The sequence below is a fragment of the Ptychodera flava genome, chromosome 4, assembly GCF_041260155.1.
Source record: "Ptychodera flava strain L36383 chromosome 4, AS_Pfla_20210202, whole genome shotgun sequence".
Classification (NCBI taxonomy): Eukaryota; Metazoa; Hemichordata; class Enteropneusta; family Ptychoderidae; genus Ptychodera; species Ptychodera flava.
The window spans coordinates 32,755,271-32,827,359 of NC_091931.1; the positions used below are offsets into that span (position 1 = coordinate 32,755,271).

The 72,089-nt window shown below is 39.0% G+C and overlaps 1 protein-coding gene and 2 long non-coding RNA genes across 3 annotated transcripts; 2 read left to right on the plus strand and 1 right to left on the minus strand.

The window, feature by feature from the left end:
• Nucleotides 1-33,597: 33,597 nt before the first annotated feature.
• On the plus strand, nucleotides 33,598-35,142 carry LOC139132248 (uncharacterized). Its single transcript, XM_070698637.1, has 2 exons — nucleotides 33,598-33,932; nucleotides 34,726-35,142. The coding sequence occupies exons 1-2, from the start codon at nucleotides 33,735-33,737 to the stop codon at nucleotides 35,140-35,142; spliced, it is 615 nt and encodes a 204-aa protein (XP_070554738.1). The 5' UTR covers nucleotides 33,598-33,734.
• A 4,855-nt stretch (nucleotides 35,143-39,997) lies between these two features.
• On the plus strand, nucleotides 39,998-41,532 carry LOC139131534 (uncharacterized). The gene is made up of 2 exons (XR_011552148.1): nucleotides 39,998-40,935; nucleotides 41,296-41,532. It is a non-coding gene; the product is annotated as an uncharacterized lncRNA (long non-coding RNA).
• A 3,167-nt stretch (nucleotides 41,533-44,699) lies between these two features.
• On the minus strand, nucleotides 44,700-48,379 carry LOC139131535 (uncharacterized). Its single transcript, XR_011552149.1, has 3 exons — nucleotides 48,215-48,379; nucleotides 45,970-46,085; nucleotides 44,700-44,933 (listed from the first exon to the last, which is right to left on the minus strand). It is a non-coding gene; the product is annotated as an uncharacterized lncRNA (long non-coding RNA).
• Between the last annotated feature and the right edge of the window lie 23,710 nt (nucleotides 48,380-72,089).

The following is a 72,089-nucleotide window of genomic DNA, read 5'->3' on the forward strand; positions in this document are numbered from 1 at the left end:
CTTTGTTAGCAAATAATACTAATCTGAAAGTTTGGAAATCTGTCCGACTTCCTCATTCACTGCTGTTTTGGATAATGTCTTTTTCACACATGAAGGGGTGTCAGAAGATGTTAGTTGTTCGTCATAATTTCTAGTGCAAACCCAACATGATGACAACTGCCAATCTATGCTTAATGTAAAAAAAATAACATCACATCGCAGGTATTCGGAGTTCGGGGATTATCTCCTGAGGCGGGGAGGGGTTTGTTTATCAGGTTGTGAGACTCTAATAAAGGTGTTGACAGATGTGAAATATTTGCATAATGTCATACTATTGATATTTCACCCTAAAAAGAATATTTATCCAGCCAGACAAAATCTACACGCTATTATGCTTGACTTTTGATCTAATGGATAACATACTGAATATCTACAATTGTAGCCATGTAACAGTCCAAAGGTCATTCATTTATTTATTCATCTACGAGTGTATTATAATTGCTTACTACACCTTATAAATCAAGATAATACCATATTGAAAACACCATATTGAAAACACCATATTCTCGTTGAACAATAACCAACAATATGTATGAGAAATAAAAGCTCAAAACTATATAAGGACTGAGTTATTAAGGATTGTCTGATAACTAAGAGAATCAGGGCTTATAGTGTCGAGAATCAAAAACTCGTAATTACGAGAATAAAAACTCGTAATTACGAGATTTTAATTCTCGTAATTACGAGTTTTTGATTCTCGTAATTACGAGAATCAAAAACTCGTAATTACGAGAATCAAAAACTCGTAATTACGAGATTTTTAATTTTTTTTTCTTACAAAAAATGGCACGAATACGCTTCCGTACTGTATGATGTTTTCAGATGTTGGGGAAAAATGTATAACATGACCGTTGTGATTTCAATGCACTTTCCACAACCCAGTGTCTGCCTTTCTATGACTACCCAAGATATTCAATGTTACTCCACTGTAATGACAGTCTGCCATTGAAATAGTCCTTCATGGGCTAACTATAAAAGACCCTTAATGCCATTTTTTCCTCCTTTTTTTCAGTATTTTTTTCCTGTGTGTCCACTACGTATTCTAGTTCTGAACTGCCTATTAGCCAGTCCACATTCCTGTGTGGAACAGGTTGAATGGTTATTTGAGGAAAACTAGGCAGTCCATAGCAGTCCAACCTGCCACATGCCAGTATTGGAAATATGACATGTTAAAATTTGAACATTCATCACTGGCTATGAATGTGAAATCAGACTCAGCCATGTGAAGTAACCATTCATTAGCAGTCCTATTGAATTCATGATAGAAGGGAAGATTGTCAATGGATTGAATGGTAGCTTACACATGTGGCGGTAAAAATTTAGACATGCATTAATAAACTCCAAGGACTGACTTGTTATCAATTCTCATGTTTTCACATCCCTATTGTCTATTTAATTTATGAAGTTACAGCCTATCCCACTCTACACTCATGTGTAGAGTTGATTTTACTTGGGTTAAGTTTTTCAGGTGAAGTACTCATGTTTGCACTATAGAAATGCCACATGGGTCACATTTACCAGTTAAATTGTTCCTAGACTTAAATATTTAGTGGCTACAGAAGCAACGGTTTGCCATTTTAAAGTGACAGTATAAAGCTGTAATTTTTTGATTTTGTTAATATTTTTGTTATGTATCAACTGCACTTACTTCATTGGTTCACAAATTTAAGTTGAATTAGCTCGCTGATATTATCAACTACAACCAACATACACTTTGTGTGCATGTATATTATAAAAGTTCACTGTTATTGTGTTCAATTGAAGTTTAGTCCAGACCAAAATGTGTTTACCAACAATAACAATGCTGACTGTACGTAATACAGGTTGTGAAGACTGGATATTTGAACGTGTTTTAGAAAATAGAATAACATTAGCAATACTGGCTAACATGACTTTGAAAAAGGAGAAAAACCTGTAGTCGATGTACGAAGAACACAATTTCTGCCAAAATTATGAAGTTACAGCCTATCCCTTAAATATAATTAGCATTGGTTTCATTCATCTCCATTCAAAAAAACGAGACCAGGGATTTTCAGTATAAACCAATGAATATGACAAGAGGGAAGTCATGCAGATGGCTGCAAACGTCTGTGAGCAGCCTCTAAATTAAATCAGCACAGATCAAATTTTAAACATCGTTTATTTTTATTTTCAAAATGTGCAATAATAAACACATGTTCACCGCTAAATATTCCATATGATCGTAACCTGCATTCTATTGAAAGGTACTCACATTTCCAGACGTAATATGGTTGGATCTGTCATTAAATTTTTTCATACGGTCCACGTTTTCGCGTACGTCCGTCAGCAACTGGCTATGATGTGCAGTCATGTACATGTACGTCAGATCATCACACAACGACGAACACACTTGCGACGGTTCTGCATCTGCCATTGTAAAACTTTCGCGATTACAACTTACATAAAACTTAATGGAAACGCAGTACAGGTACTGTTCATCCCCAAACCGTTCAAAAGTCGAGCCGGATGGACTAACGGTTCTGACGATGTATGATGTCGTGACTTTGGAAAGAGTTGTGTTGGAAGAGTGGACGGGACGCAACAGGGTATGAACGTAAGGGTCCCGTAAATGAGTATGCTTGGATTTAACGAGGCTGATCAGAATTGCAACAGGGTTCACTTAGTGTGTTGGACGTCCGTATTTTAACTGATCTATTCATATAAAGTCAATTTTGCTTATTAGAAAAATCTAAAAGAACAGTTTACGCGTACTTGAAATGTCAAAATTTTGCGACGATCACGACCCTTGACCTTTCGAATATGACCATTGATTACCAGCGTAAAGTTGGCGTCATACTCATACTCATCCTCAGCCTCAGGGGTCACGCGAAAATGAGGATGAGGATGACGCTACAGCGTCAGCTTCCTCGGCGTCAGATCCGATTATTCCCGAATGCGTCTGATGGAATAGTAAGTGTAAAAACGACTTTAAAAATGTGCTCCAAGTTTCATATCACTGTAAATGTTAATCAAAACACAGTTGGGTTTGTATTTCATAATATTTAGTAAACTCTCTGCTTCTCACGATGTAGTTACAACGCAACATTCTTAGCCCTCCTAATTTCAATTTAAAGTTCAAAGTGGCGTTGACTTTCAGGCCTCAAGTCATAGTTCTACAAGTTAATTGTTTTATTTATCCTCTGAATAATTAGGGCTTTCATATCGCCTCTAATAGTGGCGATTTTTACAAATTTTGGACCGTGTATTATGGAAGACCGGTCACGACATGCGACGTGCGACCTGCGACTTCAAAACTGCGACCTGCGTCCTGCGAGTTTGAAACATACGACCTGCGACTTTGGCATTTAGACCAAGGTGTAGGCCTAACAGCGACCTGCGTCCTGCGTGTTTGTCAAACTGCGATATCAGTCTTGATTTGTTCGCACCATTGCTCTGAACACGAGCCTGAAAAACACGAGGGACACCATTGCACTATATTAAAACAGCCGGTTTACCGCATTCTCGCGACCAGAGCATTATTTTCGCACCGCTGGCCTACGCAAAAATCGGCCAGCGAAAGAATTCAACCAGCGATAGAAGTGCATGAAGCTGTGACGGTAGAGAATTCCACAAACGAAGAGCACAAATTTATTTTCCTTCTTACGAAAGGCAAACCGATCTGAAATAATGCAATAGCAATAGGGTTTTAAACGTCTACATCAGTGTTTAATAGTTTCTGGAACTTTTCTGCCTACATGATCTAAAATATTATATACACACAAAAAATAATATGTACATATTATAGTATGTACATATTAGGCTTAAAGACTGAAAATATGATTGTAGGAGGGTTTAATTATGTCCTGTTTTACAGTTTTAACTCGCATTATCTATAAAGAACTTGAGTCGGTCTCTGGCTATTCATGGTTAGCAAATATGTTTGCACTTCTGTCAATATCAGTATTATTTTAACTGCTTTACTTTGCATATGTTTATTTGTGTAGACAAATGTAGTCCGAAGTTAACCAGTAAGAATATTTTTATTTTTCCAACTGAACAAAAGTTGGATCAATTCGATTTTTTGACGAAAAGTAAAATGAAATTAGACGAAAAGATTGCAACATCCGATGATCAATCACTAGAGAATTGGAACAAAACTGGAAATGTTAGAAAATGAACGACAATAACTGAAAATCGAATGTTTGCAATGACACTGACGCAGTTATGATACAGGGGGGACAACTGATGAATTAAACAGACAGCTAGATGGTTATACCACAGTGAAATGAGGATAAATACCAGAGATTTCTAAAAATCAAAAAGTTTGTCGATAACATAAGGAAAGAAGCGAGGTAAGGCAGACGAAGAATATCTAAAATAATTTGAAATTATAATATAAACATATAAATGCCTAGATCACGTAGCATATTATTTTCCATGCATTAACACGTACTGTCAACATTTCCGTCATAAAATTATCTCTCCAGATGAAAATGAGTGAACTGGTGTGTACATGAATTGAGTTTTGCCAGACTTGGTGAACGATTTACCAAAGCGAAAGCAATGGCTTATTAATTGATCGATGTTGAACGTTAAATCTCCTTTCCACGTTTTACCCTTTGAGCGCTGTAATTTTCTCCCACCAAAATTTTAGTGCAAAATTTTACCAATTGTATGAATTTTCTGTAATTTTTTGATAATTTTGGACCAAATCGACATCACATTTCATTGGCTACAGGTTTTTCCCAATTTTTTTGCAAAAATTGGAGAAAAATTGACAGGGATTATTATATAAAGGGGACAAAAATAGACTTTGGCGCTCAAAGGATTAAAGTTCACACAAGACGCCTCCAATCTAATACTGAGGAAAACACCATGAAACGTTACGTGTTGTTGTCGCATGTCGCAGTTGTGAAGTCGCAGGTCGCAGTTTGACAAACACGCAGGTCGCTGTTGTGAAGTCGCAGGTTACACCTAGGTCTAAATGCCGAAGTCGCAGGTCGCATGTTTCAAACTCGCGGGACGCAGGTCGCAGTTTTGAAGTCGCAGGTCGCATGTCGCATGTCGTGACCGGTCTTCCATAATGTACACCTTTTTGCACCAATTTTTGGAAACTCTTAACGCAAGAGTTGAGAGGATACCAACAAACACATCCTGGATCCATGGGACTGAAAAATACGAACATTTCCAAAAAACTAGCCTGTAAGTATGAGATATTCTATCGATAAAAATTACCTGCGAACCAGTTTTACGATTCAAAAGAAAGTTGAGAAAGAATGGAGTTGTTATTTTCTTAAGTTATTGGCGAATTTTATCATTTATCCGTCATCGGGTAGCGTAACTTCGGCAATCTTCGGATACGACGCTGAAGCTGACGCTGAGCAGCGTCATTTTCAGCATCAGCTAGAAAGGTCACCTGAGGCTGAGGATGAGGATGAGGATGACGCCAAACTTACGCTCGTCAATGCCTTTGTGTTCCCACACGATCACATGCATCTCTCAAATGAGATTGCGCAGATTTTTTTGAAGTAATGGCTGTTCAGACCAGCTGAATCTTACGAATTATGGCTGATTTCTCGGTCATTTCTTCCTCCAGTGACGACACATTTTGAGTCAAAACAGCAAGTGAGTTAGGTCTAAGTGGTAATGTTTCAGTTGGCATGAAGGTAAAGTGTATTTCCCGCGACAGTGTTGGATGCAGTGACCGAGATAGCAAGTCGTCGTGGACGATAATTTTCCATTTATCGGTAAGTATTTGAAATGCATATTTATAAAGGGCAATTACGAAATTAGTATGCCTTATAGAGAGGCTTTTCTCTGCACATTGATGTTTTCCCTGGGAAGCTTGGTTTTGTATATGGCCCGACATTTTTAACCTGAGCTTTAGGGGTGAAAAGAAAGTACGTATCTGTATACCTGGACAGGGCGGAGGGAGGTGTACAGTGTGGCCATTAACGCAAAACAAAGCTGGGCTTGAACAACGCCTAAGCTTAGTTTGCGTCCATGGTCTCACTCAGTGCAAAAACACTGCTATAAAAAAAATAGGCGAAATGAAAATATTAAAAGAAACCAAACTACCGGTAGATCGTAGGATGAACATGGCTATGTAAACTTATGATTGTTTGTACCACCCGGTCTTACTTGCATTTTTTACTTCTTTTGTACATGTTACTTTTAAAATCCATTGTTAATATGATATTGCCAGGTAAGAAGCCTTGTATTGAAAGACAGAAAAAATGTTAGAAATGTGATACGTCTTAATTTTCAAGGGACAGCAGCTGTAATTTTTATTGAGTTCAATAACTTGTTTGCCTCATGTATTAACATACTTTCTTGTATTGATTCAAATTATGAATTGTGATGCCCTCACTTTGTAAAGATGTACATAAATAATCAGAATAGTGGCTGTGGCAACTAGTCAAGTCAATACAACGTACACAAGCCCAATACATTTCTAGACATATATGTTACACTTTCAATGTATTAATTTTGCACTCGCAAAGATGTATGTAAAAAATTCCTCAATGTGTATGTAACAAATTACACACATGTTCTGAAACTTTATTGTAAAGTTGTCGTCTTAATAAATGTTGCTAAGTTCATTCTCTTCTTTCTGTTTCATTTCAGTGTGCATGTCAGCCAAGGCCCAAGAGAAATTTGGCAAGAATAATCATGACTTACGTAAAGAAGTCTTCATGTCAAATTTCAAAACAAAATAGGACATGAAAGACGAGACTTGGCCAGAGTTAAATGAACTCTTTTAAAAACTAATCTTTGACTAAATCACTTTTCACTGTGTCTATGAAATTTGTTGAAGCCAAAAATTTATTAAATTGGTCATCAGACTTACAGATATGTTTTGTGCTTTTTATTTTGAACGTTTGGAAAGGTGAGTCTGCTTGTGTTTGCTGTGTTCAGGTGAGTCAGAGTTGCTTTTAACTCTGTTTGGCCTGTCTTAGTTTTAGGCCAAATATGGTTAAATTACATCTCCAACCAATTGTATCATATAATTCACCGAAAGAGGCTGTGTAAAAGTACTTGATTTTACTGGAATTTGATTTCACTTATTTGATGTTTGCTTACACCTTGCAAACATGCAAATGTAACAATGTTTACCAATTCATAACGGCAACATCAAAATAAGTAAAATCGGGTGTCAAATCAGTACTTTTCATGGTACTTTTTCTGCCAGGATGACCCTGTCATTCATATGTGCATTCAAAATAACCATTCGTTCACATACATGTGAGTGGATTCAGAATAACCATTCGTTCACATGTATGTGAATGGCTAGCTCATTTAAATATTTCGGCCTATACACATGTTACCCATGTGCTTCTGAAATGAATGTGGACTGCCTGACTGCCTATTCCCTATGCACATGCATTAAGCCATGCCAACTGGCCATGTGAATGCTAATTTCACATGGTACTGACAGGCATTCCTGTTCTATAAGGGAATTTCCTATAGCATGATGAAATAACCAGTTTCAACCGAGCCTCTGTATCATTACCAACAATTATTACTGTTGACAAATGAAGTCAATTTTCAATAACAATATTGCCCATTTTACACATAACAACTGCATTGTGAGGTTTAAGACTTGGTATTTCATCATGCTACAAGAAGTTTAACAAGGAACTCCAGCTTCAACAAGGAATAAAAATGCTGAAAAATATTCTCTGTCTGTCATGGTGTAAAAAATTTTGGTGGCCCACCCCTTACTTTCCCTGGAATTTTCATGGCCCACCCCAAGAACACTCATTTTTTTTCGTGCCCCCCCCCCCCCATTTTCTCTTCCGGCCCCCCTGCCGTTAATTGTGCTCGGTCCCTAAGTGAAAGTAAACATGCGTTTGTCAACGGCCGTTCCACCGCGACAAATGTGATATCATACACCAATTATCAACTCTGTTGTGGATAAAGGAGGGCAGGTTGACTCCATTTGTATAATATTTTATTTAAACGAAAGTGTTACTGGGGCAACCTGTTGGTTCGCGAGTAAATAAATAAAAAAAAGGTAAACTGTTCGATCATACTGTATTGCCCCTAATCCATATTAATCAATACCCAGCTGCAAACGAGACAATCGTTGTCTTTGACAAGTACTAAAAAGGTTCTGCAAAGGAACATTAGAGAATGCGCTGGGGTGAGGATATTGTCATTGATTATGGGTTTTCTATCGCAAGTAAATCCCGACACGAGATGACATGATAAAGAGCAAGAACAATAAGCGGAGGCTAGCGAGTATGTTATGCAACTTTAGCGTTGATGACAATATAACATGGATACTCGGTGAAATGGTGCATTTGATCATAACGAGGCTGACATCACTATGATTTCAAATGTCCTTATGGCAGCCAACTCTGGAAAAATGTGAAACGTATACTTATTGATGACACTGATGTGACTTGTCCTATTGGTGTACTAGGTGTATCAGGCAGACCTGCCATGCAGAGTACAGATGTAACGCTGGGATGGCAGAGTCCCAGATATCAACGCAATATGTACTAACTCGGGCCAAAATGTCTGCAACTCCTTGGCATGCATGCCCTCAGTGGGTGTGACACAACCTCATATACGCAAGGCAAGTGCAAGATTGGTGCACCCAAAACTTTGCTGGCTTGAAACTTCACAGATTTGGTCGATGTTCTGGGTGAGGTATGCACCACAGAGGCTGATTTGCTAGAGGCAGCGAAACCCTTCTTTCTTGGAAGGTATGGTCAGCAGCTTGGAACATTTATTTAATTCGCCAAATTTATGTTTACAAAACAGAAGAAAATTCCTAAGTGATTAATTACGCTTCCTCAAACAACAGCCAACCTCAGGCTATCAAGCTCCGCCTCTAGAGTTAGCTGATATCACAAAATTTGGATGAGGATTGCAGGATAGTAGTCCTATTCCTGTCATTGGTAAGGGTAACCAAGTGCCGCCTGGGTTAATTGACGTGATCCTTTGTCAGTGTAAGGCACAGGCTGAGAAATTTTTCACTGAAACGCGTGGCTGCCACAAAGATCATTTGTCATTCACATCGTACTGTAACTGCTCTGGTGAAGATGGCTGCTACAATCCATACACGGACAGACGAGTTCTTCGAGTAACAGATGTGGAGGATGTCGACATGAAGAATGTTTGGGAGGCTAGTGATGATGACCAGGGGGATGATGTAGACCATGACGTTGAGGAAGAGCATGATGATGATGCCAAAGAGGATGGTTACAGTCAGGACTATATGGGTGAGGGGGATGGTCTTCCTAATCGCGATTATGCGAGTGATCATACAAATATTTTACATTCAATGCAAACAATAACATTTATCATTTTATTGTTATTTAACACCTGTTCAGTTTTTATTATCAGTTCTTGTGACATGTAAAACAGTTTTCACATAAAGAAAATCGGAATAAAGTGAATCATGAATGTTCATGAAGTTTATGTTTCCAATTGTTGCCAAGCCAAAGGTCAAATTAAACCTTGACCTGACCTTTAGCCTGTGAATTTGACCTCTGACTAACTAAATAACATCAGAAATGGATTCTACACATATCTGTACCCTACAAGATAGGTATTACACATCATACAAAGACATGAGGGTCAAAAGGTATTTTTTTGAGGTGACCTTTAGCGGCCATCTTGGAATATGCAAATTACGAGAGTTGGACATTAACTTTTGAGTAACCAAGTTAAAATCGTTTCAACTCCCTAAGTGAATGCAAATGAACAAAACTCTTCATATGAAAGAACATTTGTCGGTCAAAATATAAATTTTAGAGATGACTTGGTGACCATCTTGGAATATGCAAATTGCGGGAGTTGGATATTAACTTTTGGGCAACCGTACGTATCAACAAAAACTTCCTGGAAAGAACATTTCTAGGTGGAATTTTGCGGATACAGGAGTACCAAATCGACTAATTCTAAATATTGAAATTACAATCGACAAGCATGCATTGCGTGAAATTCAAAATCATAAACGTTAATTATCCTATAATGCCAGCTCGCCAATGTAGAGAAATTTTAAATGTAAATCGAAATCAACAATCCCATATATATATAATCTGTCACATTGTAAGTATTGTATCTTTCAGACAGCATTAATAAAGAATCTGGAGAAAACTCTGACTACATAAAATACAATAATCTTGTGAAAGTATTCCTTCCTTCTGCCAAATTGTCCCATATTTCACCATGTAGCAATGCAATCCAACATTCTCCTCAATTAAGACTATACACTGCAAGATCCGAGGTGCAAACTTTTTATAGACTACCCCCTCGCTACGTATTTAAGTGTTGCGAGTGTAGCGAAGGCTAGGAAAGAAGTCTAATTACAGAGAAATGTATCAATGCGCAGCCTGTTTAAGATGGGACTATTTTCACATAGGGTGTCTTGTATGGAACAGTTTGATCTTCCCATCGATTTGCATATCGTGAATAATTATTCCTTTCATAAGAGAAAGAAAGTTTAGAGTAGTAAAATGAGAGGGTCAACGGAACTTTGTTTAAAGGATTAGGGACCCCTACGAATAATATAAAACTATACTAGGGTACGTTGGCGATGGATGAAAGCTTAAACATGATAATTTTCAAGATATGTTGAGGTGATGTATGTAGATATTCAGTATGGAATACATCAGTAAAGTTGTAAAAGAGCAGTCGCGTCGTTACTTGCCAGAGAGACACCAATCTTTAAGCGTAGTTAAGAACGTGTTGCGAGGTGTAACCAAGTCTGGGAGTAAAATTTTGTGAAAATTGGAGAAGGGGGTGTAGCGAACGTAACAAAGTGTAGCGAGGTGTAAGGGGCTGTAAGATGGTCACTTTTTACTCGCCAGAGAGACACCAATCTTGTAGCGTAGTTAAGAACGTGTAGCGAGGTGTAACCAAGTCTAGGAGTAAAATTTTGTGAAAATTGGAGAAGGGGGTGTAGCGAACGTAACGAAGTGTAGCGAGGTGTAAGGGGCTGTAAGATGGTCACTTTTTACTCGCCAGAGAGACACCAATCTTGTAGCGTAGTTAAAACGTGTAGCGAGGTGTAACCAAGTCTGGGAGTAAAATTTTTGTGAAAATTGGAGAAGGGGGTGTAGCGAACGTAACGAAGTGTAGCGAGGTGTAAGGGGCTGTAAGATGGTCACTTTTTACTCGCCAGAGAGACACCAATCTTGTAGCGTAGTTAAGAACGTGTAGCGAGGTGTAACCAAGTCTAGGAGTAAAATTTTGTGAAAATTGGAGAAGGGGGTGTAGCGAACGTAACGAAGTGTAGCGAGGTGTAAGGGGCTGTAAGATGGTCACTTTTTGCTCGCCAGAGAGACACCAATCTTGTAGCGTAGTTAAGAACGTGTAGCGAGGTGTAACCAAGTCTAGGAGTAAAATTTTGTGAAAATTGGAGAAGGGGGTGTAGCGAACGTAACGAAGTGTAGCGAGGTGTAAGGGGCTGTAAGATGGTCACTTTTTGCTCGCCAGAGAGACACCAATCTTGTAGCGTAGTTAAGAACGTGTAGCGAGGTGTAACCAAGTCTAGGAGTAAAATTTTGTGAAAATTGGAGAAGGGGTGTAGCGAACGTAACGAAGTGTAGCGAGGTGTAAGGGGCTGTAAGATGGTCACTTTTTACTCGCCAGAGAGACACCAATCTTGTAGCGTAGTTAAGAACGTGTAGCGAGGTGTAACCAAGTCTGGGAGTAAAATTTTTGTGAAAATTGGAGAAGGGGGTGTAGCGAACGTAACGAAGTGTAGCGAGGTGTAAGGGGCTGTAAGATGGTCACTTTTTACTCGCCAGAGAGACACCAATCTTGTAGCGTAGTTAAGAACGTGTAGCGAGGTGTAACCAAGTCTGGGAGTAAAATTTTTGTGAAAATTGGAGAAGGGGGTGTAGCGAACGTAACGAAGTGTAGCGAGGTGTAAGGGGCTGTAAGATGGTCACTTTTTACTCGCCAGAGAGACACCAATCTTGTAGCGTAGTTAAGAACGGTTAGCGAGGTGTAACCAAGTCTAGGAGTAAAATTTTGTGAAAATTGGAGAAGGGGGTGTAGCGAACGTAACGAAGTGTAGCGAGGTGTAAGGGGCTGTAAGATGGTCACTTTATTGAGGGAGAGGGGGTTTAAGAATGTAGCTGCGTTTGCATGATGTTAATTCAAGTAATACAACAAAAAGTTACAGAGTGTTGTTAAAAATGTTTACAAAATTACTCGAACATATTTAATTTGAAAAATTGTCACTTGTATAGTGCCCTGTAGCCTCTATAGAGAACCTTTTCAGATTATTCAAATAACAGAAAATTCCCCAAAACGTCATTCTTTCTTCTTCGACCAAAACCCTCGATCTTAGGTAAATTCTGTAACCTTCGTACGGAGCTATTTAACCTCTCGAAGGCATGGCACTGTGAAGCTCACCGAGCACTCGCACATGCGTAATTATTAACAAAACACTTCATATAGTACCCAAATAAAAACACAGAAACTAACTTATACATCGGTAAATTGTGAAACAGATAGCCTTCCGACAGTAAGTGCATAAATTGGTTGTTATGTATCGATGCCCTTATATTATCAGGAAGAGCATTTTCAATAAGGCATATTTTGTCAGAAAACACTGATAGTTTCATCAAAATTTGTGACATAGAGCAGCTTTTGAAAAGGATATTATTGTATTATTGCTCTGTGACAGTGATTAACTTGAAGAGGATAAAATCATCAAAGTAAACCGCGTATTTAAAGAAATGGCGTCTTTATCAAGAACAACAAGTGGAACTGAATTAAAGCGCAGTGGTCGTCGCACTGCGCATGCTCCTGAGGGTCCCCCCCCCCCCTGTTGACAACATATCCGAGAATGCCGCATGAGGTTACGGTTGATTATTATGTTTGCGATATTGTCGATAATATGGCGGCTGATTTGTCACAAGCATACCACCTTTCCAAATCTAACACGCAATAAAAGGTCAATTAATCTGAGTTAAATATCTTCTGAATATTGAACAGTAATTACACGCTGGATTGAGATCACATTTGATCATGATTTCCTTGAATCAGTTGAACGGGCCTCGCTCGAGCCATGGAGCTGAGTGTATGTCAACGCGGTGACCTTCTCCATTATCGAAGCAACAACACCTCCCTTGTGCTGCTCTGGCTTGCCGATCATGGTCTTGAGTGTAATTTTTGTGTTTAGGCATTGTGCTTGTTCCTGGTCTTCATATATATACAATGTTGATCATTTTAGTGATGCATTTTTACTGTGCTGTACATAGCATTGTGTACAACCAGCGTGACCGCGTGATCAAACCCATTTGTTCACTGTGACTGCGTGCAGTAAACTCGGCGACATAATGTGCAGAGTGTCTCAATGTTCGTAGCCTTACATGAGTTTATAGATAGAAATACACCACTGAAGTTCGTTTCCGATCTTAATATTTACTATTGCATGATGTTGAGTCTTACAAAGGCGTTAACAAAGTGAGGGACCGCCCCCATCTCACTCCAATTGAAGTTGGCAAGACTTCTGTTTACAAACATTTATGTTTATCAACAAAAAAATCGCGCACGGGCAGCGCGACGACCACTGCGCTTTAAATTTCCTAAATACCACTCATACGTCATGAATCGGCTCTTCAATATATTTCATTTGCAATTTACTCAACAGTGACAATGAGAATGCAACATCGACGATGGACAGAGAGACAGACACTGAACAAATTAGGAAAATACATGTACAGCTGTTTTGCAGTAAAACAACGAAAACATCGAGAAGCCTCAGATCAGAGTGCCATGCACCAAAAGATGAAACTTCTCTATAAAATCATAAACATTGCGGAAGGTGGTACACGGATCGGTATTAGCTGTTCAGTGTTTCCTTACATGCTCAGTGTCTGTTTTCTCTGAAACAACAGCACTCAATAGCTTGAAATTTAATTTTAAAGTGTACATGCAGGTTTGGTCTATGACAGTTTTTCTGAGATATTAATGTTATAGCTCAAGTAATATGAAATTGAGTTCGAACAAGAAAAGAATCAATAAAAAAAGCCAAAACTACCCGACCAAGATTTGTTTACATTTTCCCAAAATATAGCCTTACTGGGTGGCAAACCTAAGTTGTTTAAGGAAAAGCCAAGTTGATCAATTGGTATACAAATAAACATAGGGAGTGATCGCTCTATGACTTTAAAATTTTGTCATTTGTTTTTATGTTGTTGTTGTGCTAGTTTGCTGAACCAAGTTGATGACATAACTAATAGGCAATTGTACAAACATAATCCTAATAGTAATAAAAAATTCTAAAATAAGAAAGTATTTTCGCTGTAGTCTTAATGTCGTATGAGCAAACTGTCGTTGCAAACAGCATTTTCATCTTTTTGTGTCCAAAAAATTTAGTTTGATCCTGAAAGGGGCTGAAAACATACTCAATTCCGTACAACTTGAAATTATAAAGGTGGGTTGATCATGTCAAATGAGGGAATGGAAGGGATAGGAACAGGAATACCCGTGGTGTGCCGAATATGACTCCGTTCTACGACTAGGGCGATGTTCGGCCTCTGAAATAAACCATTTCATAGACAGATTGAAATATATGTGAGATGACAACTTTCACACCTCGGGTAGCATTCATTGATTAACCGATCGACCGGTAAGTTATAGGGTTGACCAGCTTCTTTGATAATGAGTCATGCTGTCGAGCGTCTGCAATGTCGCATTTGTCGTAGAAAAGGCGATACAATCTATACAAATAGAAGAAAGAAATTAGGCTAATCATCAATTTTCAAACGTTTCTTCACGTTGATGAAGCGCGCTTTGGCCCTTTTCGAAATGAACAAGTTTTCAACGCCGGTGAAACTATGAGAAATTGGTAAAAACTCTTGTGAAGATGGTACTTTGCGGACAGTCAGTATTTTCATATACAAATGTCATTGTAAATAATAGTTATCTTAGAAAAGTGCCTATTTTCATTGATGTTAGGTAACTTGTGTGATGCCGATCACCTTTCAAAACTGCAGGTGGGAATTGGCGACTGCAACCTTATTTCCAATTTGCCATTTTCCGACTTCCTATTTGAGTTTAGGCGTGGTCTATGCTAAGAAGAGGCGGAGCACGAGACGAGTTATCATGACAACTAGATTGATGTCTAAGCATTCCCGCGAATATTACGATTAAGCTAATCACAATTTCATGAATGTTTCATCGTTACATTCCTGGCACTTCGCCACCTAATTATGAATCAGCCTATTCCCGACAGTGTACATATTTGGAAGTATATCCGATATAAATGAAAGGATTGACATGATTGAATTGTTCATTTTCGCCACCGGTATGCTCATGCAACTTCTCCGGTGCAAAATTAATATATGAAGTTGATCAACGGGCCGCGCTCTATCATTTCGTTAAAATACTAGCGCTCCTTTCGTACCTTATTACTGTGATGAGGGAACTAATAAATTGTACATATTTTAGAAATATATTTTTTACTATAACCCAAATGGGATTCGAACCCCCACACACTCACGGCAACATCGCCTAGCTGCTAGCCTCACACAAAACCAGTCGGCTACCGTTTCCAAGAACATTAATTTAAATAATTTTATTCAGCCACAGGAAGTTTTTCCTATATCTTGAAATGCCATGACGGTCAAGATATTTAACATCGGGACTGTAAAGATGTTCACCTTGACTGAGTTCCTGCTGCTCCTCCCGGTTTACGTTGAACCGTTGGCTGTCGAAATTGAGATGCCAACACTCCGCTGTTATCATCTGCTGAGCCGTAATATCCACTAAAAAATCAAATCTGCGAAAGTTGAAACATTAATTGACTTGCGGGAGGTCAGACTTGTAGTCAAAACGAATGACACCACACTAGATCCAAGCACACCTGATAGCCACCACACTGGTTGATAATATTAGTGATATATGTCAACGTCACTGTTTGGTTCATTGTTTTGATTGATTTCGAGGTGTCCATTATTTACGTTCCGGAGGGAATTCCCAATAGACCACGCCTAAACTCTAATAGAAATTAGGATATGGTTGACTTTTGGAAAGTAAGAAAATAATCAGGTGTTAGCTAAGCAGCATTTTGAAAAAGATATGATTTTCAAATATTGAATGAAGTTTTCCAAGCAAAATTCTGATTTGCCGCAATGTACCATCCTCACCAGTCCTTTTCCCTATTTCTCACACTTTAACTTGTGGCAAAATTTAATATATTTAGAAAAAGGCTGAAATGCTCTTCATCTGCTCGCCTAAAATATTTTAAATTAAATTTTGATAATTACCCTTCATTTTATTTTTTAATTGAATAGCTACATTAGAAAATGAACTCACTGCAAAGTTCCACGGATTCGATACTCGGCGCGCTTGCCCTTTTTCTTTCTTTCGTTTAACACGATACACAGTAAACCGGCCGTTACAATTTCCATTTGCACTTTTAAATGGTTTCAAACCTATACACTCAGAGTCTAGTCTTGCGTTTAGCCGAGCGTTGTCAGTGGGTTAGAAAAACGAAGTATGGTCTCCGTTCTTTCGAGTTGACAAGCAACCTTGCTATTTTAGTTGTACAATAAAACGGCTTTTGTTCCGTTTTTTCATGTAAGATTTACACCCTCAGATACGCATCGTGTGTAAGGGATAAGGCGAATATAATATTTCGTTTCTTGCGTTATTCAAGTTGGAGGATATAGCCCCAATGTTTTCGCCCATAAAAGCGTCAATGTTTCTGTAACGTTGGCTCAAGCAACGAGTTTTCATTCATCTGTTCAACTGTCAGGACTCAATGGGTTTATTTATAGAATGAAATGCGTCTATTTCCTTTGTAAATTCATGGAACCTCACTTGAGATTATTCTTGTTACGGAAGAGGAATAGGAGAAAGATGGACTAATGCAACTTTTAATTCCTACTGTACTTACTTATTGTTGTACTGTTACAGTATGGAAATAAACGACGTACTGTTATACAAACTTGAGAAGAGAGCTGGGAGGGTTATATTGATAGTACATGTTACGGTGTCTTCTCGCTTCCTTCTTTCACGTCAATGGGCTATCTATGGATTTACTTATTAATTATTTTGTCGCTGTTCAGACATTTAAAATAATGAATGGTTTTTCACCTGATTATTTACAGTTTCCACGTTTTAGATGTATCATTTCAATACTCGAAGTTCTGGCAACGCTGATTTGTACATTCCAACTTTTCAGACAGCAGCTAGATATGTAGTTTGTACTTCTACAATTGGATATAGTATTCCTTCGTCTATATAGGAATACCGAAAGTTTGCCACAGTTCAAAGCGCAGTTACGTAGTTTTTTAAATGATAAGTTTAAGAAAAAAGGCTTCGATTAGATTTCATTTGTTATTGTTAACTTTCGTATTTTATATTAAATAAAGTCAAATTTTGTATTTTCCTTATTTTTGCACTCGGAAGTCTCTGATGTAAATTATGATTTCAAATGGCAGAAAATGTAAAATATGTAAACTATTTACAACCTTGATACACATAAACATCGATCTCGTCATCCCTGAGAGAGAGAGAGAGAGAGAGAGAGAGAGAGAGAGAGAGAGAGAGAGAGAGAGAGAAATTGAAAAGCCTATGGAATATACTTGTTGGAGACCAAACCTGCTAAAATCACCTTCAGCTTTGCTATTTCAATACCAAATACAGTTTTAAATTACCATAGAAAATGCTTACTAAATAACCACATTGTATACTCTATGTTCCTGAAGGTATAAAATAAGAACAAGGTTTTTCACAGTATTTATTAATTTTGTTCACGTCATCACAATCTGAATATATAATGGTACTGCACTCAATGGAACTTTCATGCCAAATTTCAACCAGCATCGGAAGTGATTGTTGTAGGGATATTTTACCAAGATCGACAAAGAAAAATAATAAAAATATCAGAATTGTTTATCTCATTCTAACATGCAATGTATGTATGACAACATTTGTAGGGATTTACAAACCTAATTTCCAATCAATACAAGGAACTATTTCTGTATTTTTTCCCGTCAAAAATTCCGAAAAAAACTTCACAAAAACACAAATTGAAGATATTTCTCTGAAGCTAGAGCCTCTTAAGGTAGTGACTCAGTTTGGTTGACACATATTTTCAATCAAAAGTTTCACATAGAAAACAGGGTCTCACACCCAACATGTGGTACATTTTCTAATAGGTCTATATTTGAAGAAGGTAAAAATTTTGTTTAGTTGTCAAAACATGCATTGGTATGTTTGTTTAAGTCAAAAAACATGTGATTTTGAATTTTTCACTTAAAAGAGTATAAGTAAGAATTGGCAGCACCCCTAAGTGATCTGTTAACGGCACTAGACAGCTGGATATACAGGGGGAAAAACCGTGTTTTGGATTTTTGAAATTCGCTTTTGTTTCTGCACAGTGAGCCTTCGAAGTGTGAACTGTCGGATTTTCGCATAAATTATCGGCTTTTGTTCACGTTTGTCAAGTTATCGTCACTTCAGGGGGTTTATCAAAAATCTGAGACACGGTTTTTCAGGTCTATTCATGAAGTGTTAGCATGCGAAGAATCGGGGAAATCCGCCCACGCGTCGCCGACTTACACTCATTTGAAGGTGCGCATACATAGCAAAAATCGGAACTGAGAAAATCGACGATTTGTGTAAACGTCCCATTTTTCACACAAAATCGCCGAAAAAAGTCGGATTTTTTGTGCGTTTCAAAAAAAATTATTCGATCTGGGTCTAGGTTAAATATTGGGCATATTGGGCAGCAGGTTAGAATTTCTGACAAGTCCTAAACATTAGTTCGCCTAAAAATGATGAAAATTGTGCTTAGAAACGTGAGGCTGGTCAGCGTAAGCGGTGGGTACTATTTACACGATAAACACTAGAGAGATAATTCAGGGCATAATCTGTTTGTCAAATACGTATCTAGCTTATAATTATATTAACTGTACACTGTTTGGTAACGGTTAGAGTCTGGTTACAAGACGAGAAAAGTTTAAAAAAATCATACAGCCGGAATGGTTTACAGGTCTGCGTTCTGCCGACGACGCGCGCTCGCTCTCTCGCTAGCGCTCGACTTCCGGTCTCACAGCCCGTAATTTATGCACGTACCAAGTGTGAAATGGTTGCCCAGTTCATTTTAGTGCCGATTTTTGTGCCTATAGTACAAGCACGGTCCCTCCACAAAAGAGACCGTGGTACAAGACGTCACTTGCTTGCTTGCTTGCTTTCGGAGATGAGACGACCAACTCTCGATGCTCTAAAAAATTCTGTAGTTGAGAAGTTCAAGGAATGCGGGAAAGTCGCACTTGTTTTTGTGGTTTTCACATGTGATCTGCTGCAGTCCTTTTGCTCACCATAAAAAATGACCGGGTTTTCGTGCGCTATTTCGCTTTCCACTGTGACATGTACTATTATGGCCTCGGGTATAGTATGAAACCAAAATCAACTTCAGTTACACGTAAAAGCGATTCTTCATGACTTAAAATAAACGACTGAGGCGATACTCGACAGATTCACTCATTGTAAAATTGAAACGGCGACATATCGCGACACCCAGCGACACTCTCTTGACCACAGATAGAAATTGACAGGCAACGATCGTGAAGCGACGTTTCGCGTACGTTGCTGTGCTCTAGACCGACATAACAGTGTCGGATTGACAAATTGGACAAACCATGCTTCCTACATCCATGGACAAACTAAGTCCAAGACAGGTGCAGCCAACGGAGCTATTCATCGAAAAAGCTATTCCAGGAGCAATTTTTGAGGGCAGGGGAAATTTTAATTTTGCTAGGGCAGGGGACATGTTTTTAGGTGGTAGGGAGCAATTTTTTTTTTGTAGGGCAGGGCGGATATCGGTTGATTGTCCTGGGGACAGGGCTTGGCGAAAAATATTTTGAGGGGAATTGTTTCCAGGGCAGGGGAAATTGGCAATTTTTTTTTTCGCCACAGGGCGAGGGAGCTTCAAAAATTCACAGTGGGAAGGGGAAAACAGGCAAAAATAAGTGGGGAGAGGGTAAAAATGAAGTTTGAGAGTGGGAGAGTAAGTCGAAAAATTTCTGTGGGAGGGCAAATTATGAACAGCTAATTAATTACCCTCTTGACTTAAATTTAGTCAGTTCACATTATTTGTCATGCACAATGTATCTTATCATAGTAAGGACCTTTTAAAACTGCTTGTTCGTTGGCTGCACCTGTCCAAGATATGGGCTGCTGTTATAGAACCATATTTTCCAGTGAAGATTAAATAGATTCTCTTTGGACGGCAGTGTAATCTATAGCCCGGCGTACGATGCTATGTGTTCCGCTACAGCTAATCGCCTCGCTCACCACAACCCTGCAAAGACCCGTACGTAGGGTCGGTGACTTCAAATCCATTTTGGGACTTGACGTAAAAAGCCAAATTACTGTCGAAATTCAGCGTTCTTGGGCCCAAGTCGTATCCCTGCCGACCTCAGCTACTCGATCGCTTCCAAAAATGCCAGTCTTTTATTCACTTTTCGTAAATAACCGTCGATGTCGGCAACTCTCTCGCTAGCCCTGTGTACGATGCTGTGTGTTAGCTGTAGCGGCCAAAACACAACATCGCGTTCATCAGCTTTCCATTTTGCTTCTTCGGCCCCCGTTTGCGTTTTCTACACTGCTTATACTGCCGGCAGTCATCAGCCATGTTGGATAGCGTCTCTTATGAAGACGTGCGCGCATGCGCAACATCGTGCGTAAAAATTTACATAATCTCCTCAAGGTATAACGATAACGCTGACAGTAATCCGGACCGTTAAAACAAAAAGAAAATAATAACTCGCGCAGTGGTTAGAAGGCCGTGTTTTCACTAAAATTTAAGACATTTTCCAGTACAATGTTACCTCACAGTTTTCTCTAATAAAAAGATCATATTTCAGGGGTTCAGAATATGAAATAATCACAAAATCGCTAAAATTTACAAAGGAACCCAGTCACTACCTTAAGTTATATAGCGAACTTTCTGTGACATATGTGTTGATGAAGGAGGACATCTTTGACAACCATGCCAGGCTAGCCTGACCAAAAATGGCAAAAATAGCTGCAAAAATACTTGATTACATATGTCATCATAATTTTGACATATTAAATTAAGATCATCCATGGGAATATGTCTACTGAATATCAAAGTTATCAGACGAGTACTTTTTGAGAAACAATTATTTAAACCAAAAATGACAAAAATTTTCCCCAAAATACAAAATTGTGGATATCATCAGACTTTCAATACATCACATTTCGATTAAGCTTATGAACCATTATACCAAATATCAAAGCTATCATATGAGTAGTTTTTTGACCAAAAATTTTGAGAAAATGCCCAAATATTACCAACAAGAGAATTTCACTACAATTTGGATAAACTTGACTATAGTCATCCCATGGAACATGGATACCAACTTTCGAAGCAATCTGACAAGCCGTCTCGGGGAAAATTTTTTGACTAAACACTGAAAAAAAGCAAGTCATTGACAATGACATAGTCCCCACTTGTAATAGGAGTATTAGTCTTGATGGGGCAGGAATGTGGTCATTAAGAAGTATCACTGAAGTGTATATGTTGAGATCTATGGGCACATAGGTCTATGTCGTTGTTCCCAATTTGAAACACATGAGGCATGTCTAAGTTGTGGTTCTAAATCGGGAAAAAAGATCAGACCTCTAGCTGTATTGGCCAGCCAAGAAATACATATGTGCATAATAAATGAGGTACAAGATGTGACATCTGAAGGTCTAACATCCTATCAAAATTGGAGGTATAGAACTTGTATATATATATATATATATATATATATATATATATATATATATATATATATATATATATATATATATATATATATCAAGGTCAAAGGTCATCGAGGTCACGTGACATTTTCAAAAAAAATTGTATTGCTAATTAATCCCTACATGCCAAAAATCAGACCTCTAGCTCTATTCGCTTGCCCAGAATTAGATATGTGCATAATTAATGAGGTACAGTATGTGCCGTCATAAGGTGTCCCATCACACCATATATGAAGGGTGTAGCACTTGTGGTTACTAAGCTATGGACAAATATGTATATTTCAGGTCAAAGGTCACTGAGGTCACGTGACATTTTGTCAAAATATCTGAGATATCTGCGTGAACGGATGGACGAACAGATGGAGGAACGGACTGACATGACCCAATCTATAAGCCCCCTTGACTTCATCCAGGGGGACTAAAAACTGTGTCACTCCATCCTTTTTGCAATATGAATACGATGAGAAATGGAGTTTTAAACAAAAAAGTCCTCTAACACGGCCAAATTGATCGCATTGTGAAACAAATCGACGTGCATCTGTATGGGGTAGGGTACTGTCCTTGTGCAAAGTTTGAAAGAAATTGACCAGGGCATGTCTGAGATATCTGCGTTAACAGACGGACGCACAGACGTACGGACGGACGCGACTGACAGACTGACGGACAGACATGACCCAATCTAAAGTCCCCCGGACTTCGTCCGTGGGGACTAATAACCCCAAAAATGCAAACATACATATTTCACCTCAATTTGTACACTCCTTACTCTGTAACTTACTTAGTATACCTAAAAGAACCTGCGTACACCACGTTTCAACCCAATATGACCTAAGGTTACAGAGTTTTAGCAAGCTGCCGCATTTTTTCCTTTATTCCCCTAATTTGCATATTTTTGGCACCGACATTTGAACATATTCTCAACTACACCCCTGGGTGCACCTGTACTTGAAATGCTAAGATGGTAGGTGCTGCGGTTTAGGAGTTTCTAATCTTAATTGACATACATACACACACACACGCAAACACACACGCATGCACACAAACACACATACAGACATACATACATACATACATACACAGATATGCAAATGAACTGATTCATCTTATAAGATAGCCTCTCACTGATTTTGTACATATACCAAATGTGAGGTAAAAATGTTTCTGTTTCCTGAAAACCATGGCTTTCTGAAAATCTTAGAGAAATTGCAATAAATTTGCCTGTTTCCATTGAAAAATTCAACAAGTGAAATTCCACACTGAAAGATCTACATCTGTACATCATTTTTAGGAACTGTGCTATGACGTGTTATAAATATGCAGTATTTCTTAACGTATTACGCTTATAAGTAAATTTCATTAAATATGCAAATTAGACCTTAATTATCATGATACTGGTAAATGTCTTTGCACACTATTACAGGACTAGATTTTGTAAACTTTGCAGAATTTCTATACACATCTTAATTATGAAAATTCATCAAATATGCAAATTAGCAATTAATTGACTTAACACTGCTAAATGCCATTGCACACTATGGTGGTCCTGGGAGATCAACATCTGTACCACATTAGTCAAATTTGATGCAGGATTCCTTACATTACACTTATCATAAATATTCATTTAATATGCAAATTTGCAATAAATTGACAAAATACTGATGTAAATCTTTGTCTGTTATCAGAGTTGTGTGACCAACACCAGTACTAAATTTCATCACCATCTTTCTAGAAACCTAGCTTTTTCAAATTCACTAATCATGCAATTTAGTACTAATTATTCACGCCACGCCAAAAACAATGGTTTTGCATATGTATTTCATAGTTTTATGTCCTTGTACCAAGTATGAAAAGAATTGGCTCAGGCATGTCTGAGCTACCTGCATGCACAAATGCACAGACTCATGCAACCATAAGTCCCTCACTGAACTTACCTCCGTGGGGACTAAATGTGTGTACACAATGCAACAAGACCTCTAATATGTGATATTTCTTTGAAAAATATCATATAGAAAATATAGTTTTACTGTACATAGAAAGATAACATTAATGCTTTCTATGATAAATATGCATAATATCTCTGACACATTGAAATTTGTGGGATTCAAGATTGATCAACTTGCCATTTGGCACAGTGTATGAATGTGATATTCAAGATGGCTTACATCTATTTGAATATATTCCAATACATTTTAAAAAACACTAGAGAAACACATACCCGGTAGATCATCCTACGATATGACAGAGACAGAAATACATGTTATGCTGTAAAAAGCTTGTTAGGAGGTTTTATTTACCATTAAAATATCTGTATTACATTGTAAAAGAGTGATACACAATCAACCAAGTGTTCTTACATATGCAGGCCTTGGAAAAAACTAACATATATTTTCCTTAATTACAAGGTTACAATGCAATGTAATTTGAACTACTGGAGGAATCAATTAAATCTTACATACGTGAGGAAGTTTCAAGTATACATGTACATCAGTGTACAGCTGATACAATGTCAATCCTGCAATTGGGGATGAGATCATTATCCCATGTAAATCAGCATGCAGTATTGTGATAAAAGTCTTTACTGTGTAACAAGAGAATTTCACAATACACAGCTTTAATACTTGGCTGCATATTTTTACAGGCATACCAATGGGAACATAAAGCCTAAGACTGACCATTGTACATAATCTGAAATATTCTGAGAAAATGATGCATCATACCTATAGCTGCATAAAACAGGTTCACAAAGTTTTCTATTCTCAAATATGTTGCTTTTAACCAACTGAACTGGGGTCCACTAGACCTATTCAAAGTATTGGTTGTTATGTTGTAAAGTTGGTTGTAAAGTGACCTATTGACTGACAGAGCCCTGCTGTGGAGTCCAGAGAATAACTACGTGTGTGTGACAAATTTGTGTGACAAATTTGTTGGTATGTACCTGTCGGTTTCAGTGAGTGTTTTCTCAAGGATTTGGAAAGGTGGGACACTGTGATCTATGATGGTTAAAATAGGGGGGGTCACTGAGTGAGTGAAGCACTGCAAAGTCACTGAGGAAGAAATGTAGTGGAGGGCTTTTTCCAATTGACAATTGATGTCATGAATACATTCATTTCTAAACAACATGGAAACTCTCTTTTAATGGTTTGTGACATATTGGTAGCATTAAAAGTTCTCATTTGTAAGCAAGTGAATGGCAGCGGATAGAACTCAACTGTGTTATGTAGAGTGTAGAGACTATTTCTGACACTTATTGATGAAGAGGGTGGAAATCTTTGCTAGCTCATTTCAGGACAGCTGTAAAAATTCACAATGTCACATTAAGATCATCCCTAAGAACATGTCTGCCAAATATCAAAGCTATCAGATGAGTAACTTTTGAAACACAAATATTTTGACCAAAAATGGCAAAAATTGACCAAAAAATACGAAAATTGAAGATTTCATCAAATTTCAATATATCACACTAAGACAACCCCTAATATCAAAGGCATCAGACAAGTAGTTTTTGAGAAACACATTTTTTGACCAAAAATGGCAAAAATAGCACCAAAAAACAAAATTGCAGATTTCGTCATATATTCAATATATCATATTAAGTTTATCTGTAGGAACCTGTATACCAAATATCAAAGCTGTCAGATGAGCGATTTTGATGAAATAAAGTTTTGACCAAAAATGACAAAAAAATTCCTTAAAAATACAGATTTGCACATATCATCACAATTTGAACAAATCTAAGTTGGGCTATCCCTTGGGATCTGTATACCAAATAATAAAGCTGTCTGACCAGCGGTTATGAAGAAGATTTTTTACCAAAAACGCCTTTTTTGGCACTAATTTGGATATTTTCAACAATATCAAAAAATTGAAAAAATTGGTTTCTCAAAATCATATAAATCATCTACACAACAAATATCAAATCAGTAAGTATGGCGGTTCTCAAGATATTTGAGAGGACGGATGCCTCACAATTAGACATACATATACATACATACATACATACATACATACATACATACATACATACATACATACATACATACATACATACATACATACATACAGACAGACAGACGCCGGACGGATACCCATCCCAATAGCTTCTATAGACTATAGTAGCTAAAAATAAGCTCATTCACACTAACTGCAGAGCTAAAATAGAATTTAACCATTTGATTCCATGTCTGTTCTTTTTAAAGTTATATTCCTTGGAATACAAGTAAACAAGTACTGATAACATATATACTTGTAAATATCTATTTTTCATAAGCTTGTCAGACTGCTAAAGGTGTGCTTGTGATTTTCTGATAACATGAATTTTACTTATTGCAAGCAATAGTTTTGATCTCCAAAGCAAGTTTCAGATGTAGTTTTGAGCTTTTGCTCTTGATAATGGAATGGGACTTCATGTACTGTATTCACAGTTAGTCCAATTTGCAATAATCTGCAACATAAATCTCTGTACCCTGTCCACAAGTTGACATTGCCTGAAATCCATATCGCACAAGCTTGAAGATATATCTCCTTGGAAGCCATCATTGTTTACAGCCGGGGGGGGGGGGGGGGTCAGAGGAATGTGAAGGGGGTCACTCAAAATATTGAAAGCTATAAGGGGGGGTTACTCAAAATGTTGAGAGAAAGAAGGCGGTTACTCAATTTTTGGTGCAAAATTAATGAAAACGTACCTCTCAGATTGCACCACTTCACACATCAATTTCTACAAATTTTTACTCAGTAAAATTACACATTGAAAACACCCCTGAGATTACGCCAAACTGCACCAATGCACACTACAATTCTCAAATTTTTCCATGCAAGGGAGAGGAGCAAGCCTGTCGGACACTTTCCCCATCAGCCTTCCGCATGTTCTTCAATCAGTACTTTCAGTGTCTACCCTATCAGATATCCCAGTGAGGACCCTGTTATGATACCCATCCATATTAAACAATTATAGAAATACATGTATTGAAATTTAAGTTTTCAAAAGTGAGTGTGGGGGGGGGGTCAGTCAAAATTTTCATGTAAGAGAGAGGGGGTTACTCAAATTCATCATGGTTTGGGGGGGGGGTACTTGAAATTTTAGAGTTTCCGACAAAATTCCTCCAACATCCCCCCAGGCTGTAAATAATGACAGCTCCCAATGAAATTTGGGCTGCAGTGTAGCTGTATCTTTTGATGAATTTTTCACAATTTTTTAATATCAACTCTAGTTTCTTGTTCTTCTTCTGAAAGCTTACTGGGAAACAAAGTACCTATATATATCATACATGTGCACATTGCAATGTTATTGACCAGTATATGTAAATCTGGGTCCTGATTGACATGTACACCTCTGGAGCAGAAAAAGTGATAATGGAATGTTTATAAACAATCATCACAAGTGACAATTACCTACAGGTTTGTTATTATACTACTGAGATCACCATGATACTGAGGGGAGGCATGAAATAATAATTGTGTTTTCTCAGTGCTCTGAAAGTTGAATTTTTCCTCTCTTTGAGCTGGACTACCTTAAACAGTTCTGTGTACAAGCTGTAATATGATGATGCTTAGTATTGCGGGTTATATCTGTTAAGTTGCCCACTGTTTGTCTGTGGTAGGTGTAGTGGTTTAGGAGTTTTTGATCCTAACATACATGTACATACAATCTGTGTGCTGAGCAGTGTAAGGGTTCACGTCTGTCCACCATACTGACTAATAGGAAATCCTCTACCAAATGGAGGTGCAATCCCACTGTCTTCATCTTGAGAAAACTGTCCCTGGTAGCTGGTTCCTTTCTTTGCGTGGTAAAATGCTGCCTTAAAGTCGGTTTTTGGATTTATCTTGCTTCCTCTTCTGCATGGATATACACACCTGTTCCCTAACATAGTAATAATAATAAACTCATGGAAGACAATCATGGACCAATCATGGAACATAAAACATATACTTTCTCTTTACAAAAGTTAGTTTATTTGTGTGTTAAATATCAAAGAATTCTTGTGTAAAAAAAACAAAAAATTTATTTTTCTCTCCGCTATATACATATTTCTCTAACGTAGACATCTCAACCACACCGTTTCTTCTTGCTCAACCAATGTCCTGCGCAGTTTAAGAATGAGAATTGCTGTAACATGTATGCTGCGTATAGTATCTGGATGGATTAGTGTTAGCTGATGCACCTACATAGTTGCTGCTGGCAATGTCAATTAAAATACAGAAATGTATCAGTGAACCTGTGTTTCCAATTAGTATTCTTGTAATCGTAAACATGCTAGCTATATAAAGACAATTAAAATACAGAAATGTATCAGTGAACCTGTGTTTCTAATTAGTATTCTTGTAATCGTAAACATGCTAGCTATATAAAGACAACTAATATAAAACACTTTGTGCAAGTTACAAGATACCAGTTCCAGCACATCTTTGCAACAACCACTTGTGTATATATACTTGGGAGTAAGGACTGAAAAGGAAAAAACTTACCTGTTGTTTGATCATTTCCATTCATCTTTCATTGCAAATGTCATGGCAAAGTCCTATTCAAAGCCCTCCACTTTGTTCTTTACTGCTCTTTGTCAAGGCAATGGTATTTCTCATCCTTGACATTGCAGCATTCACTGCTGATCCTGAATTGTAAACAGATAGACTCATGATTACTAACTCTTTAAATGACAATGATAACCTGAATGATTAAAATACATTTGATGATGGGATGTTAATGAATTTCAAACACTCATAATAATAATAACCCTAATGATGATAAGCATTACACACATGTAAACATTCTAAATAAGATGACCCAGGTCTATCCACAATACAATTACTCAGCATCGCAGGTGACCCCGGTCAACCATCAACAAATACATGTACACGCTATGGAGATGATCCTGGGCAATCCAGAATACAAATACAGGTACACATTATTGAAGATGACCCAGGCCTATCCTGAATACAATTACAAATACAGGTACAGTGTTTTTATTGAAGATGACCCAGGCCTTTCCTGAATACAATACAATACAATACAATACAATACAATACAATACAATACAATACAATACAATACAGGTAAACATTGTTGAAGATGACCCAGGCCTATCCTGAATACAATACAATAAAATACAGGTAAACATTAATTGTTGAAGATGACCCAGGCCTATCATGAATACAAATACAGATACACATTATTGAAGATGATACAGGCCTATCCTGAATACAATACAGGTACAGACTGTTTGTATTGATGATAGACATTGGTCATCTCCCATTATGTATTCTACATAGGCCTGAGTCATCTTACCTGTACATACTGTGTGCATGTATGTGTATTGTGGATTGGCCTAGGTCATCTTCCATTGCATATATTATGTGTATTTTGGATATGTCTGTGCCATCTTCCATACCATGTGAATGCATTTGGATTGAGGATAGGCCTGGGACATATTCCATATCGTGTGCATGTAGGCCTGGGTCATCTTCCATACCGTGTACATGTATTTGTGGATAGGCAGCGGTCACCTTCTGTCATGATGTGTACCAGTACTGAGTAACACTGTATTGTGGATAGGCAGAGGTCATAATATTTGCATGAAGATATTGCCCAGGATATTGTCCAGTTGAATGTTTACCACGCTGAACAACAAGCAGCACACTGCGACATGCCAAGTCGTGTTCGATTACAAGTAAGCAAAAACGATAATTGCACAGGTTGTCCGCAGAGTTGCAGGGTAGGACTAGTTACAAAACATGAAAGTGTACCAGGAATAGTTTGTTGAATTTCCATGCTAGTGTTTGAATAAGAGAAGAATCAGTTTTTTTTCTGTAAGACATCAAGTGGCCATTATAGGAAAAAAATTGTGAGACTGGAACGAGAGTGACGCTTTCTCACAATTGGTGAGAATCTCTTAATTGCCATTCTCACTGCTATCGGTGAGAATAGTTTAATTCTCACCATTGAGCACTGAGAAATGCACTTCTTGATGAGATAATAGATTCTCACCGATGGGAATGGAAATTCTCACTAAGCACTGTGAGAATGGTAATTTTTACAGGGCTATTGACAAAGGTTGAGACGACCCAACCTAGCCAAAATTAGCCAAACCAGCATAAACCACCAAAAACGACCCATATCATCAAGTAAACGACCTAAAACAAACATTCTAGGTATTCAGGGATACAATAAAACTCCACCTTCTGGAGAAACCGTCGACAGAATTGCGGGCAGCCATGTTGTTGGTACTATCAATTACCAAGTTGTGGGGCTCATTTCGATGACACAACTGAAAACGAAAATAACTTCAGCATCGTAACTGGGCTCACCGAAGGAGGGCGCTTTTTCAAACTTTGTGCAGTGCAGTGCTAGTGGGGCATAATTGACGAATTTTCGAAAACATGTGGTCTCCAGACTCTCATTCACCGGCCAATAATGTGCAGGTGAGTGAAACTTTCCATGGTAACCTGCATGCACGCATATATATGTTTGTGTGCATGCATGCATGCATGCACATATATGCAGGTATGTGTATGTACATGTATGGAACCAGGGCCACGGCACATGTTATCTTAATATTTGGTTTGTAGAATTTATTCAAATAAATTAATGTTGGTATCAAAAAAAATGTGAATGAGCTGTAAAAATGTAATAAACTAAAAACTTTGATCTCATTCCTTGGTAAGCCACTAAGGGACGATTCAGAATTTACTTCCAGGGAGGGGGTTGGAGGATTTTCTATTTTCTGGGTGATTTTTTTCCATGGCCCCCCTAGTAAATTATAGAAAAAATCTATGCCCCCCCTCATCTTTGCTGGTTTTTTCCATGGCCCCCCCCTAATATATACATGCATGCTCATACACTATAGACATATCCAGTCTAACAAGTTGCAGGAACTGTAGTGGACATTTAATCGATGATATAACAAATCATTTCAGGGTATTGGACTACAAAAAGAATGATTTGCAGGGACTGCAAGTGGCACACTTTTGGAAAGGGTAGCAATAAACATATCTGGTTGTAAATTTCTGAAGAAAAGTTAATTACTAAATATGAATACTTTTTCGTTATGTCTCACTGATACATATGATGCACACAAAGACAAGCAAAGATGTCAGTTAGAAATGGTGAACAGAAAATCAGAGGAGCAGATAATTGGCAAAGTGATATATATCTTGAAGTTTAATGATACATCATTTGCAGATATCCAGATATTTCTGGAAAGTGAGATGTACATGCACAAGTTCAGCATACATTTTCATTTGATGATGCTGAATATTTGCAGACTCATGGTGAAAGTTTTAAACATTAGGAATTAAAATTGGTGAAAGCCAACTTGTTTTTACTTTTCTCTTTTTTTTCTAATTTAGTTGTCATAAAACCAAGTAGCTGCCACTGAAAGCAACAATGCTCAGGAATTTTTAGAACATTTCTTGAACAAAACACCTTATCAAAAACATGAATTCACATGTTATTCTGCTCATTCCATTAACAATCCAATGTTCATATTAAAATGCAGATACCCTGTGTAAGTCAAAGTTCACATTTTGTCAGCAGTATTTTTCAAAATTGACAGAGCATTCATATTTCAATTTTTTTAACAAACTTTAATTTTAAAATAGTCATGATGCGCATGTTTTCAGATGACATGAAACAATACATGCTAATTTGTTTTTTTTTTGCCTTTCTGCCAGCCGCCACTGAGAAATATTTAATTATACATATCAGAATGAATGGGACACAAAAGTATTAGCATCTATACACAATGTGTAAGCCTATCCACATTTCTCCTAGCCTCATACACACTGAGATCACTTCTTGGACTACAGCAAATTTCTTGTGTACACAATATTTCAACAATCCGACACCATAGCATTGATGCAGTGCCACATGATCTTCTGGATGCACATACAGGATTATTGGAATATCAACCCTTTTGTAAATTTTTCACCATATATTTTTGACAGTAATACATAATATTTTTAAGGAAAGGGAACAAGTTTCATCTGTTTTGGGCAACGAAAGGATATTTGTTTTTATGAATGACCATGACAAAGACAATTTACATGTTAGACAGATGGTATGTTTTGACCATCTCAGTTGCTGATGGCTTTGATTTGAAGTGTTGAATTTGTAGAACTTCTTCAACTGTAGAAAATTTTTCAATACACAGAACACCATTGTAAAAACATGGTTGAAACTTCTGACACCATAATATTAATGTATGCTACTTTCTGAATGCTCACAGTTTTTTTCAAAGCTATATTTCTCATCAAAGATGACAAGGAAACCCCCTCATACCATATATTTTCAAAAAGTAGAGAATCTAAAGTTTAGTATGGTAGCAGTAGTGTACTCAAAGGATGAAGTGGGTGTATATTTAGGGTAAAAAACCTCAATTTTGGTATTAATGATAAAAATTAAGTCATAAACTAGACAGTTTTCTGAAATGTAATATTTCACTTGAAAGGAGAGTATATGTAGAAAAAAACAACTATTTTATTTGGCATTATCCATCCTCATTTTAAAATTGTAGGGGTTTAAAGCCTGACACTCTAATAATTGATTTAAATCATGATCAGCAAAATTAAAATGCCTCCTATTAAAAATGTAGAGCTTTATTGCCGAACAAAACCAATTGATAGTTGTTTTGTTACATAGCATTTAAAAAACATAATGTGAAAATTTCAGTAAATTTGACCCAGCCGGAGTGGAGTTAAATTCTTTGGAAATTTTCAAATTGGGAGGAAAAAGAAGCCAAGAAATCGGGTGATTTGCAACATTTGCATAAATTAACACTTCTTTATCACACAACTTTCAACTGCTTTACAAGCTACAATGTAAACCCAACCTTAAAAAGACATTTGCTGTAATTTTTAGCATTTGTTCAATGTTCATCTCTGTGTATCAGCATTTGTTTGTTATTCTATCACTACATAGAACACCAAATGCTGTATTTAGCAACATACCAATGTGAACATAAATGACCATTGTTATTGTTGACAAATGAATTCTAGTCTGGACTTGATCCAAGATCTCTTTTCGTCAAAAACAACCCTGACTGTTCGCTGTATGGTTTGTGTCGACATGCTATTAAAACACTGGACATTTCATGACGGTTCAGGGAGGAGAACAAGATAGTACAGTAGATGCATAAAACAAACCACTGTGAATATTACCGAATTTAGCAGCTAAAGGAGTCAAACTAAACATGTTGAGTTTATCTGTCACCCAGGTAGCGTCTATGGTTCTCTTTTGTAGAGATCAGAAATTCTGGGCAAATATTGAATTGATGTTTTTTTCCTTGGCCCCCCCTAAAAGATTGTGGTATTTTTGTCTGGCCCCCCTAAATTTTCTTGGGTAAAATGGGTGGCCCCCCCCTGAAATCCTCCACCCCCCCCCCCTGGAAGTAAATTCTGAATCGTCCCTAACACGACAACGGGGAAATTCCCTGTGCTACACTTTACGTTGTAAAAGCATAACAATCTTGCACAGCGCCCTGTATTGAAGAAACAAACCGAACCCTTTAACTCGTTGATGGCATGTATAGGAATTTGCAATGATCGAAAATGCCGGCTGGTTTTCGCCGTTTTTGGGGCGGTTTCTCCAGAAATCTGAACATATTTCATCCCTGTGCTTATTTTAGGTCGTTTACCTTGATGATAGGGTCGTTTATGGTGGTTTATGGTGGTTTGGCTAATTTTGGCTAGTTTGGGTCGTCTCAACCTTTGTCAATAGCCATTTTTACAGTGAGAATCAACCAGACTAATCATTCACTGGTGAGAATCAACCAGACTCACTGTTCACTTGCGAGAATTAACCAGGTTGTTTCACACCGGTGAACAACAAGTCTGATACTATCTCCACTGTGCTGTGATTGGTTGAGTAAATATTAATATTCATGAGATACGTATAAAAGGGGGAAACCCAGTGATCCAGGTGTCACATCACACGGCGGAGCAAGTGCAGCACGAGGGTTTCTTCTACTGCTCCTCACGGTACCATGAGTCAGCCACAGAGACCTCGTCCGCCACCTGCTGCCAGCATTGAACATCCACAGACTCCGCCCACAACACCCTCCCCAATGGGACCGCCAACGAGCCAACCATCTACTAGCGCACAGCAAACGGCTACTCCGACTACAAGGGCTACTGTGACAGAGGCGGTTGGGGCTGCGTCGACTTCAGCTCAACAGACTATGGTGAGTATTACAAGTATAGTAAATGAAGCATTTTCTTTGCATATATGTTGGCGGTCAGGGCTATGGCAGGTTGAAATATAACTACAGCGGTTTAGTAAAGGTTTGTTTTTAGCTGTATTACAAAAAAAAAGGTGTCAACGTGTACTTGCCAGTACAAGGATACAACGGATGGAAGCTGTGATTGGAATGAGAGCTTGTCAAGACGTAAAGTGCCATGGAATTTTTTCCTTTTTTTTCTTTTCTTTGCACGTTTTGGAATTTGCATTGTTTTTGGTGCATGCAGTGAAAATTATTCGGAACTATTTGCCAACGGGTAATTGCAGTGCACAACTTTACTCTGCCACGACATTTACTTGAATGTGAGCCTATTACATGGAAATTTTGGCTGACAATAGGATGTACATAAAAGGAGACGGCTGGTGTCGCCTGAATGGGTTTTTGACACGGGTTACCGCTGGTGTCGCCTGAATGGGGTTTTGACACGTGGTTTGAGTAGCGGATAGGTGTCCCACGAGGTGGTCTGACACATTACTTGTATAGGTGTCCCATGTGATGGTTTGACACGGTGGAAATGATATTTGGTGTCCCCTGAGTGGTTTGACACGCAGAGATTGTCAATAATATGTGACAGGGAAACATTGCCTTGCTTCAGCAGCATGTGAAGGGAGAATCATAATGCAGTAACTGTGATTTAAATGGCGTAGCCGTATATTGGACTTCTGGCGTGTAATGACCAGCATCGAACGCAAAGTATGTGACTGGTAAGATCCGTATGTCTTTGTATTTTACACAGGTGGTGCAGCAAGATGTTCTCACTGCTACCCAGATGGTGACGAGACAAAAGGAGGCGGCCGAACGATTTCAGCGTGCGTTATCAGAGCTGAAACTATATGCGGAACGGGAGCCGGTGATCTTTCAGGCAGAAGAGGCCTTGGCGAGATTGCAGCTGGTGGTAGACACGGCAATGGAGGCCCGTCATCCAGAATATGAACGATATTTAATAATGTTAAGAATTTTGCGAAAAGAGAAAGATTCTGAGGGCTTGCCCACCATGTTGTTGGCTCTAGTCGGTAATAAAAGTCAGGCAGATATTATAGAAAAGGTAGCGAAAATAAAGAAGGCAGTAGGGGAAGGTGGCGCAAGGGATACCCGATTACGTAGTCGACTCAACGGAGACGTATCTCAACACGTTGTTGGAATTGTGGCTTAAGTTAACGGGTCATTTTGCTAGAGTGTTATAGAGAGGTAGAGAAAGGGAGCGAGAGCGAGATAGATCTGGGGAAAGAAAATAGATTATTATAATGAGAAAGAGTGAATTGGATGCTCATTTTTGTTCAGTTATAGAGGAACAAATGACTGCTTTAACGGACTGATTTGGATTTGACTCGTAACATGATGACTATGAATATAATAAAGATGAGGCAATGATAATTATGGAAACATTTTTATTTTCTTTTTGCGTTTCTGGTGTTTCACGGATGACCGATCGGAAGTTTGTGGGATGATTGTGACGATTTTTCGATATTATTTACATGTCCATGATACATAATATAGTGCAGCCTTGGAGTCTGGTGAACTAACGCCATTCATCCAAGAAAAGAGTATTTGGCTGCACATGGTGGTAAAAATTGCCACCTGCGACTGTTTGCCACCTTGTTTTTTGGTTACATACTGAAAATCTGCCTTAATGAGTAAGATATCTATCTGGTTCTTGATATGACTAGATAGGAAGGTCAAATTTTCCCCTTTATAATTTTCAGACATTCGCTGGTTCCGAAAAATTCCGGAATGGGAGAGGAAAATTAACCTTGACCCAAGTAACGCTGCCCTTGATAATCTGCTTAGGAAAATCTCCTGGACGAGTTGGGACGCAACAGCGCCCCCAGTGGCGGCACTCCCTCACCCAAGATTAGTTTCATCTGGTTCGGTAAAGCCTCGGCAAGGGATTTACCATTTCGGGACCCTAAGTTTTTTAAGGCAGGAGAGGTGCACAACCACGTGGAACAGTGGGAAGCTTTGCTGACCGATCAAGATCAACAACACCAAGTATTAAAGTGGATACGGAATGGGGTTTCCATATTTAACTTTTTAAGACCATTTAAGGGTCAATTCCGTGGGGAGTATTATGATTGTGCATTTCCTCCACCAGTTTACTTCCCGAATAATCCAGTTTGTCAACAATACTCTAATTTTATTACTGCCACGTTATTGGAGAGGGTGAGGACGGGAGCATTGAGATTTGGGGAAAGTAGGTGAATGTAGGCCTCCGTATATAGTGATGCCGTTAACCGTGGAACCTACCAAACCACGGTTATGTCATGATCAAAGATATCTCAATAATTGGATGAAAGATGTTCCCTTTACACTTGATCAAATTACCGATGTGCCCAGATATTTGCGTCAGTCACATTATCAAACTAAGATTGATGATAAAAGTGGATATGACCATATTAACTTGACACTTACAAGCAGGGCGATGTTAGGTATTCAATGGGGAGGTTGGTGGTTTGTATATGCCACACTACCATTTGGTTGGAAATGTTCGCCATTTGTGTATCAGACAATAGGGCTTTCTGTGATGAATGAGATTAGGAAATATGGAGTACCTTCATCTCTTTATATTGATGACAGACATGCAGGGCAATTAGTTCTGGATAATAATTGGTCAAATTTTGATAAGGCGGATGCGGCCTGCTACATTATGTGTTATGTGGTCACAGCTCCTTGGGGTATTTCATTGCGCTCGATAAGTGTATACTTATACCTGTGCAGGTCCTCGAATTCCTTGGCTTCTTGGTTGATACAATCCGTTGTGCGTTTGCTATTTCCGAGGTTAAAAAACAGAAATTTGCGCACTTGAGGGAGAATATACTACGGGAGCCACACTCCACACTGAAGACCATACAGAGGTTTTTAGGGAAATGTATGGCATTTCGTTTGGTCTTTCCGGGCGCCAGGTTGCATATCAGACATATGGCATTATCCATAGCACAGGCAGATAGAGCGCCTAGAGGGAAAATTCCCTTAACAGGCAAACTGAGAGACGAGATTAAATCATGGGAACGTATTGATCAGGGTAAAGATTTGGTACGATGGAAAACAGAGAACACATCTCTATATCTCTAGCATCAGATGCTTCACTGACGGGCTGGGGAGGGGTGATAGAAATTGAGGGTAGCTTGTAAAAGATGGGCGATTATTGGCCAAATAGTATAGCTAGCAAATCCACTGCATATCAGGAGATACTTGCACTTCTTAAAGTACTCCAAGCCTTACGACATTGGGTTCGCGATACATGGGTAATTGCAAGTAGTAGTACAGCATTCATCGGTTGCTGGGAGAATTTTGGTGACCGTAGTCTTGATCTCAATGAAGCCACCAAGCAATTGTTTGATACGGTAGAAGGTCTCGATATTTTCCTTAATCTGTTGTATGTAAGATCGGATCAAAACCCGGCTGATCGCCCTTCGCGGAAATTGTCGTCATCAGATGCAAGACTCCTTCCGCATCTGTGGGAGACTGTAGAAATACGGTTTGGTGGGCCAAATGGACATTCCCTTGACTTAATGGCCCTTGATTCAAATGCGCAAAACGATTGGTTGGGGTGCCTTTGTAACACTTCACACCATGGGAAACTCCAGAATCCAGGGGAGTTGATATGTTTGTTCAAACGACGAAGGGTCATAATTGTTACGTTTTCCCTCCCTTTTCTCTGGTGGGTCCGGTCCTGAAGTTCTTAGAGGAAGACAGAGCGCTAGTCACAATTGTTGTCCCAAAGACATGCCCTAGGAAATATTGGTGGCCGCTAATTGAAAAAAGGGCTATTGGCTGGGTAAGGTTGGCTAAAGCAGGGGAAGTGGCGTTTGAAGTCCCAACACGAGAGGGGGGATGGGTGCCAAGGTCGGCCTTTTATGATATGTACGCGTTTCGTTTAGATTTCCGTTAGGATTACACCTAGCTGTGCATTTGAGAAGAGCGCCCTCTGCAGATAACAATGACGCTGATCGATGATCAACGACATGGATCGATGATTATTTGTGTCCCTAATTGTGTGGTACGGGTATATCTATTGTGTTGAGATATTTCTTTTGTGTTATGTACGGTATATAGGGATTGGTAGAATTTGGTTTATTTTTTCCAGGCCCCTTCTGTAGGAGCGCCGCGACTCTGGTTACCAGCAGTTCATTGCCCAGAATGTGAATACCCAAATGACGTCGGGTACAACTTTTGTCAACAGTGTGGGTATGCATGTAATCCCAGACATGAAAGTACACCGGGACAAGTGATTCCTGCCGTTGATATAGATAATATTGATGAGCGGCTGTTGCAGGTGACCACGGCAGTTCAAGCAAAACCATACAATACAAGGAAAACACGCCTCCGGAGGGAAATGGAAGATTTCCTGAAGGGCATGACGCCACCCAAACACATTGTTGCGGCCTCTCCTAAAGATATTTTACGTTTTCTCATATGGAAAGACAAGGATGGACGGACAATACTCCATAGAGAGGATTGCGATACTAGGGTAACATCATGTGACTGTCCTAGTCGATTAGCATTCAAAACAATAGATTCATATATAGGACAGATAAGAACGATATTTGAGGATGTGGGTAGAGGGGGGAGTGGGACCCTCGACTGGGTTTAGGAAATCCCGCCGCCAGTAGGAGGGTTAAAGATTACTTGAAGTTTGTTACTAAAGAGCAACTGAAGCTAAATCTTGTACCTAAGGGACCGAGCACATTAACGGCGGGGGGGGGGGGGCGGAAGAGAAAATGGGGGGGGGGCCACGAAAAAAAATGAGTGTTCTTGGGTGGGCCATGAAAATTCCAAGGAAGGTAAGGGGGGCCACCAAAATTTTTTACACCATGACAGACAGAGAATATTTTCAGCATTTTGTTCCTTGTTGAAGTTGGAGTTCCTTGTTAAACTTCTTGTAGCGTGATGAAATACCAAGTCTTGAACCTCACAATGCAGTTGTTCTGTGTAAAATCAGCAATATTATGATTAAAATAGCACAACACAATACTGACAAGTATATTCCCTTACAAAACTGAACTGCCTATTAGCCAGTCCACATAACTGTGTGGAACAGGTGGCATGGCTATTTGAGGGAAAATAGGCAGTCCATAGCAGCCCAACCTGCCACATGCCAGTATTGGAAATACGACATGTTAAAATTTGAACATTCATCACAAGCTATGCATGTGAAATCAGGCTCAGCCATGTGAAGTAACCATTCATTAGCAGTCCTATTGAATTCATGACAGAAGGGAAGATTGTCAATGGATTGAATGGTAGCTTACACATGTGGCAGTAAAAATTTAGACATGCATTAATAAACTCCAAGGACTGACTTGTTTGTCAATTCTCATGTTTTCATATCCCTATTGTCTATTTAATTTAAATAAATTAGGCAGCACTCATGTGTAGAGTTGTTTTTACTTGAGTTAAGTTTTTCAGGTGAAATTACTCATGTTTGCACAATAGAAATGTCACATGGGTCACATGCACTGGTTACCAGTTAAATTGTTCTCAGACTTAAATATTTAGTGGATACAGAAGCAACGGTTTTGCCATTTTAAAGTGACAGTGTAAAGCTGTAAGTTTTTGATTTTGTTAATATTTTTGTTATGTATTACTTTATTGGTTCACAAATTTAAGTTGAATTAGCTAGTTGATATTATCAATACAACCAACATACACTTTGTGTGCATGTATATTATAAAAGTCCACGTGTTATTGTGTTCAATTAAAGTTTAGTCCAGACCAAAATGTGTTTACCAACAATAACAATGCTGACTTTACATAATACAGGTTGTGAACACTGGACATTTGAACGTGTTTTAGAAAATAGAATAACATTTGCAATACTGGCTAACATGATTTTGAAAAGAGAGAAAAACCTGTAGTCGATGTACGAAGAACAAATTTCTGCCAAAATTATGAAGTTACAGACTATCCCTTAAATATAGTTAGAATTAATTTAATTCATCTCCATTCAAAAAAAAGAGACCAGGATTTTCAGCATAAACCAATGAATATGACAAGAGGGGAGTATGCAGATGGCTGCGAACGTCTGTGAGTAGTAAATTAAATCAGATAAATCAGCACAGATCAAATTTTAAACATCGTTTATTTTTATTTTCAAAATGTGAAATAATTAACACATGTTCACCGCTAAATATTCAATATGATCGGAACCTGCATTCTATTGAAAGGTACTCACATGGTTGGATCTGTCAATAAATTTTGTCAGATCATCACACAACGACGAACACACTTGCGACGGTTCTGCATCTGCCATTGTAAAACTTTCGCGATCACAACTTACATAAAACTTAATGGAAACGCAGTACAGGTACTGTTCATCCCCAAACCGTTCAAAAATCGAGCCGGATCGACTAACGGTTCTGACGATGTATGATGTCGTGACTTTGGAAAGAGTTGCGTTTCCGAGAGTGGACGGCACGCAACAGGGTATGAACGTAAGGGTCCCGTAAATGAGTATGCTGGAATTTAACAAGGCTGATCAGTATTGCAACGGGGTTCACTTAGTGTGCTGGCTTAGTGTGCTGGACTTCCGTATTTTAACTGATCTCTTCATATAAAGTCATTTTTGCTTATTAGAAAAATCTAAAAGAACAGTTTACGCGTACTTGAAATGTCAAAATTTTGCGACGGTCACGACCCTTGACCTTTCGAATTTGACCAATGCTTTGTGTTCCCACGCGATCGTTATCGGACACATTATGCGTTGCATCCCTCAAATGAGATAACGCATAGTTTTTTCAAGTATTAACGGCTGTTCAAATCTCCAGCTGAATCTTACGAATTATGGCTGATTTCTCAGTCATTTCTTCCCCCAGTGACGACACATTTTTAGTCAAAACAGCAAGTGAGTTAGGTCTATGTATGTTTCGGTGGACATTTCCCCGCGACATTGTTGGATGCAGTGACCGAGATAGCAAGTCGCCGTGGACGATAATTTTCCATTGATCCGGTAAGTATTTGAAATGCATATTTATAAAGGGCAATTACGAAATTAGTATGCCTTATAGAGAGGCTTTTCTCTGCACATCGATGTTTCCTGGGAAGCTTGGCTTTGTATATGGCCCGACATTTTAACCTGAGCTTTAGGGCCAGTGGCAACAACTAGTCAAGTCAATACAACTTACACAAGCCCAATACATTTCTAGATATGTTACACTTTTAATGTGTTAATTTTGCACTCGCAAAGATGCATGTAAAAATTCCTCTATGTGTATGTAACAAATCACACACATGTTCTGAAACTGTATTGTAAATTTGTTGTCTTAATAAATGTTGCTAAGTTCATTCTCTTCTTTCTGTTTCATTTCAGTGTGCATATCAGCCAAGGCCCAAGAAAAATTCGGCAAGAATAATCATGACCTACCTAAAGAAGTCTTCAATATCAAATTTCAAAACAAATAGGACATGAAAGACGAGACTTGGCCAGAGCTAAATGAACTCTTTTAAAAAACTAATCTTTGACTAAATCACTTTTCACTGTGTCTATGAAATTTGTTGAAGCCAAAAATTTATTAAATTGGTCATCAGACTTACAGATATAGGCCTATTTTGTGCTTTTTATTTTGAACGTTTGGAAAGGTGAGTCTGCTTGTGTTTGCTGTGATCAGGTGAGTCTGAGTTGCTTTTAACTCTGTTTGGCCTGTCTTAGTTTTAGGCCAAATATGGTTAAATTACATCTCTAACCAATTGTATCATATAATACATGTACACTAAAAGAGCCTGTGTAAAAAGTACTTGATTTCACTGGAATTTGATTTCACTTATTTGATATTTGCTTACACCTTGCAAACATGCAAATGTAACAATGTTTACCAAATTCGTAACAGCAACATCAATAAAAGTAAAATCTGGTGTCAATCAGTACTTTTCATGGTGCTCTTTTTCTGCCAGGATGACCCTGTCATTCATATGTGCATTCAAAATAACCGTTCGTTCACATACATGTGAACAGTTCAAAATAACCATTCGTTATTCAAAATAACCATTCGTTCACATTTATGTGAATGGCTAGCTGAAATGAATGTGTACTGCCTAACTGCCTATTCCCTATGCACATACAGTTAGCCATGCCAACTAGCCATGTGAATGCTAATTTCACATGGTACTGACAGGCATTCCTGTTCTATAAGCTAGCTGTAGGTGTTACAAGTAGTAAAGCTTGAACATATGTTATTTTGTTTATTATTTATATATTTATTTGTTTATTATTTATTTCAAGAATGCAAGAATGTTGTTTTCACTAAAGCATATATTAAAAGTTATAAGGATTATATATATGTGTACAACTTTGTACCCATGTAATCTTTCTTTTTTTTCGGGGGGGGGCCACAAAATTTTGTTGCCGGTGATGGGGGGCCACTAAAATTTTTGCTGGTGTTAGGGGGGGCCTGTAAAAATTTTTGCACCACATATTTTCTCTTCCAGCCCCCCCCCCCCGCCGTTAATTGTGCTCGTTCCCTAAACAGGCAACTCCAATACTTGTAGGGAAAGTTCGGAAGGTCATTTCTTACATCGACAGGGAGATTCAGACTTGTTTGCGTTCAAGCCCATTTCATGCTTTTTATATGCTGAGAGATAGAGCGTTCATTCTTGCTCTCATGTTTACAGGAGATCGTGCGAATGACTTGGCGATATCTGTAAAATCAGAAGAAATAGTAACATTGTCAAATGGGGGCCTACTTCTTAATCATGTTTGGGGGAAGACTTTGAGAGACGGGACTGCCCGGCTGGTGGCACTGTTACCCAACACCGATGTTCATTTATGCCCGGTCAGAGCCATCCATCAATATGTTGACATGAGTAGGTCTATGGGGGTTACCCTTTCACCAGGTTTTCTTTTTCGATCTACCAATAAAGAATAGGAAATTGTTAATGCACCAATTACGACAAATGCAGCGAATGCGAGGTTGCAACTTTACTTGCAAAAGTTGGATATATTTCAGTGTGAAACCATACATGGATTTCGTAGTTCTTGTGCTATTGCATTGGCGCTCTCAGGTACCCCACATGATGAAATCATGCAACATGTCGGATGGAAAAGGCCACAAACAGCATCATACTATACACAACTTTCAAAGGTAATGCTGCCCTCATCGACAGCAAATACTTTGAGCGTTGCCTCTTTTGACGAAATACAGAGGGTGTTCACCACAAGTAATGAATTGACGGGTGCGTCTCAGGCTTTTCCACCCTTGTAATTCATCCTTTCTTTATGACGATCAGAGCCGACCAAACTGTGTGAGATATTAAATGTATATAGAGAGGAAGGAATTTCCTAGATAGATGATTAACCAGTCAAATAAAATGATTCATGAGAAACTGTTTCCTGGGCTTGCCTTAGTATGTTTATTTATGTGTGTTGATGGGTTTGTTTTGATGAGATTTGGAGAGGAAGGCAATGGAATAAGCTAAAAACGTAGGGTGGAAGCAATTGGGCCCTCGCGACCACTCCACAACTATATCCAACGAAACATCACTGTGCAGTGAAGATAGGGAACTATCTCCACTGTGCTGTGATTGGTTGAGTAAATATTAATATTCATGATATACGTATAAAAGGGGGAAACCCAGTGATCCAGGTGTCACATCACACGGCGGAGCAAGTGCAGCACCCCGTACCAACCCACCCTTTACAGGGACTAGTTGGGTACATGGTACCGTGAGTCGCACATACATCATCATTGCGCAGTATACGAGGCCCCATCTTATGGGCCCTCGCGACCACTCCACAACTATATCCAACGAAACATCACTGCGCAGTGGAGATAGGGAACTCACTAATAATGGTGAGTCTGGTTCATTCTCACCTTAAAAATTACCATTCTCACAGTGCTTCGTGAGAATTTCCATTCTAACTGGTGAGAATCTATTATCTCACCAAAGAGTACATTTCTCACTACTCATCGGTGAGAACTTTTGAATTCTCACTGGTAGCTGTGAGAATTGACAAGAGATTCTCACAAATTGCGGAAAGCGTCACTTTCTCTCTCCAGTCTCGCAATTTATTCCTATACACCCAGTTTGATTTTGAAATTAAAGCATTCATTGTTTGGACTACCAATAGAAAGAGGCGACTGTTTACACCTAGTGTACAAATGTGATTATCTGCAGTACACCTTCTCAAAGTGAACAGTTGGTTTAAAAATTAGACTCTGTGATTGGAGAACTGAAAGCACTTGATGACTGAGGCAGAAGGGAAAGGGTAGAAAGGAAACATCTTGAAGTTACCCTGTAAATAATGCAATACTTATGATACGTCTTGATACATTTACAAAAGTGCAAGTCACATAAGTGTGAAGCACACGGGAAATAAATTTGTTGTGAATCCTATAAAGAAAGCAGTTTGTTCCATAAAAAATAGTTGTTTATTTTCATTGCCACATTACGTAACTATCTGTGGTTCAGGATGGTCCTACTTAAATTTGAAAATCACAAATGTCCCATGGACCTGGTAATGTATTACTTTGAATGGAAATGATTATGGGACCAGTTTAATGTCATATTGTTACTGTAGCAACTGATAGGACCTGAGTATACAGCTGTCAGTTGGCCAAAATCACAGATGAAATTATATGTAATTTGGATGGCTATAGTTCTAGCTAGTCAACGTTGGTCTCAATTAGCCAGAATGGCTTAGTGGTAAATTTAGCCAGTGGAAACACTGAACAGGATATATGTAAGTACAAACCTGTGCCACAGCAAGGACCACCCACTGCCTTAGGAAAGTAAATATATTGATGAAAAACTCCCTCAATTCCATGGGTTTTTGCACTGCATTGATGACAACACCACCATCTCTGTTCAGTGTTGGCTGTTTGCATAGCCACACACTGTGTATTTGCTTTGCAATGGAGGATGGTATTGTCACCATGTTGCTTTTCACCAGGTTGTCAGACCAGTATCAATGACAATGGGACGCACTGCCTCAGTAAGGGATCTCGAATCTGACTGGGTGAAAAGAAAACATTAACAAGGATGTAATGTAATATTATCTCCTGCAAATTGCTGAAATTACTTTACACATCAGTTCATCTAAAACATGGCTTTTTATATTCATTAAGATAAGAAAACTTGATTGTTTATGACTTCTGTAATTTTAATTAAACCTTTCATCACTGGTATAACTTTGCACCAAACCCATTGTAATCACTGATGATTGTGCACCTTTTTAAAGAAAACTATAATGTAGGTCAAGACGTGCATTCAAGCAAGTAGCAATAAATTCATTTATACATTTATTTCAAGGGAAGACCTGGAACAGGCTCCATAAAATATACATAAAAATATGAATGCATGAAGTACAATAAAACAATAAACAACACACAACAAACTATGTGAAACTATTAAAAATATGTACAAATTTAGGCATGACATTCTGACCAGGCATCTGAAACTTTGACAAGATAAGTGTTGTCAATGGCAGGGTTGGAAATGCACACATCAAGTAGCCATACATCTTTGAAGAGCCAAGTACCTAAAAACATTGAGTTTTATACTGTGAGTGTAAAAAACAGTGCGAGTTCTAGTATTTGTAGTTTACTGAGGAACATCAAAATTAACATGAAACATCATTGGGGACAATCATACATATTATTCAAATATTCAAATAAAAATATAGTATATAAAAACAATCTTCGATGATAAAGAGGCTAAAGGTTAAAACGCTTGCAGAATTCTTCATAATTATTTCAGCTGTTAGGATGCTATGTTTGAAACAAAGGAACTTCATGAATTTCATTTGCACTTGCTCTATTTTGTCCTGTTGATTTTTTTGCCAAGGAGACCACACTACAGTACAGACACATATTCTAAAATACTTACATGTATTATATAAGTTATGTACAGAGCGTCAAGGGAGTTGATGTTGAAGAAAGAACTACAACTCCGCCAAATATAACCGAGCATGAAAAAGCTTAACTGATAATGAACAAGATGTGCAGGAAATTAAAATAAAAAATGACTAAAAATTTAAAACAAATCTTACCTGATGAAGGATTTGTAAAAGATCAGTTGTCAATCTTTTGATTCTTGTTCCTTCTACGTTCCACATACATATACCTCTGAGGCTTTACGACCAGGTTACATGAGGTATACTAACAGCTGTAGACAAATGTCAATGAATACAATTAGAATCTTGAGATAGTCCTATTTCTCACTGTCTGTACAATGGATACTCAACTTTATAATCATGGATATGTGTCAAAAGATTAGTAAAATCATACACTCATTCATTATGTATTACCATGCCACAAATACACAGTAATCATGGTTTGTTTTTATGTCCGTGAATATGAATAATAATGCTAACATTGAAACTTTTCAGCAAAAATGTAAATAGTCAATTGTACAACGATCATAATCAATCACAAAAACAAAATGAAGTGCTTGTGGGCCAAATTATACACTTTTTAAAAAATCTCCAGATTTGCCAAATTTTTAGGGTGGGCATGACTGTGCATCAATGCTTATTACATGCCTTGATGTGGGTGCAAATCAGTGAATTGATTTGAAAAGGAACATCCGGGGAGTTAGCGGGTCGGTGAACATAATGTACTGACCGGTTTTAATGGTTACCCGGGCAAGTGAAGCCCTTCAACGTTTTTAACATCCAAGTAGACACTTAATGATAGATGTAAAATATACATGTGCACACTTCTATTTTGACTTTTGTTAAAATCCTTTCGATGCTGGTCGATAATGGTAAAATTGTTTGAAAATGTCCTGCATATATACGTATGTAACTAAATGTGATACAGCATTTATAACCATGAAGATATTGTTGCCTGAATACATGGTTTATGTGCCCTCGCAGCAGGTTGATAATATCATGGAAATAACAGACTCTGCTCTGACCATTAACATTTATCTATAGGCTTGGCAAGACTGAAAGCCAAAATAAGCATGCTCGCCAAGCCTTGTTAATTTTGGACTTTCCTCTTGCCCTTGGCCATAAATTAATGATAATGGTCAGGCTTCTCCATTTTTTCTAATATTAATTTCATTTATTAAGGTTAAAATAAGTGTGATAAGGCCATTTGTGTACAAGAAATTAAATTTTGGAATTTCAGCAAATGCACTTTTCATGTATGTACACAAGGCTGCCAAAGGAACAAGGAAAAATGTTTTTCCAATACAAAACTGACAACATTTTTGCACTCTTTAGACTTTCGCCAAGTCTGTGGGCATGTAAATATCAAAAATGAATACATTGAAGCAATGAACTTCGCAGACTGGCAGGCTAGGTGGTTGGCTGGTGCTCAGATATGGGGTGAATGCCATTCCCTACAGACTTGTGAACCTTGCAGGGTTTCAGTAGCTATAAATATTCATAATCATATGACATCAGGTAATAAATATGCATGACTAATCTTAATCTTAATCAAGCATAATTTTCCAACTCATTTAAAGTTGGAATAGAGAAGAATAGTGAGTATAAATATGCTTTCAGAATTTTTAAAACAGTCTGTGAATCTTTCTAAACATGGGGGATATTTTTGCCTTCCCTGGGGAATCGCAGCGGTACAATTGAAATCATGGTAATCTAAAGTCCTGTGAAATATCAGTAAATTTCACAATTGCAATCACCTTCCCTGATTTTTGTAACACGTACGTCCCCCATCACAGCTCTGCTCAGGCTCCATACCCAAACCGGGTATTTGATTCCGCTCTTGCTGAAAAATTGTAATTTTCAATAACATTGTTTCCAGAGAATGTTATCGTAGGAATTATAACAAAAGATGATTCATTCACTGGCAATTTTTTAGTAATTCTGGGTAAGAAATACATATATGATTGCAGAAGATGGCATAGAATACCAAGGATTCGACAATTTACAATAAGGTACAAGAAAGAATAACGGTAGAAAAACATTATTTTAAGATTCAGCGGTGAGAATAAGAACAGATTCTCACTAATTGCGAGAAAGCGTCATTTTCTCGCTCGAGTCTCACAATTTTTCCCAATGATGCTGTACGTGTTGAGAACAGACGTTCTGTTGAGTGGATAGTTTGTAAAAGTGAAGTTTTTTACAAACTACCCACTCAACAGAACGCCTGTGTTACAGACAAGCTGCAGTACAGTAGCTCGCGCTCGAGGTATTTTGGTCGGACGGCAAAACGTGACCTCTAGCCACTGTGCAGTTACACACACTCAGTGTGACACTGCCACACCAGCAGTGCCACGCAGAGCTAAAGCGGCAGCATACTGATACCATGGAGGTAGATACTTACGTGGAAGAGAGGACTTCGCCAGTCGACGAAAATACGTGATCATCAGCTGCTCCCCTACAATGGTGAGACTTGGCTGCAGTACGATGTAACAAACACAACTCATACAAGCGATCGCGTGGCCGCGCATTGAAGTGACTTGGGGATTCCTCGTACAGCCTCCGGTCACCGGGGTGACCAAGGCCTGGGGTGACCGGGCGTTTGTGACAATAGGGCTGCTTTACACAGGCATATCCTTCCATGACAAGCAATCAAGTACGCCATTCTTGGCTTTATTTTGACAGTACATCAAAGAAACTCGATGTACAAATTTTACAGAATGCTTTATAAAATATAAACCAACACTCCTAACACATTACGCTTTCAAGTGTAGTGTTAATTTACTTCGCTACACTTCGCTACACTTGTTCTCATTTGCATACAACTTCCCACCTCGCTTCTTGAATAGATGAATAGCTAAGAACACTGATCAAAAATTGAGACCTACAGGTATGTATAAAGGGTTTTCACTGTCTGATAAGACTTTTCTGCAGTATATCACAATATGGAAATTTTCAAAAAAATTATGAAGATTGCGACTCATTATCTCTCACATCATAATAAAAATTCTGTCCATAAGAAGGCAAGCATCGTGGTATCAATATTATTCTTTTTGGCCATAGTGTTCCGTATTTTACTCTATATATGCGCAAATTTCCACTGTGCTCTTCTACCAGGACACTGCGGTCGGCATTGTCTCTATGCGTAGCTCTCATGGATCCTTTCCTAACTTCCAAATCGAAGTTTCGGTCAGCAGTATTAAAACAGATAACTTTTCCAGAATCAACAGCTGCAGTATGGGTTTTCCAACCATCATTTAGTTTACAATCAATTACTCCATTGGTGTTATTTGCAATATGTGTTTTCGTATAACCCATTTCCGTATTAACCCATAGCTGTGGAAGAATGGAGAGATTTAAATTCTTGAGATTTCAAAAGATGGGAAAGGAAGATGTCGACATATTGCAAAATATTACTTATACGTGGGTACAAAAGCTGAAACCACCTCCTTGTAATTATTCGTTATGAGCTCTTTGCCTTCAGCAGCTTGTGAATCTACTTAAGTCTCTCTTTTCTAATAAAGTTAGATCCGTGAAATAATAATAATAATAATAATAATAATAATAATAATAATAATAATTAAAAAAATAATAATAATTCTTTTCACTATAGGTCACAGACTATAGTGTTATGTCGTATTTACAAAATAAATACTATTAAGTTAGAGAATAAACATCATTGCTTGCTCCAACACAAAGATAATAATAATAATAATAATAATAATAATAATAATAATAATGTTTCTCTTCACTTCGGTCGACGACCGTATGTGTAAGGTTGTATTTACAAAAAAAAATTATAGTCAAAGTACAATTAAGGTAGAGAATAAACATCATGGCTTGTTTCAAAACAAAGAAATCTACTTCAATTGCGAATAATATCTATGCTCAGCATTATACAAATTTTTAACTATTTGGTAGGAAGTCATAATAAATGTATTTATTCACAAACGATCACAGATGCATATATATTGCTTCGCATTAAAAGAGGATTCACTGCGTGAAAAGGTTAAAATACAGAGTGTATTGATCCCGTATTTGGCTGTATTTGCTACAAATTCAGAAAGATACAGGTAAATATAGCCATGTATTTATGGTGAATACAGGTAAATACAGCTTGTATTTACCTGTATATGCACTGTTGATACATGGTAAATACATCTCCTGTATTTGCCTATATTTACTGTAAATAAAGGGCTACATTTGCATGTATATACCTGTATTTCCAGCCAATGTGCTGGCAGCGCTTCCTGCTTATTTTTCAGGATTTACGTAAATTCCGGTTGATAGAGTTCTGTATTTACATACCAAAGTTACCATATATGGCATCTGTAATTATTCATATTTGTTTGAGCTTCCAAACATTAGAATGCTGGCAATGAACAATACTGATTTTCACGGAATAATTTTAGCCACTAAATCAATGAAAGCCCACCGAGAGGCATGTATCAATCTACTAGGCACATTATTTCATTTCACCAGCTTAGGACAGTAACTGAGTTACTGCTACAAATAAAAACATTGCACTCCGATTTTAAACTGGAGGATCACTTGTGATTTGATATTTAAATCATGTGAGGGTTAGATGAACTCATCTCGGTTAAAAGTTGTCTATATTTCTATAGATCTTTTACCAACATGATGACATGATATTTTCGCTTCTAATCACTAAATAGCTAGAAGTGGTGTCACGTATCACACACACTAAACAAATATTTTATACTGCAAATCTTTAAAAGAAAAATTTAAATTTTATTTCAAACTAGAATTCTATCTGAGTTTTAAAAATAAATACACAAAGGAGTAAAAAGAACCACTAGAACTGTAAACAATATTTCAGAACAGTTGCATGTTGCACAGATATTGGAATTACTGCACTGGCCTTTGGGAAATTCTCTAATCGAGTATAGCACATGTTCTTTTTTGTTTGGAAAGAAACAAGCTATGTTGCCGCTAACAGAGCCCCTTCGTGATATTGGCATGCATACAATACATCCATGGGGATAAACATATATCAGAAGACAACTTATTTAGATCACCCGTGGCAACCTGTGTGCAAAATATCAAAGGAATAAGTCGAGTTGCAGTTTCTCAGATGATATTTGTTTCGCTCAAAGGACAAAAATGCCCAAATTACAATTACATGCAAACTTCACCATAATTAATAAAATACCGCAATTATACGGTGTCACTCACATTTTATCAGAATTGGTACATAACAGTATGGGTACCATTGAAGATCAACCAGAAAAACAAGAATGACAAAAGCAAGTAAGGTCTGCAACTTAGGTACTGGAGGTAACTTTAGAAACATGCATATCAACTTCTATAGCAATGGGACAAGCAGATCCTACATACATAAGCAAATGTCAACAAAAAATTAGCCAGAGAAGCTTGACAAAAGAAAAGGTGGAGAGGGGGGAAAAAGAGTGGGAAAAAATAAAAGGGATCTTTTAAAAAGAATGCTACCTCATCAATCTTCTATCCCCTACCCCCTCCTGAATATCAAATGTTCCACCCTTGGTTGACCATGTTTACATAAGACCAGCTGGCAGTATATTTACAACTTTGGGATGTTTTAATTAATGCTATGAGTGCTATCATTCAAATGTAAACAGCACTTAAATCAGTTACAGATAGTGAAATTCCTTCCACTGTGGGGGGGGGGGGATTATGACATCTGGAATTATCCTGGATCCAAATTTCTCATCAGTTCTTGTGTGTCTTACACACGAAAGTTGCAAAAATTGGTCCGCAATGAAAAAATTTACCTCAGCTTTGTTTTCAGGATCAAATTTTGCTACAAATTGATATTAAACATGACAAAATTATGTTCACAGCCTTCGAAACTGTCTCACAACAAATCCTTGGTTGTGTAGGTCATTTAAGGTCACAAAGAAAATTACCTAAAATATAAATATTTGGGGGTTTCCCAACACTTTGAGCAGAAAATTTATCTAATAACATCCCTCGGGACTTTTGTACCAAATTACAAAGCCATCAGACAAGTAATTTTGAGAACAAGTTTTCTTGACAAAATATGACAAAATTGTCTTAAAAATAAAATTCGTATATTTCAGGACAATTTCCACATATCTAACTATGTCATCCCTGGACATCTGTACACCAAATTAAAAGCCGTCTGTCCAGGGGCTTTAAAATGAAAATTTTTTTACGATTTTTTGACCAAAAATACAAAAATTGCCCCAAAACAGTAATATTTCCAATTTTGTCGTAATTTCAACGATTAGAACGGTAACGCCCTTGCAAACGTCCAATCCAAATTTGAGAGCAATTGGGCTAGCTGTTTCAGAGAAGAAGAAATTTTACTTAAAATGAGAAAAATAACCAAAAAATTCAGCAAAAATATTAAATTCAAGATATCTTCACGATATTCATCAAACTGATTTGGATCAACCTTAGTAACCTAGCACCAAATATTAAAGCTATCAGATTAGTTATTCTTGAATAAAAAAAATTTGACGAAGGAAAATTGCCCGAAAATTACAAATATGAAAATTTCAATTCAATTTGTATACACTTGACTGATGTCATCCTGAGAACATGTATACCAACTTTCAAAGCAATCAGATGAGTGGTTTCAGAGTTAAACATTTTTTGACTAAAAACTGAAAAAATTACCTGAAAAATAGAAACATGCAAATTTCATCCCAAATTTTAAACACCTACTTTAGAGTACCTAAAGGAACCTGCACACCAAGTTTCAACCCTATCTGACCAACGGTTACAGAGTTTTAGCAATTTGCAGGGTTTTTCCTTTTTCCCCCTCATTTGCATATTTTTGACACTGACAAGTTCATTTGAACAAATTCACATCTCCACCCCTAGGTGCACCTGTACACCAAATACTAAGACAGTAGGTTCTGCCGTTTAGCTGTTTTTGATGTGGACGGACATACATACATACATACATACATACATACATACATACATACATACATACATACATACATACATACATACATACATACATACATACATACATACATACATACATACATACATACATACATACATACATACATACATACATACATACATACATACATACATACATACATACATATGTAACCAGTACATTTTGCTATGGTAATTATTTCGATACGACTAGCAAGACAATTGTTTATTATGACTCAGCTAGGGAGTTCAGTTTCAAAACTTTCGAGACCTTTTTGTTATGGCGTCAAACTTGGACGCAAGTTTGAGTGTCATTGTGCATTTTATTTAGATGTATCAGTGTTGTGAGCGCAAAGACGGACTTGCCTTTCCATGTCAGACTGTCGCCAAGTCTGACGGGTCTGCAGAAACCAGATTTCTGCGGGATAGACTGTTTTCATGGAACGAGTAGAACTATCCTGGACAGTCGATCGAGCAGTTTTCAGTAAGTTTAGTCAGATTGCTGACATTTTATGTGATCCATAGACACTGGATGTCATTGCGATAAACATTTAGTGAGACGATTTCAGCGTATTTCGTCGATTGATTGATGTAAACTCTACAGAAGTATCCCGGATGTAATCGCCGATCCAACAAGGAATCCGACGGTTGCACGAAGTTTGCCGAGTACCCGAAGAGATGTAACTACAGTGTTCGTGTATATGAGACGTCGACCCGACGAGTGTTAACTTCGAGTTCTCTTCGTTGTTGCGGACTATAACGTGTGTGATCAATAGGGACATTTGTCACGTGCTTCATACAAGACCCCAAGTCGCGTGTTGATATTCTGAGTATAGTTTCTGAGTGTTTTTATGAGTCAAGTGTACCATTTTAGTAAAGTGTTGTGCGGACAGAGGTATTTCAATGTTTATTGATGAACACTTCAACGCATATAGTTTTCGATGACATAGTCTCAACTGAATGCAGTTTTGATAATTCAGTACAGAGATTTTTTTACATCTTTTGAAGTCTGTATTCGATACTGATGTTTACGGTTTATCAGTACTAGAACAAAGCAGTCTCTGACGTTGTTGTTATTGTAAACAGTGTTTGTAAACAATTTGAAGTATTTGTTTATCAACATTGCACGTGTTGCAATTAGTAATACAGAGTATATTTCATGTTATATGAGTGTGGTGGTTTCTCATTTCACACCCTGCTCCCTGTTGTTGTATACTTACAAAGCCAACGCCAAATTCGAACCAGGTGGCCCCAGCTCGAGAAATTATTTGGCTGAGCTTCGGACCGGTTTGTTTCGATACCGTTGCCAGGAGCCGGTTACAAATTGGCGCCCAACGTGGGCCACTGTATGTTTGGTTGTAATATTGTAGATATGTTGGCAAAGTTATAGCAACAGTGGTGTGATATATATGAGAACCACGCCCCTTTTTGTGGTGACGTTCATAATTAACAACGCCAAAGTGTTTCATTGTGTAAAGCCCATGTTGTGAGATTACTATTTCCGCTTGTGAGTACAAAGTGTCACTCTTGTGTGTCATTTGTTATTGCAATTACGAGTACTATTTACATGTGGCTGTACTTTTTATTAGTGAGTTTTGTTATACTGTCATACAAAACACCCTATTGACTGTCCATATGGCTCAAAGGGGAGGGGATTTTACCACCCCTGTGGGACAAGGACGTCCAACTGATGTACAGTCTGAGTCAAGGTCAGCCTTGGGGGCGCTGCCCAAGACTGGCAGAGGAGAGGTTTGCAGTACAAGTCCTCAGATGGTAAGAACACAGCACACCCCGCGGTTCACGCAGACGTGATGATGTAGAAACGCCAGACAGTGGTGTCCTGAGTGGGTTGGAGGGCACAAACCCAAAGCCGCGACCCATACAGACAAGTACGCCCTCAACGTTGATTGGTAATAGGAGTCAACGGTTAGACACGAGCATGTTGGCAAGTGTGTACCAACCACCTCGTATAGATACATTTTCAGGTGACCCCAATCGCAAGGGTGACGCTGAATTCGAGATATGGCGGGATCAAATACAGTCTTTGATTGACTCAAACATTTATCCGCCCGAAGCCTTAACCCCCGCTGTCCGAAGATCATTGAAAGGTCGTGCTGCCGGAGTATTGACAACGATGAGACGTGATGCTACTGTGGAGCAAATCATAAAGAAACTGGAAGGCAGTTTTGGTGAAATGGAAGATGGCGCGGCTCTTTTAGAACGTTTTTACCGAGACAGTCGACAGAGAGATGACGAAACTGCCGTTGAGTTTGGGGACCGTCTAGAGCGGGCTACATACTGTGAAAAGACATGGTGGTATACGTGAGTCCGCCATTGACGAAGCATTAATGACTGTGTTTTGGCGTAACTTGAAAGAAGACAGAGTCATTGACATTGCTAGACCGCAGAAAGAGAAATGCAAAACATTTGAAGACTTGAAGAAATTGTTCGTATTGCTGAGGGAGAGGTTCGGGACAGAGCCAGTATTAACAGCCAAGGTAAACACACGCTGCTAGACAGTCTCACCAGTCAGTTGCAGCAGAGAGGACAGCTGTTGACGAAGCTGATTCTTATGGTAATATGGAAAAGTTACTGAACGCAATGACAAAACCTATGCAGTCATTACAAGACCAAATTGACGAGTCGGAAAAGAAACAAACTGCCTCGGTAGCTGCCAGGCAACTACAATCTGATGCTGATAGGCGGATTGCAGAAATGGAAAGAGAGTGTACACGAACTGCGAAACAGGTCAGATGCAGGAAACGAAATTGAACTCTTACGAAAAGAAAACCAGAGACTCAAAAAAGTTGAACGAAAAGAGACAACCACAAAAGAAACAGGGCTCCCCCAGCAAACCAAACAAATGTTATGCTTGCGGAGAGGAAGGACACATGTCTAAAGATTGTACATCACCGAATAAAAAAACTGTTAAGTGTTATAACTGCAATGGAGAGGGACACATAGCAAAGAGATGCCCTGAACCGAAAGCAGAAAAGAAGACTGAATCAGTGCAGTTCAGACAATAAAACCAACTGGTCGCAGACATCCCTACCGCCGAAAGGCCAGACCTACACCCATTATGGTGACGAGATGTGTAAAGTCTGACAGGCTGGTTGATGAGGCCAAATGAAATGTATGCGTCTGTCAATGGAATTTCATGTAGATGTTTGATCGACACAGGGTCACAGGTTACCATGGTGAGTTCATCTTTCTACGACCAGAATTTGAAGTCATTACCAATTGACCCAGTTGAAGAATTGCTAGAGATCAGAGGGGCAGGAGGGCAGGCTGTGCCGTTCCTCGGTTGCATAGAAGTGGGTATATCATTTCCTAAAGAAGTATTCGGTGATGGGCAGGAGTTTACGGTCCTGGCATTGGTCGTGCCGGACACAGAGTACTCGAAAGAAGTGCCGGTGACAGTCGGCACTAATTTGTTAGGCCTGTACAAATACCAGACCACTGGAGGAAAGAGGAAACATGGCGTAGTGCAGTGCCATAGGATCTCGACAATTGGCCGCCAAGCACTACAAAGGTTAGAGGCCAGAGACAGATTCATTGGAAAGAAAGGAAATTTGGGAGTGGTGCATGCTCTACTTTCAAGTCCCCTTAATGTTCCTCCTAACCAAGCTGAAACTTTGTGGGGCAAGGCGAAGTCAGGCCCCCCAGGTGACAAGTATGTTGTAACCATTGAACCTAGTGGGAGATGGGACAAACATAGCGGTTGGATAAGTGGACCTATCTTAGCAGAGATGACTTGTGGGAGAAAGAAGTCAAAGGTACCTATAGTGATACAGAACAGAACTTCAAAGACTTTAGTTTTGAAACCTGGTGATCCACTGGGAGTGGCACGCGCAGTGATTGGTATCGAGTCAGAGCCCCCAGTTGTAATGGCGAGACAACACACCTGCGATACTCAGGGGAGAAGATCATAAAGAGTGGAGGTCTTGAATTTGATATGTCTGAGTCAGTGCTGAATGGTGAGCAGATGTGTGCCGTCCAGCAGCTGTTCGATGAAAAGTCCCCTGTATTTTCAAAACATGAAGATGATTTGGGACATTGCACTGTTGTAAAGCACAGGATCCCTGTCACTGATAACCAACCAGTAAGAGAACGTCATCGCCGTATACCTCCAGCGATGTACGATGAAGTGAAACGAGTTCTGAAGGGCATGCTTGATAGTGGCGCCATAAGAAAGTCGCACAGCCCGTGGGCAGCACCTGTGGTCCTCGTTCAGAAGAAAGATAGCACTACAAGGTTGTGCGTGGACTATCGTCGTTTGAATGCTGCACCATACGGGATGCGTATCCCATCCCTCGCATAGAAGAAACTCTAGACTTACTTAAGGGTGCAAAGTGGTTCTCGTCTATAGACTTAAAGAGCGGCTATTGGCAGATAGCTATGTCAGAAGAGGATATACCAAAGACGGCATTCACGACTCCGCTTGGCTTCTTCGAGTGTTGTCGTATGCCATTCGGTTTGAAGAATGCAGGAGCTACCTTTCAGCGCACAATGGAGCAGTGCATGGATGGGTTGAACATGAAGATATGTTTGGTGTATCTTGACGACATCATTGTGTTCGTCAACATTTGAAGAACACCTTGACAGACTGAAAGTAGTGATGGACCGCCTCGAAGGCTACAATTTGAAGATAAAACACACAAAGTGCCAGTTCTTCCGTGATAGAGTTAGATACCTAGGGCATGTGGTGTCTCGAGGATGGCGTAGAAACCGACCCAGAGAAGGTGAAAGCGCTAGAAACATGGCCAGTACCTAAGAATGTGCATGAGCTGAAATCATTTCTTGGGTTTACCAGTTATTACCGAAGATTTGTAGAGGGGTTTTGCAAACATAGCGAGGCCGCTGACCAAACTCACAGCAGGACTCCCTGCAAGAAGAAAGAGGGGAAAGAAACCCACGGATAGTAAGCAAACACAACCAACATTTGTCTGGAGAGTGTCAGCAGGCATTCGACATGTTGATTCGAAAGCTAACCTACCCACCTGTTCTGGCATACACCGATTACAGTAAGCCCTTGAGCTACATACGGATGCCAGTACTTCAGGCTCGGTGCAGCATTGTATCAGGAACACATTGTTGGCGGCAAGGTCATGAAGAGACCAGTGGCCTACGCCAGTAGAAGTTTATCGCAAAGTGGCCCTTGAAGGAGTACATGACAAGACTGGACATATTGGTCAAGAGCACACCTTAGACTTGTTGCGTGCACGGTTTTATTGGCCACGCATGAGCCGAGATGTTAGTACCAAAGTAGAGACTTGCGATAGATGCACAAGAAAGAATCCGCCAGGAGCGAAGTTGCATGCACCCCTAGTTAACATAAAGACCAGCCAACCCATGGAGCTCGTCTGCATGGACTTTGTGTCCTTAGAAGAGTCAAAAGGTGGCATCGAAGATGTATTGGTGATCACCGACCACTTTACGCGATATGCAGTGGCCATCCCCACAAGAAACCAGTCTGCCAAGACGACAGCAAGACATCTCCTTGATAACTTCCTGCTCATTATGGGTTCCCCAGTAGGATACACTCAGATCAGGGTCGTAACTTCGAGTCCAAGATCATCAGGGGATTATGTGAAATTGCTGGTATAGAGAAATTGAGGACTATGCCATACCACCTACAAGGCAACGGTCAGTGCGAACGTTTTAACAGAACTTTGCTGGAGATGTTGGGAACTCTTGATAATGAAAGGAAGAAAGACTGGAAATCCCATGTGGCGCCATTAGTGCATGCCTACAATTGCACTAGAAATGACAGTATGGGTTACTCGCCCTACTATCTCATGTTTGGACGACATCCAAAACTACCGATGGATGTGTATCTTGGTCTACAACCAGATGAACCTTGTTCAGACACGCATGAGGAGTTTTCCGATGCTCTCCGAAAGCGATTACAGTACGCATATGACATCGCGTCGAGACATGCAGAAAAGAGAGCGACTGATAACAAACGGCGCTACGATCAGAAAGTAAGAGGTGCAGTATTGGAAATTGGTGACAGCGTATTAGTGAAAATGTCAACCTCAGAGGAAAGACAAAGATCGCAGATAGATGGGAGAAGAACCCTATCAAGTTGTACGGAAGCTGGATCCAGATTTGCCAGTGTATGTCGTAAAGCCAATGTCTGGTAAAGGGAGACAGAGAATACTGCATCGCAATTTGCTGCTGCCGTATCATTCAAAACTGGAGGCACCAAAACTGACGAGTCCCACGAAACCTGCTGATTGTAAAAACAAACCTCGATCTATAGTTCCATGCAAGAGTAATAGTCAAGAGAAGACTGAAACTGGAAGTGATGTCAGTTGTGACGAAGAAGATGATGAGTACATGATAGGTCTCAACCCCTGTACACCAGCTTTTATTCCCCATCAGATGGAGAAACAAGCACCTGTACAGAGAGTGGGAAGCAGAAATGTACCGTTGGAGGATAGTAGAACCAACAGTAGTGATGTTGTACACGAAACTAGTGTGCCTACCCTATTGGAGCCACGGGCAGTGAGCCCATTGTCAGTACCTAGTACACGGGGTGTACAAGGGCCATCATCATTCGATGTGGATGCTCATAACTATAGCCAGAACGAGTCCAGACTGTCTGAAAGTACTCAGATGGGACCAGAAGTGACGATGATTCACTTAATGTTGCTATGGTAGAACCTGATGAAATGAGCGCAATGCAGCCAACGGACGATGAATCAATTGTTGATGCTATGATAGATGGCAATGTATCCCCAATCATAAGGAGATCAAAGAGACTACGCAAGAAACCCCAGTACTATGGATTTACTTAACAGTGTTGAGTAGTCTTATTGAACGTTTGTGCAAATAGTTGCATGTTTTATTTTTGAGTAAAGTAAGTGATCGTATGTGTTATGCTGATGACATACATGTCATTAAAAAAGGGGAAATCACTGTCGTATATTTATGATGTTATCCAGACTACATTGTTTGTATAAAAAGTCTTGGTATTTCTAAAGAGCCCTTTCTGCCTATATGCACATACACAGCATATAGCATTTCTCAATTTTGTCTTATGTAATTGAGACAGGCACTCAGATGCCATTTAATTCTATGTGAGAAGTATTTCACTTCACTTACAAGAGTTGAGTGTAATTTTTGTGATATTCTATTGAGATGAGTATCATGCATTCCGCAAGTGTGCAAAAGTGCGGGACGCACTTTCCCGGAGCAGGGGAGAGTGTAACCAGTACATTTGCTATGGTAATTATTTCGATACGACTAGCGAGACAATTGTTTTATGACTCAGCTAGGGAGTTCAGTTTCAGAACTTTCGAGACTTTTTTGGTATGGCGTCAAACTTGGACGCAAGTTTGAGTGTCATTGTGCATTTTATTTAGATGTATCAGTGTTGTGAGCGCAAAGACGGACTTGCCTTTCCATGTCAGACTGTCGCCAAGTCTGACGGGTCGGCAGAAACCAGATTTCCGCGGGATAGACTGTTTTCATGGAACGAGTAGAGCTATCCTGGACAGTCGATCGAGCGCGGCTCTATCACTACATGTGATGCAGAAGAAGCCGTGTGCAGTGGTACCAGATGCCGACGGAGCGGAGAGGTAGTCGTTCGTCATTGAGAGTGAAAGCGGACAGTTTTCAGTAAGTTTAGTCAGATTGCTGACATTTTATGTGACCCATAGACACTGGATGTCATTGCGATAAACATTTAGTGAGACGATTTCAGCGTATTTCGTCGATTGATTGATGTAAACTCTACAGAAGTATCCCGGATGTAATCGCCAACCAACAAGGAATCCGACGGTTGCACGAAGTTTGCCGAGTACTCGAAGAGATGTAACTGCAAACTACAGTGTTCGTGTATATGAGACGTCGACCCGACGAGTGTTAACTTCGAGTTCTCTTCGTTGTTGCGGACTATAAATGTGTGATCAATATGGACATTTGTCGCATGCTTCATACAAGACCCCAAGTCGCGTGTTGATATTCTGAGTATAGTTTCTGAGTGTTTTTATGAGTCAAGTGTACCATTTTAGTAAAGTGTTGTGCAGACAGAGGTATTTCAATGTTTATTGATGAAACACTTCAACGCATATAGTTTTTGATGACATAGTTTCAACTGAATGCAGTTTTGATAATTCAGTGCAGAGATTTTTTACATCTTTTGAAGTCTGTATTCAATACTGATGTTTACGGTTTATCAGTACTAGAACAAAGCAGCTCACTGACGTTGTTGTTATTGTAAACAGTTTTTGTAAACAATTTGAAGTATTTGTTTATCAACATTGCACGTGTTGCAATTAGTAATACAGAGTATATTTCATGTTATATGAGTGTGGTGGTTCTCATTTCACACCCTGCTCCCTGTTGTTGTATACTTACAAAGCCAACGCCAAATTCGAACCAGGTGGCCCCAGCTCGAGAAATTAATTGGCTGAGCTTCAGACCAGTTTGTTTCGATACCGTTGCCAGGAGCCGGTTACACATACATACATACAGTACCAGAATCACATAACTTGTAACCGCATTTTGCGGTATGCGGCAAAACTTGCGGTAACTGTGCGGTAGCATTGTTCTCTCCCGCAAGGTCTGCGGTATCTATTGTCTCATGCCCACTTCCCATTGTTTTATTGCCGCAAACACTGCGGCAACGCGTTTGCGGGAACTCACTGATGCCTCAAAACATGTGGCAACAGCAGTGCGGCAACACACTGACAACTCAAATGCTGCGGTAACACCTCGTTGCGATCGCATTCTATTGTTCTAAATGTTGAAACTTGTGCGGCAACTGAATGATTGACAGCTTCAAAACCACAGCTGAAGAAATTGCGACTCTGTAGGCCTACTACAAACCAAATATAAATGCAAATTTGAACTTCACGGAGTGGTCAACTGTAGGCCTACACAGCAAGACAGGAAAGGTGATTGGGAGTCAACTTAGCATGCTATTCACAGTAATTGAGCACCAAATCGCCAAAATTGTAAAGGGAAATATAAATCATGTCTTTCTGTTTGGTATACAATACAATGAATAGCCTATCACTGTAAAATATTTCTCTGGCAGGGTGGGCGGGTACGTATGTTGCGAGTTTGAATCCGATCGATAATTTACTAATTTCTTAAAGATGACATCACTGATCTGAGAGAGACGTGATGTCAAAGAGAAATTTATTCGATGATTGTGACCATCAGGTAAGTCACGGTCCGGTGGTAAGTTGATGCCACAACACATCGCAGAAGACATGTTTTCTATTTTTCAATGCAAGAAGTGAATGCCGGTGAACTCGGAACTGATCACTGGTCTGTACCAGTCATTTCAACTGTAGTGGTTGGTATAAGCTCAAATACAGTTTTAAAACTTCCACTAGTAGGATCCACGACTAAATATGCAGAATTTTTGTTGAAATAAAGCTTTCCTCGTTTTCACTCATAAATTATCGTCAACCGATCATGACACCCGTTCCATAGCTTCATGTTTGTATCATGCGAGGAGGTGAAAAATGACCATGTACTCCCTTGTGACGGCATCAAAGTGTATGGAGATAATCTAGGATAGTGGTGTAAAGTCTTCAATGACAGTAAATTGCGAACAATAATTCTACAGACGCATTTATTTCTCTTCGGACGGGTGAAACTTCAGGCACCCATGCGCTGCGTAATCTGCTTGATCGATCGTGAAACTAACAGGGAGTCTGTAAAAACAACTGGTCATCAGTGTAGTGCACATGACTTTCCTATTTTACATCGTTTGTCCTAACTTTTGTCACTGTCATTCAACAATCTGTGGAGAGACTGTGCTCTAATACTATAGAAATATACAGCCATGGTAATATTTAGAACTGTCATATCTATATCGGCCTAAGTCCCCGCAACCTAGTATAGAAAGAATTGTAGTCTATACACAATGATGTGCGCTGTGGCATAGGTAGTTACCCATGTTTGCGCTTTGAAATGCCCGATCGGACAGGTTTCGCAGTTTACGGTATCGAGACCATCTTTGTTACTATTGGAAATAGATATTTTGGCAATTTTACTCTAGAAATTTAATGTGAATAAGTGGCGACTTTTACCTGTATGCAATAGACCTTGGTGTTCCGTTAACGGCAATCGAGAGCTGGGTACATACTGAGCCAAAAAAAGCAAAGTCTTGGATTTTAAAATTCGCTTTTGTTTTCGCACAACGAGCCTTCAAAGCGTCAACTTGACGAGTTTTGCATAAATTATCAGCCCTTGTTCACGCTTGTCAAGCTGCAAGCTGTATCTTCACTTCCAGGCTTTTTACCGGAAGTTAAACTGGCTCCCAGTCCCTGGCTTTTCTCGGAAGCTAAGTTCCAAAAAGTCATGGTAACTGCATAGCTGGCCAAGCCAGGCGATCATCCCGCGATCAATCCCAACAGCCCTACAACTCAGCGCGACGGTCTACTGATATTTAATCCTTCAATTTACTATATGTTTTGATATGCCCACAGACTTGGAGCCGGTCTAACTGGAAGTTTGAGAAACGGTCTTTCAGACTAAATATATTCATTACAGGTGAAAAATCTGGCGCCAGAATTGAAAAAGTTAGTGTTACTTTCGCCGAATAACAGTGTACACGACCAATACATTATTTCCTTGTAATAACCCCACATCAATTGAATTTTTTGGATTGTTTGTCTTTTTTCGAGATTAAATTCAAACTGTAATTTCTTAGAACTACGTTTTCTTCACCCCAGAATTGCATACGTTCTTTGAATTCGGGCTTGTAAACCCTGAAGATCTCTGCGTCGAATATTTAAGCTAATGCTAAGCAGACTTAGAAATAATAGTTAAATGGCCGGTCTGTACGCTTCTTTACAACGATTATCGTGAACTCTTACCAAATATTGCAAAGTCAGCCGTGATTCCAGTGTCATCTGTCCCGTGTGAAGGGGGGTTCAGTACCCAAAACACGATTAAAACATCGAAACGTAATTATCTGAGTGAAGATGCCGTAAATGATCTGATAGTTATAACCATGGAAGGCCCAAAACTTTACGCATTTGACTTCAGAGCAGCGACGATAGAGTTCAGGCAGCAAAGAGATCGTCGGAAGTTGTAATCTAAATGTAATTAGTCAGAAACGAATACCGTCGTCAGAGAATAGAACAGAAGAGTATTAAAGATTGTAAAACTCGTCCAAAAAAAAATTGTCACTGCTGATGTTTATTGAACACTTTATTCATTGACTTTTGAACTAGTTTTCGATATGGCGTATACAGCTGTTTTATAAGTGCTTACATGTACGCATTTTTGATACATTTTACGCGAATAATAAAAACATTTGCGTACAGCCTTACGCAGGTTTGAAAATCCTAACGGAAGCTCTGTAAATACCATTTATTATCCCTCGTAGAATTAATAGGAAATTAACACAGCAAAAATAATTTACTAAATTACGGATCGATTTTATGGAAGACAATTCACGCGAGACAGTTTGCTGCTTGGAGACTGCTTCAAAGCACAGGTAGATTGTGAAATTTTCTAGGGTCCCGACATCGTCAAAAATTCACTCCTAAGCTGTTCAATGCTGTATATCGCTAATACATGTAAAATACTCAAACAAGTCGGACTTTACTCATGTGAAAATCACTGTCAAAGTGGCCGGGATTACATGCGATAAGTGACATGTCCACATCGCGACCAGCCGCTCGATAAAACTCGCCTGGGAAGTTGACTTGCATGTTTCCTAAAAAGTAGTCTTTGCACACATAGGGAACCGGCTGGGGGAACCGGCTGGGGATATTCATCGTCGCAGTAGCTCAGCACTACCCGTTTTGGCGTAGGTCAGCGGAGCAGAAATTATGCTGTGGCTCGCGAGAATGGGGATATGGCGATTCGAAGAAGTAGCTACAGGCCCAGTCTGGCATGTTTATGCAAACATCGTGTGGGCATGGCACTTAGAAATATACGTGGGACATTCATGCCACGCTGCTTATTACAGTGAACAAGGAAAGACAAGATTTCACAGTCATAGTCTTTCCGAAATTGTTTCAGAGCGGTCGGGTCGCCGATTACACATGGCTATGTACATGTTACATAAGTGAACAACTCACGTTCACAGACTTGTTGCAAAACATCCGGCCTTGACTATCTTTCAGGAGGGGACGTTCACTTTATCTCATAATAATAATTAAAGAATGAAAAAATATGGACAAGGTCTGGTCTTTTCAAGTTTTAGTTTAGAACTGATCAAAATCCTATGAATTGCATTTTCACTGCGATTTGCGGTTGAATTTCTTTGTGACTTGGCAACGACATTTTTGCATACTCCTGCTTTTTACCACTTCGTGAATGTTATCACCCATCCAACGCTATATGTACGTGTATCGATCATTATACAAAGAGAACGCATAGAAAAAAACGACGCTCGCGGTCATGGGTTCAAGGACATTCACAAGGAGACATCCTCTTCGAGTCTGTCACGGATATTTTACTAGTTTTGAAAACTTATAAAAGCCAGTGTTCGAAATTCGTGGGCATTGCAACCACCCACCAGGACAGGTAACTTGAAAAAGTTGTCTTCCCGGGTAAAACTAACTCGTTCTGAGATGATTATACCTCGCAGATCAAATGTAGTAAAATTTAAAAAACAAAACAAATAAAACTACCAGCAACAGACACTGTGCTCTCCATTGGTTTTATGTTCTGTTAGAAAAATTACGAATTTGGGTAAAAAAAAAAAAAGAGTGAGCACCAAATAAATCCAAGTGAATGTTGCCCAGTCAACCGCGTGTCCTTTCTACTCAGCATGAGGGAAAAGCCAAGAGGGTTTGACCGGTTAAGAAGGGCTTGACTATGCAGTTTCTGCGTAGTGAAGCGTCATTACGTATTCATGGTGACCCCTGGCCAGCTGTCAATATCTTTGGGGGCTTTTGTCTTTTGGCCTGCTTTGCATATGCGTCGTTGGACACGACCTGCCAATCACCCAGGTAGTCAATTAAAGTATTAATTGACTGCTTACCGACCCTATCCAGCAGTATCAGTCATATTTTAATCGCGTGGCCCGGGTGGGCACAACGTAGGAATGCGTGTATTTCATGTGTACGTTTCATTGTGGTGTTGTTTGTACCATCGTGCGTTTGAAGTCCTTGTTTCACCTACAGTATTACCTTCAAGGTGACAGGCTTACTATTAATGTTCAGTATCATTGGACCGAGTTCTGCCCACGGTGAAAACCACCTGTTTTGCCTACTAATTACTGCCCGTCGCTGCCCGTCCTGAATGTAGCCTATCTATAGCTACAGTAATCACATAAATCATTTATCAGTTTTGATATATACTCCTAAATTGTAAGTTTGATCAAAATCGAGACCACATTCAAGGGCTATGCAGACTGTCCATGTACGCACACACAGTGACAAGAAGGTGGCAAACATCTACTCACCATGCACATCGAATCGGCGAAAAGAAGCATAAAAAGCTAGGCTCATCGCCAAAACAAACGCGCCAAGCGCTAACAAAAACCCATACCAAGCGGCCCTTTTCAGGGCCACCAATACTCCAAAAAGAGAACTACCAAAAATACGATAAAATGACATAGAACACACAAACACTTAAAAGAAATAACAAAAATCGTACACATAACAAACAACTGAAACACAACATTAAATACAAAATAAACAATCACAGTAACGTAACAGAAAACATGGCCGTGGAAATAAATCAGCTATTTCCAAAGAAAAGCCGACAACAACATGAAATTCAACAACAACCTATCATCGCTCAAACTATGAAACACCGAAAAATAGTACTAGGCAAAAGCCTTAAAATTCATTCGGACACCAACAAAACCAAACAGAATAAAACCACCTCAGGATTTCAACAAATAAAGTCGTATAATGTGACTACGCTACATCGTGAGACACAAACAATCGCAACACCAATTCAAAGAAAAGTCAAATTGGACTCCACGAACAACAACAAAACAAAAACTTGAAAGCTATCTGAAGCTTCTAAACTCGCACTTCTAGAGATACCCTTTCAAACAAGGAAACAAAACATGTCGCGTGCCAAAAGAATCGCGATAAACCAGCTTGCAAACAATGGACAAATTTTCTGGAAAATAACCCTTCGACGAGGGTCAGTTTTTCGTTATTGTCAACAAAAACGATTTCGTTCTCGAATGCGAAAGGCAATTACGTAACACTCAGTATTACACACAACAAGCCAGAACAAACAGTAAACACAGTAAACGAACTATTAATTAAAATGTACGAGAACAAGCACATCAACCAGGGTACTTGTAAGTATCTTGATCCAATAAACATAAAATCCGTACCCCGTACTTATTGCCTAAAAATTCACAAACCTCCGCAAAAATCTAAAAGACACACCAGTCAAAACAAAATTTACCGAAGCAAAGAAATATAGAACAAACAAACCGAACCACCAAACGGACTCACAACGTGACCAAAATTAATATACTTGCCTCGCTAATCGGAAAGCAAGACCACTAAAATGCATTAAAATAAATTTTCACAAACACAAACTAAGGAAAGAATCTACACTGCGACTGATGAGAAACCACACTCGGGTTTCGAAACGCAAGCGTCAAAGGGCGACTCTATCAACTTTTGTAACAACATAGGTCCGGCTGCGTCTCGCCATAAGCTTTCCCCACACAAACAAAACATTACCGTACACACTAATCCAAACTTCTCTACAAATATCCAAAGCGAAACAAACATTTCATTAACACAAACAATCGGATAAGAATGTAGGAACACATTTTCGAAACGAATCAAACACAAACTCGACACAAAAACATTTAGGATAGTTAGGTGGGGAGCCTGTTTCACATTTTTTTACATCTCGCTATACTGTCTATGATTCTAAAATAAAGTCATCTGCCACTTTTTCTGTATACGCGGTTTGGCAAAACTCATCTCTTCAATCGAAAGTCGGGCGATTTCATGGTTCTTTGGGGCACTTAAGTGTACGTCGAGCTTAAGGAATGTAGTTACGTTCGCGATGTTTTATTCGAAAATTATTTATTTCTTCAAGGGCAAATGCACATAACTTATGCTGTTGGAAATACTGGCCGCTCATAACAAGACAATAAACTCAATATATGTGCATCTTTACTTATATTGTCAAAGTACCACCGACACCCACAAAAAACCAAATGGTTCAGTCCAGACATTTGCAACTCTGCCATCCGACTGGTCAACAGGAAATCAACCATAGGTGTCTTTTGGCACGCGTATACGCCAGTCACCTAGGCGACGGTAATCTGCACCACTTATCACCATCGGGAAGGTACTCCTCCCCATATACCACTGGCGATCCCACCCTCAAGGCACTGCGTCATTGGACCAAGCATTGTTATTGTAATTTCCTGCATAAAATGAACAGCGAGGTCAACCGGTCAAAATCTCTTGGGATTTCCTGCATGGTCTTGAACAGGAGCGCCACCGACAAGGAAATGGAATCAACTACATCTCAATAAAATTTGTTGGAAAACCTAGAGCTTGCATTTTTTCCTTTACTTTTTTCACGTACGACTTTGCTCCTATGTCAACGTGATGGTACGCTAGTTTATATCTTATATCACGGGTGGAGGGACTGTGGTAATATGAGTCCGTACCAGCTAAGTCAACGGCAATAATGTTGTAGAAAATTGCAAGTGATTTCATCGGCGAACTGATTTTGCTTATAATTCCGTTTTATTTGTCAGTGAAAAGATCTGACTTGATGTTTCTGAGGTAGCCGAATTGGCGCACTATCTTACCGAGGCGCGAAGGCCAAGCTTGTCTGTCCAGTGTCCGTTTCAAAATTATCTGAGCGCTCACGCATGCACTGTGTTCCAGAGAAGTATTACACAGTGGGACTAAACTGGTCAATTATCAAAGTCGGGAATGGAATATGCACGGTCATGAATGTCCGAGGCAGTCATGAATGTGCACTTATAAAAGTACATGAACATTTGTTCTCCCAATCACATGACGGCCCGATTTTGCACAAGTTTTAAATATCGGATATTTACAATCTAGTATCAAAGTTTGACATATCGACGTTTTCGGGACTGCGGTGAGATTTCACCACCTCACAGTTCTGACCAAATCCGACTTCCAAGGACTGACTCTAGTTTCGATATTAGACGATACTAGATTCTGTCAAATCGCAAGTAAATATCCGGTATATATACGAGATTTCACCACCTCACAGTTCTGGCCAAACCCTTCCAAGGACTGACTAGTTTCGATATTAGACGATATTAGACGATCATACTAGATTCAGTCACACATTACACATTACCAGTAGAATTACGACATTGTCTTCGCTGTCTTCGCTGCACTGTAACGTTTGCCGACAGTTACAAGGATAAGTTATCACCGTCCGAGTGTAAGAGCACTGCAATGACATGATACATGTCAAGCAACTGACAAGGCAACCTTTTCAGAATACATTCTTCTACAAAATTCAGAGTATGTTGCGTCACCACTGAAAGCGTTGTTGACAGCCAACACGAGATTACATATCCATCGAAATTGCCTTGGTTAAAATCGAACAGCAAAGTGGCGTAAAGCCTGCCTATGGTTCATTCCGCCAAAGGTAAATTTCACATTACAGTGAAATGCTTCTGTCATGATCTCAAACAAGAGAAAAGGAAGAAGATTTAAACCTCTTTTGGTGAGTCATTTTTAGCGGATTCATTTTAGAAGAAATATTTATCACTGCAGTTATTTTCGAAATTACTTTAATCACGGTCCCTCCACAATTTGTGGAGGGACCGTGCTTTAATCGACAATATTGCCACTTTATGACAACGTTATGTGATCAAGGTCATGCAGAGTCCAAAGGTCATGGCGGCCATGCTTTTGCAATGACGATGCGATCTACACTTTCTCGATAATTTCGCGGGTTAATTATCTTACTTTTCGCCAATGTTTTCGACATAACACGGTCCCTCCACATGGAGGGACCGTGGACATAACCATATGACATGCATTGCATTTACAACTGTCACGTTATTTACTCGAATGAGAATGAAATCATTTGGTTTTTAACAATAACGTAGCCGCTACGTGCTACCTCTCTCCATATGGTGCGGAATAAATGTGACTGTGAGACCGTATTTAGTATCGATTCGGCCCCTTGACAATCATCTGCTCGACAATTATGCCACGAACGAGTAACAACTTACAACTGCGTAGACATGGTTTTATTTCTCATCAACTAATCACTCTGTTTTATTGTGTAGCGTTTATCTAACGCATAACGCAACTTCGGAATGATTATAAAGAAAGGAAAGACGAAAAATACAAGATGTTACGGGTTTTCGTAATTAATTTTATTCCAATGATAGCTGTCATTTCTTGGTCTTTTCATTCGATGCCTGTGTAAAAAAGGACGAAAGTGGTTAAAACAATAATACAGTGATCGAATAATAATGTATTTAATAAAAGTTTGTTGCCAGATTCGAACTCGCATTTGCGACTTCATTCAGAATTAACAACGCAACTCTGAAATTGCCGAGCCATTCCCTCTATATTGGAAGTTCCTTTTTAAAACTTTAAGTTTTTGTTTAGTATTCGTATTTTCGATGGTCTTCATTTCGTTGGTATTGCAATCAATGATAAAGAAAATGTAAAATGTCGTTTGATGACATTGAAATTGCAGGAAAGCTGTGTAAAGCCTGCCTATGGTTGATTTCCGCCAGAGCAGAGGTGAATTTCAATTGGATCAAACATGAATTCCATTTACAACTGTCGGGTTATTTTACTCAAATGGGAATTAAGTCGTTACGTTTTTAACAATAGCTGATACATGTAACCTCTCCGAACGGTGTGGGATAAATGTGGGACCGTACTATTTAGTATCGATTCGGCCCCTTTACCATCATCCGCTTACATCTATGCCACGAACGAGAAACAACTTACAACTGCGTAGACATGAGTTTTTCCTAACAACGTACTCATCAACTAATCACTCTGTTTTATTGTGTAGCGTTCATCTAACGCATGACGCAACTCAGAACATCATGAAAAAAGGAAAAGACGAAAAATGCAAGATCTGGGTTTTAGTAATAAATTGTATTTCCTATGCGAGCTGTCGTTTCTTGTGTTTTTTAATCCTATGCCTATGTAAAAAGGACGCAAGGGTTAAACAGTAATACAGTAATCGGGCAAGTATATATGCATACAGTGTAATAAAACAGATTGTTGCCAAACTGAAAGCTCGCAGACACATGAATGAACAGTGTTTCTGTTCATTTTGTCAACAATACCACGACTGTACATGCTACTTCCGGTATTAGCAATTACTTGGTGGCATCGGGCCAGACCATTCGATAATGACTTTCTCATGGACATGCACAGTGAACAACGCATGGTCAACTCGATATCGATAATGCAATGAGTTTAGCTGGGCAGTTTTGGAGCAACAACATATAATCAATCGCTCTTTTCTCCAAATGTTTGCACTATAAAACATTGACTGGGCAAAAAGTTGCTACATTTTATGATAGTAGACGAAAGGAATTGGAGCGTCAAGAACGTGACAAAAACGCGAGGTAATAGGAGTATTGTATGTACATTACGAAGGGCATTTTTGACATTCTTTCCATTGTGAGATGAGCTTGCAAGGGTCATGTTTTCGACGCGACTTGGACGCGTCTGGATGCGTCTTGAACGCGTCTAAATGCCATCAAAAACCAGCCGAGTCTGAATACAAGTTTTGCTGTATACTTACATTTCCGTACACTTACAAAAAGTACAATGGAAAAAAATGCAAGAAATGCTTTCAGGTACCCAACTTAGCCTAGATTGCTATGGTGAAAACTTGTGACCGTGATTGTAAACTCAGAGGGCGGGGCAAAAGCAAACCTTCACAAAAGGTCTGTGCGGCAACCAACTTGGGGTCATTAACACCTCGTCAATTGCCGCAATACCGCACGTTCTTTTGTTGTACTTGTCGCAACTGCTGCGGGAACTATTGTTCACTTACCGCATTTACGGCAATCGAGGACAAAGAAAATCAACAGCTAACAAAAGAGGTGTTACCGCGAAGTTACCGCACCAGCAGGTAGGCCAACAGCGCGGCAAAAGCTACAAGTTATGTGATTCTGGTACTGTACATACATCGAAACACATACATACATGTTCATAAATACATGTATACATTCATACATAGATACATACGTACACACATACATAGATACATACAAACATACAGACATACAGACATACAGACATACAGACATGCAAATAGCATGCAAATGACTGATTCAGCTTATACGATTACTCACATTGGTATACCAATGTGAGCTAAATATCTTACTCGGTTGTTTTGGCGTTAGGATCTAGGAACCTGCCTACTAAATTTCAAAGCAAATAAACAAGTGGTTTGAGAGA

Coding starts and splice junctions, on each gene's coding strand:
- LOC139132248 (XM_070698637.1), top strand. CDS start 33,735: ATGAGTCAGCCACAGAGACCTCGTCCGCCACCTGCTGCCAGCATTGAA. Junction 33,933..34,725: donor CTTCAGCTCAACAGACTATG/GTGAGTATTACA, acceptor TATTTTACACAG/GTGGTGCAGCAAGATGTTCT.